Source organism: Lolium perenne, chromosome 1 (assembly GCF_019359855.2).
Source record: "Lolium perenne isolate Kyuss_39 chromosome 1, Kyuss_2.0, whole genome shotgun sequence".
NCBI classification, from domain to species: Eukaryota; Viridiplantae; Streptophyta; class Magnoliopsida; order Poales; family Poaceae; genus Lolium; species Lolium perenne.
The window spans coordinates 68262920-68335008 of NC_067244.2; the positions used below are offsets into that span (position 1 = coordinate 68262920).

The following is a 72089-nucleotide window of genomic DNA, read 5'->3' on the forward strand; positions in this document are numbered from 1 at the left end:
ACCCTTTTTAGAATTCGGGTTGAAAGTTGAACTAAAGTAAAGTTAAGGATTATAAGATAAACTTTAAGACAAGTTTAGAGCGGTAAATTGGACTTCTCTCATAAATAAAACATCTTTCCGTGGATCGATAACACATTATCTCATGTTATGTGATAAGAGACAAAACTGCGCTTCAACGATCCCAAATGTTATGATAAACAGAATATCGCGTATGCAAGTAACATATTTTACCATCTTATATTTGTGGGCGAATGATTATTATGTCATCTACCAAAACACTAATTTGTTTCATTTGTAAGTGATAGTAGATCTGTAAATTGAACTGAAGTCTTATATGATGTTAGGTGAGTATGTGAGGTTACATTACAACACATTTGACACTGCATGATGGAATCCTTCTTACGTGTTGGAGATCTGCCAATGAATGTCCCAACTTACGATGATTTCGCATTTTTGCGTCACTGAGGCCATCTCCAACGCGGCTATCCATCCTGCATCCGCGTGTATGGATGGATCGCGGCGGACAAAAATGCGGCCCAACGCGGCCACACATCCCAAATGCGGATGGCCGCGGTGTCCGGGGCGACCCAAACTCGGCCTAAATCTGGGCCAGTGCGTGATCGCGGATGGCACGCGGCGTCCTCGCGTGTCCGTCTGGTCCGCGTGTCCGGCCCACCTGTCGGTGCCCGAGTTCTATTAAATGTGGACTGGGGAGGGGGACTGTCCCTTTCCAGTCCCCACTCCCCAGTCCACTCCGCACGCACGAGCTCGAGCTCGAGCTTCCGCGCCGCCATAGCCCCGAAGCGCGAGTTCGAGCATCGGCGAACGACCACGAGGCCGGCAGCAGCCGGCGACCCTCGCCGGCGGCATTCGACATGGGGCCACCGACGCCGATGCGTGACCAGATCTACGCCACCGTCGTGGTGGCGCAGATCTTCTGGGAGGTCGGCTCGCCAATGCCGTGGGGCGACGTGCACCTCCCCCACGGCTGGCACCTGAGCCTAGATCGGGTTCCGGTGCCGCTGATCCCGGCCACCGGCCGCGCAGGCCTAGCGGAGATCCATAGGCTGCGCGCGCAGCTGCCGGCGGACCTCCGGGAGGACCCCGCCTACAGCGACACAAGTCCCTACTGGGACTTGTGATTCGTGGTGGAGCACGATGCGCGCCGGCGCACCTACTTCACGTCGGCGTCGACGAGGCCGCGCGCGCAGCCGCTCACGCCGGCTAGGAGGGATGGCCGCCACCCCGGCGGCCTCTACATCGACAAGCCCGCTGCGGAGTACCGCGCCAGCGCCAGCGACATCCCTACATGCCCAGCCCGAGGAGGAGGATGGCCCCGAGCTGCGTTCGCGGCGTCCCGCGAGGTCTCGAGGTGCTGGCCAAATGACCGCACCTCGCGGAGGTGCTGCGTGATACGTTGCAAACGTATCTATAATTTTTGATGCTCCATGCTTGTTTTACACCAATTTCTATATGTTTTTTTACACTTCGTGGCATTTTTATGTATTTTCTGGAACTAACCTATTGACAACATGCCACAGTGCCAGTTCCTGTTTTCTACTGTTTTTGTATTTCAGAAAAGTTGTTCTGGAAATATTCTCGAAATTGGACGAAACGAAAGTCGAAGTTCCAATTTTGCCGTCACGAAGACGGAGTCCAAAGGGGAGACGGAGAAGAGCCGGGAGGTGGCCACACCACCCCTAGGCGCGGCCGACCCCCTGGTCGCGCCTAGGTATGGTGTGGCCCCCATGGGCGACCACCGACCTCGCCCTTTCGCCTATAATTTGACATCCTCGGGAAAACCCTAAACACCCGAGTCATATTCCCCAAAAAGTTCCGCAGCTCCGCCACCATCGAAGACAAGTTTTGGGGGTCAGAAGTTCCTGTTCCGGCACCCTGACGGAACGGGGATTGACCCCTGGAGCCATCTCCATCGACTCCACTGCCTCCATTTCGACTCCATGATGGTTTGTGAGTAGTTCCCTCATGGACTACGGGTTCTTGGATGTAGCTAGTTGGTACTCTCTCCCCCATGTACTTCAATACAATAATCTCATGAGCTGCTTTACATGATTGAGATCCATATGATGTAATTGTTGTTGTGTTTGGTGGGATCCGATAAATTGCGGAATTGTGATCAGATTGTTCATGATGTGGGATCATACTATTATTTATTTAAGATCTTGCATGCTCTCCGGTACTTGTGGTTACCCTGATCAAGTAGTTGCATGTATCTCCAAGAGAGAGTATTTATGCTAGATAGTGGGTTCAGTCTCCATTTAATCTGGGGGAGTGACAGCAACCTCTAAGGTTGTGGATGTGCTGTTTCCACTAGGGGTAAAACAATAATGCTTTGTCCAAGGATAATTGTGTTGTTTACATTATGCACTTTACTTAATGCAATAATCTGTTGCTTGCAACTTAATACTGAAAGGGGTGTGGATGCTAACCTGAAGGTGGATTATTTAGCCATAGATGCATGCTGGATAGCAGTCTGTGTATCATGTTGTAATGCCCAATTAAATACCACAGTAAACTTTATCTTAACATAGCATGCATTGTCATGCCCTCACAATTATCAATTTACCAACTGTAATTTGTTCACCCAACACATGTTATTTGTTTGGAGAGTTACCACTAGTGTAGATAGCTAGGAACTCCGGTCCTTCTGTCATCATCATTGCTCTACAGTCAACAACGCACTGGAATATTTTCTGATGCCATTGCCTCTGTGTTACTGCTACTGCTAGTGTGTTACTATTACGATTGCTCTCATATTGCTGCTGCTTTCACATCACCCGTGTTACTAGTGCTTTTCCAGGTGCAGCTGAATTGACAACTCCACTGTTAAGGCTTATAAATATTCTTTGTCTTCCCTTATGCCGAATCAATAAATTTGGGATTTACTTCCCTCGAAGACTGTTGCGATCCGCTATACTTGTGGGTCATCAAGACTATTTTCTGGCACCGTTGCCGGGGAGCATAGCTCTACTCATAAATTCACCTGGGAGTACATTTTACTTGTCTCTCTGTTTTTTATTTTATTTTGTCTTGTCTAGTTTATTTGTGCTTAGTTTATTTCTGTTTAGTTGTGTTTTATTTAGTTTAATTTTTTCTAGTTTATTTTTGTCTTGTTTTATTTTTCTTATATGCCTGAAAATCCATAAAAATTTGAAAAAAAAATCTAAAAAACTGTTGTTATGGATGAATTCTAGAACCTCTATGGAATTTAAAGAATTATTTATAAAGTATAGAGAATCAATTAAGGGTAAAGTCATGAGAGGCGTGTTAAAACAGTTGAATCAAATTGCTAAAATTTTGCTTAAACGCCATGATATAAATTGTTGCTCTAGACAGTATACTAAACCTCTTAAATTCCAATGTGGCTTTAGTAAAGAGTTTTAATTGTGAACTATCATTGGAATAACTATATTCATCTTGGATTTGAAGAAGTAGAACAATTTGTTTTACTTATGGGAGCTTCTGAAATAGAATCTTTCATGTCCAAAAATTATGAAATATGTGTTGCTTGTAATAACCTTAAAGATATGGTCTCTTCTATCCTTTATTATTGCATAGAAAATTTCAGCAATAATTGTTATACCATTGGTTATAAAGAGAGTCTGTCATGCACAAGAATGTATCCACAATTTGCAGGAACCTGTGGAAGAAGAAATTGTTGAACCTGAAAAATCATTAGATGAAAAAGAGGAGGAGAGTGATGAACAAAAGGAGGAAGAATGGATTATCTACCCATGCCTACCTTCTAATGAGAGTAACTCTTTATCTCTTACACTATTTGATTGTCCCCCATGCTTACCAAAAGAGGATGAATGTTATATTCCTATGGATTCTCTTGAAATATTTACTAAGAGTAAAACTTGTGATAATAATTATGCTCCTACTATCTACGATAAACCATGCTATTTTGATAAATCTTATGATAATCCTTTATTTGTTCCTAACTTCAAAATGCATGGTACTAAAGAGTTTTTCTTATAAAATGTTTATGATAAAGCTTTCGATGATGGTCCTATATTGGTTGATAATATCTATTGTACTGCTATTGAAAATGGGATGGAGGGGTCTTGACTTTATCTTGAAGTCCCATACCTCTTGAGAATGATCAATCATCTTGTTGAAAATTTGTTAAAAGTGGGTTTGAATGTTTTAATCCCACTATTTTTGAGCTTGATAAAAATTATGTGTTTGTAGATCATGAAAAGCATGCTTTATGTGATAGTTATATTGTTGAGTTTATTCATGATGCTATTGAAAATTATTACGAGAGTGTTATCACCAGATTTTGGTCGAATCCAGAGGTGGGCCGTAAGAGAGATGGGCTTGGAAGATTACACGTGGAAGATCTTTGAAGCGGCCTTGCACGGAGAATTTGGGCTAGATTGCCCGTGTATCTTTAAATATAGTAGATTATATCTTAGATCAAAAGTTAGAGTTTGTATCGTGCACGGTGGGATATTCCCACGTTAGAAAGTCCCCTGGACTATAAATATGTATCTAGGGTTTATGGAATAAACAACAACACAACGTTCACCCCAAAACAAACCAATCTCGGCGCATCGCCAGCTCCTTCGTCTCGAGGCTATCTACCAGGTACGCGCCCTGCTGCCTAGATCGCATCTTGCGATCTAGGCAGCACAAGCTCCACGTTGTTCATGCGTTGCGCGTACTGAAGCGTCTTTGATGGCGCGCAACGTAGTTATCATAGATGTGTTAGGGTTAGCATAGCTCTTGTAAGGGTATTTTACCCTTATCCATTATTTTGGTATCTATGACACCGTGCTAGAGTATTTGGACTAATACATGCCTACAAGATGACTTTCAGGTATTAGCCAAAGAGGTATGATGGTGTTGCAATGGAACAAAAGGCAACGGGAGACCCCCCCAATTCGACGAAAAATCAGCTAGTTTTTCTGAGCTTGGCCGGTCAGAGATCCGGTCGGACCGGCCCTGGCACCGGGCAGCCCGGTCACCAACCGGACCCCGAACCGGTGCCATCCGGGCGACATCCAGTAAAGAAACGAAGCCATCCGGCGTGCGTCCGGTCACCAGCCCGGTTTCGGACCGGCTGCTCCGGTCCACGGCCCGGTCTGACCGGGCGCCTGACCGAGCGGCCCGGTCAGCGACCGGGTTCTCGCGCTGTGACATCCGGCGACATCCAAGAAGCCCGTAAGGCTGCCCGGTCAAGTCCCGGTCACAGCTCCGGTTGGAAACCGGCCGCCTGCCGTGGCCCAGGTCTTGGCTCGACCGGCCGTGGACCGGCCTGTCCGCGCCAAATCCGGTTGACCGGGTTTCTCGAAGAATCTGCGATGTGGCAAGTGACCAACGGCCGTATTTAGAAGAACACTATAAATAGGTCTTCTCCTACCTCTGAACAGTTAGGCACTACACTACAAGCTGTTCTTGAGCTCTCTCTCTCATACTCCATTGCTAGAAACACCAAAAGCCTCAGATCTCCCTCCTCCTCCACCCAAACTCAAATCCCTCCGGGGAATCATTAGAGGAGGACCCGATCTACTGTTCTACCAAGCCAAATCTCATTCCCCCTTGTATTCATTGAGAAGCTTGCTTCCTAGGGTTCCTTGGAAACCCTAGGTAGGCAAGAGGAGTCCGGAAGCATCCGGCTGTGGATTTGCTCCGGCAAGATTGTGAAGGTTTGGAGGCTACCTCAAAGTCTACCACAAGTGAGTGAGCTATTCCTTCGTGGGATAGGCTCCGGAGAATAGGGTGAGCCTTCGTGGCGCGGGGAATCCTTCGTGGGACCTCCACTCCTCCAAACGTGACGTACCTTGTTGCAAAGCAAGGGAACACGGGAATACATCCTCGTCTCCGCGTGCTATCGGTTATCTCTAACCGAACTCCTTACGTGTGATTTAACTGCCGGTGAGAGCCTTCGTGCTCGAGTTAGTTGTATCCTCATATAGGTTGCTTCACCTAGTTTGCATTAGGCTCATCTTTATATTCCGCAAAGCCTAATATTGCAAAGAAAGAATTAAAATTTGTAGAAACCTATTCACCCCCTCTAGGTTTACCATCTCTATACTTTCAATTGGTATCGAGCCTGGACTCTTATTAAGGGCTTCACCGCCTTAAGAGTGAGATGGATAAACTCTTCGAGGGTCTAGATGAAGACTCTAACCTTTCGGTTAAAGAGATGAAATCTAGATTCTTGGCATATGAGGCCGAGAAGAAGAAAAAGGAGGATGAGCTACAAAACCAAATGGCGTAAATGACTGCCATGCTTAAGAACCTAACTCAAGGGTGGAACTTCTAGTGGGGCTTCGGTCTCTAAGGAGTCCTACCATGATGTTAACTATAACTATCCTAGAAACACTTCACCCATGCCTCATATAAACCATAGTGGGACCGTTCCCCATTACGATGGAACTCACTTTCCACATTGGAAATCTGCTATGGAATCTCATATTCGCAGCTGCAGTGTGGAGCTATGGGAGCTCATTGTTCATGGATATCCGGAGCCACAAGATCCCACTCGGTTGACATCCACCGAGTTCTACAACCGTCAACTCAATGCATCCGCACGTGACAAGATTAGAAGTGGCATCAACCGCAAGCTTCTTGATCAAGTCGATGACATTGTCTCCGCTAAAGAGTTGTGGGATCGGATCGTAGTACTACAAGAGGGAACCGATTTGATCCAATCAGCTCTCTATGAGACCGCAAAGCAAGAGGCCTACCAATTCATGATTCGAGATGGAGAATCCATATTTGATGCCTATGCTAGGCTTGGTGCTCTGAAAGTAAGGGTCAAGGGACTTGGTGTTGAGAAGTACAATGACGGATTTGAGATGAACGAAGCCTTCATAAAATCCAAGGTCATTGCTATGATTGCCGTCAAACAAGAAGACACCAACCTTGGACTCAACTTGCAAATCATGACCAAGAGTGCCGATCTCAACTCCGATGATCTAGTCTCCTATGTGGCCGCCAATGAAAGCATGGCCAAAGCCGGAAGAGGCTCAAGGCAATGAACCGTGTTGATGAAGCCTCACACAACCATGAAGCGTCACACAACCTTGCTCTCAAAGCTAGAGCCGACCATGAAAGCAAAGAAGACTATGAGATTGAAGAAGATGAAGAGATGACTTCAACTAGTGACATTGCTACCGACTTTGCTTTCTTTGCCAAGAAGTACAAGGCAAAGTTCCCAATGCTCCTCAATGACAAGAAGAAGAAGAGAACTTGCTACAATTGTGATGAAGATAACCACTTTGCAAATGAGTGCCCTTATGAGAAAAGGGTAGACAAGCCAAAGTTCATCAAAGGGGTCAAGCCAAGATTGAAGCTGAACCCAATCAACGATCGGTACAAGAAGAACAAGGAAGAGCTTTTGTTGGGGCCGAGTACTTGTCCGATGAAGAAGAGGAAGATGAGGAGAAGGAGGCCGGAGTGGCCGGTTTAGCATACTCTAAGCCCGGGTCACTCTTCACATATGACTACTCCAAAGATTACTCCACGGAGAATGATGTTGGCTCTTCCTTCATGGCAAGAACAACTCAAGATGATGACTCCGATGACTCTCCCTCCTCTCCAATCATTGGCTCTTGTCTTATGGCAAGGGAAACCAAGGTAATGGAACCTCCACCTTCCCTATCTAGTGTTCTTGATGATGAAAACGAAGATCAAGAAGAATTAACTATGCTTAAGGAACTCTATGATGTTAGATGCACCCTTCGTGGTGAAGCTCTTGTCAAGTTTGATTTCTTGATGGACTCACTCAAAGAAAAGGATGAGTCCATTGAGGAATTAGAATATCAATTGAATGAGAAGGAACGGAGATTCAATCTCCTAAGACAAGAGCTAAAAACCGAAAGGTGCATATCTCAAGGCCTTAAGCAACAAATTGAAACTTATGAACTTGATAAAGTTAAGGACCTAGAAACTATTGATAGGGCTCAATTATTGACCCAAGAGCTCAATGCTTCAAAGGAGGAACTTGAAGTTGCTCATGCTTCTCTCACTAGAGATCTTGACCACCTTGAAAGAGCTAACAAGCTTGTCAAGGATGAGCTCAAGAAACTTGGAGAGAATCATGATCTACTTCAAGAATCCTACAAAAAGGCTCTTGGATCAATGAAGGATCCCATTGATGTTGAAAAGCTTGCTTGTTCCTCCATTTCCTTTACTAGTGAGCATGCTAAACTTGTTGAGGAACATGTTCGTTTACAAGAGGAACTTTCTTTGCATGTTGAGACCAATGCATATCTTGAGTCCTTGGTGACCAAATATGGTCTTGACTATCATCCTAATGAATCTTCTTGTGAGCAAGCATCTATTCTTGAGGAAAATGTTAGGCTAACAAAGGAACTTGCAAAGTTCACCACCGCCAAGAACAAGATGGGATTGGATGACCTCTTGAGTAAGCAAAGGTCAAACAATCAAAAGTATGGACTTGGATATACTCCCAAGTCTCACAAGAAGAACAACTACAAGAAGGAGAAACCCGCTCAAGATAAGAACAAGAAGGTCACTAACAATGACAAAGCCTCAAAGGGCAAAGCCACTAGTGGTGCCCACACGGGGCCAAACGATCACTATGCATTATTTGTTGATTATTATGGTGATGTCTATGCTAACTATGTTGGCCCTCCTAATGGCTATGCTTATAGAGAGTACTCAATTTGGGTACCAAAAGATATTGTTAAAGATTGCACAGGAACCCATTAATCGATGGGTTCCTAAATCCTCTACTTGATCTTGTAGGGGTATTCCTCCGGTAGTCCAAAATGGGTGTTTGATAGTGGATGCACCAATCATATGACCGGAGGAAAAGGTGTGCTTGATCAATTCATTGAAGATATCCACAAGAAGTCAAGCATTACCTTTGGTGACAACTCAAAGGGAAAGGTACTTGGGTATGGCAAGGTAGCAATCTCTAAGGACTTGTGCCTTGAGACGGTTATGCTTGTTGAACACCTTGGCTATAACTTACTTTCTATATATCATCTTGCCGATGCCGGTTACAATTCATATTTCACTAAATATTATGTGCAAGTCTTTAGGAGTGACAATCTCAAATTGGTCCTTGTTGGATTTGTGGAGAACAACCTTTATGTGGTTGACCTCTCGAAAGAGAGCCCCTCCTTCTCCACATGTCTAATGGCGGCCAAGCATGACGAAGGATGGTTGTGGCATCGCCGCCTTGGTCATGTTAACATGAGGAATCTTAAACAACTCCTAAAGGGTGAGCATATTGTGGGACTAACCGGTGTTTCTTTTGAGAAAGATCGTGTTTGTAGTGCATGTGTAGCCGGAAAGCAACTCAAGAAGAAGCATCCCATCAAGAGTATTGTTACCACATCTAGGCCTTTGGAGCTCCTTCATTTGGACCTCTTTGGGCCATCACACTATGATACTCTTGGTGGAAGCAAGTATGGACTTGTCATTGTTGATGATTACTCAAGATACTCTTGGGTCTTTCTCCTTAAGTCTAAGGACGAGACCCATAGAGAGTTCATCACCTTTGCCAAGAAAGCTCAACGTATGTATGAATCCGAGATCAAGGCAATTAGGACCGACAATGGCACCGAGTTCAAGAACTACACTATGCAAGAGTTTGTGGATGATGAGGGCATCAAGCATGAGTTCTCGGCGCCATACACCCCTCAACAAAACGGTGTTGTTGAAAGGAAGAACCGGACTATCATTGAGATGGCAAGAACCATGTTGAGTGAATTCAACTCACCCCACAACTTTTGGGGAGAAGCCATCTCTACGGCCGTCCACTACTCCAACCGGCTCTTCCTCCGTCCCCTCCACAACAAAACCCCATACGAGCTCCTTACCGGTAACAAGCCTAATGTCATGTATATTCGTGTCTTTGGATGCAAATGCCTTGTTAAGAACAACAAAGGAAAGCTCGGTAAATTTGAAACTAGAACCATAGAGGGTATATTTGTTGGATATGCGGAGAACTCTCACGCCTATAGATACTACAACCGGTCCTCCGGGACTATTGAAGTATCTTGTGACGTGGTGTTCTTGGAGGATAATGGCTCCCAAGTGGAGCAAGTTGTTCCATGTGTTGCAGGTAATGATGTTGATCCATCTAGTGCCATCAAGCATATGGGCATTGGACACATCCGGCCCATGGAGGTTCATAATGATGATCAAGATGATGGAGTAGATGTCTCAAGCACGCCACAAGTAGAGCCTAGCTCAACTCAAGCCGAACCATCAAGTGCAACTCAAGAACCACCCTCCACTCAAGATGAGTCTCAATCCGAAGAACAAGAAGAAGACCCTCATTCCATGGAGCAAGATCATGATGACGATCAAGAAACATCCTCAACTCATGATCAAGCTCAAGTGGTCCCTCATGATCAAGTACTAGCAAGAGATGAATTCATTGATCATGAAGGAACCATTCGGAAGATCAAGGCCGCTACAAGGGCAAGTGACATGAAAGTGGATCAAGTCCTTGGTAGCATCTCAAGAGGAGTGGTAACTCGTAGACACCATGCATTACTTATCACTTATTGTCAACATCATGCTTTTGTGTCTAGTTTTGAACCACTTAAGGTACATGAAGCCTTGGTCGATCCGGATTGGGTAATTGCCATGCAAGAAGAATTGGAGTGTTTCACTCGTAATGAAGTATGGTCTCTAGTTGAGAGACCCAAGGATCATCACATCAATGTCATTGGGACCAAATGGGTATTCAAGAACAAGCAAGATGAGAATGGCATTGTTATACGAAACAAAGCAAGGTTAGTGGCGCAAGGGTTTGCCCAAATAGAAGGTATGGATTTTGAGGATACCTTTGCGCCGGTAGCCCGTCTTGAAGCTATTCGTCTTTTGCTTGCATTTGCATCTTTCCACAATTTCAAATTATACCAAATGGATGTGAAAAGTGCATTTTTGAATGGTCCCCTAAAAGAAACCGCATATGTGGCTCAACCCCCGGGTTTCGAAGACCCATGCCGACCCAACCACGTGTATTTACTCCATAAGGCACTCTACGGTCTCAAGCAAGCTCCACGTGCTTGGTATGAGTTCCTTAGGGATTTCTTACTACATGATGGGTTTTGCATGGGTACGGTCGATTCCACCCTTTTCACCAAGCGGGTTAAAGGGGGTGGCCTCTTTATATGTCAAATATATGTTGATGATATTATTTTTGGTGGAACTAACCCCAATCATAACAAAGCTTTTGAGCTATTGATGACTAGGAAATTTGAGATGTCCATGATGGGAGAGTTGAAGTTCTTTCTTGGCTTCCAAGTGAGGCAACTTGCAAAAGGCACCTTCATCTCTCAAGAAAAGTATGTGAAGGACATGCTCAAGAAATTCAACATGACCAATGCAAGTCCAATGAAGACACCCATGCCCGTAAAGGGGCAACTTGGTTCATGTGACGGTGAGAAGGATGTGGACATAAAGGTATACCGCTCCATGATAGGATCCTTGCTCTACCTTTGTGCCTCTAGGCCGGATATCATGCTAAGTGTAGGGATGTGTGCTCGTTTTCAATCCGCTCCCAAGGAGAGCCATTTAATGGCGGTCAAACGGATACTAAGATACCTTGTTCTCACTCCTACTCTCGGGCTATGGTATCCAAAGGGGTCAACCTTTGAACTCATTGGCTATTCGGATTCCGATTGGGCCGGTGATAAGGTTGATCGGAAGTCTACCTCCGGGGCTTGCCAATTTATTGGCCGGTCATTGGTGAGTTGGTCATCCAAGAAACAAAACTCCACCGCCCTATCCACCGCCGAAGCCGAATACATATCCGCAGCATCTTGTTGCACTCAATTGTTATGGATGAAGCAAACCTTGAAAGACTATGGTGTGTCTCTTGGTACGGTGCCTCTTCTTTGTGACAATGAAAGTGCAATAAAGATCGCCAACAACCCGGTTCAACATTGTCGCACCAAACATATTGACATTCGCCATCACTTCCTACGTGATCATGTTGATAATAAGGATATTGATCTCACTCATGTGGGAACAACCTACCAATTGGCGGATATTTTCACTAAGCCTTTGGATGAAGCCCGCTTTGTTAACTTGAGAGGAGAACTTGGTATTCTTGATCCTAAAAACTTGGATTGATTAACTTCTTGCACTATATTCTTGCATTTATCTTGCTATCTAGCTTAGAGGCATAGCACATATGGGGATAGTCATCTTACCATGTCTTGGTATGATGCATACCTATGTGTGCAACATAAATAGACCCAATGTCATTATATGGACCCAAGCATGTCTCTTCGAGGTCTCATGACATTTGCGCTTTCACATAGGGGGAGTAATCCCCCGCCCCTCATTGAGCCTTCATTACAACTTGATTTGACTATACAAGGCCAAATGATCTTATTGCAAAAACTATTTCAAAATGCTCTTATGATTCTTGATATACTTCGAATCATGCCCATTGTAGCTATTTGTATCTTGTTTGTCTTTTCACTCCAATGGGTATGCCTAGAGAACTTTGTGTTTTTCCAATCCCATGTCTATGCTCATCTCATCATCATCTATCTATCTATATGTACATGTCATCATATGAGCACTCACACACATTTACACAAAAAATAGGGGCAAAACGAGGCAAAATGACACATTTTTGGGAAAATTGTCTCTGGCCGGTCACTGGCCCGGTCGGACCGGCCTGTGCGCCGGGTCGTCCGGTCACTGGCCCGGTCGACCGGGTTCCCGACCGGCCGTGCGGGCTGTTATGTTTTGAAGAGGATACCCCTTGGGGATCTTCTTCCTCATTATCCCCCACCTCTCAAACCTCCATGGCCGCCGCCTCCACCATCTCCACCACATCCTAGGCACTTCCCACCACTAGATTCTCTCCAAACTTCACACAAACATAGATCGGGATCTCGCAAGCATCTTCACCAAAGCATTTGGTCCCTCTCAAGCTAGTTTGGGAGATCGTGGGGATTTGGTCCTCAAGCCTTCTTCACAAGTTCCTCTTGCTCACTTGGGCCAAGAGGACAATGTCTTCGGGTAAATCTTTCTCCCTATCCCTCTCCCTCTTGCTTTCCCTCTCCCATAGCCCATTGTTGAGGAAAGTTGAGAAAAGTTAGGGTTAGGGTTAGGGTTAGTAAGTCCTCATGCCACCTAGAGTGTCACACCCCTCCTATGCACATTGTTCACTCCCCTGGTATAATCTATGTTCAAGTTTGTGAGTTTTTGCATGATTTTGTGTCGAATTTCTGGGCAAACATCACAACTCAGCATGACCCGGTCTACAGCCCGGTCAACCGGCCTCTCGACCGGCTGGTCCGGCGCAGAGCCCGGTCAACCGGATGGCTAACCGGCTCGCCCGGTCTGTCGTCCGGTCGGACCGGCTCCTGCGCCGGCTCGCCCAGCTTTTTTCGCATAATCTCGTCGAGACACTTGAACATAGGCTATCCTTTTGGCTTCCTCACATATGCTGATGACATGTACACTTACCTCTTTGCTATCCTCTCCCTATTATGCTGATTCACAGGTGATGAATGGACTGCTGCGGACCCTGGCCATGTCGCCAAGAGAGGGAGGGGCTCCGGGGTTCCACCCCGGCGCTCTACTGGTCGTGCTCCTCAGACTAGGGGTGGCAGCTCAACTGGAGGCCGAATCAAGAAATCTGGCAATAAAAGGAAAGATAAAGAGGCAGCACAGGATGGTGATGAGGTTCTCCCAGATTTCCATGTTGGTAGTGTGCATATTGGGGCATGGAGAAGACTCAGAGAGTCCAACCCCTATCGCTTTGAGGAACCCACTTACACAGGGGGAGATCGATTTTTCTGGACCAACACACAGCAAGTCATGTGGGAGGAATTCTATGACTCCCGCGAGTACATGAAGAAAGGCACCATTGTTATGCCCAAGGCCATCAAGGATGTCATTGGAATGTATGAAGCCACCAAGTTCCGCTTTGTGGTTGCGACCTTGAGGCGGATGGGGTTGTATGATCTTATGTGCTTGACACCTACTGATGGGTGCTATTGTCCAACCTTGGTGAGACAGTTCCACTGCACAGTCTTTTTCCATGATGATGCAGCTCGGACTATGACTTGGATGACGGGCAAACAACAATACACTTGCAACTATCTTGATTTCTGTGAAGCCTTGGGGTTTGGTGGAGGGCGTACTTCTGGCTTCAAGATATATTCTCAGCAGAAGTTCAACCGTGGGGACATTGCTGGTTGCTATCCGCCGGAGCCCACACCTGGACCTCCCACCATCTCCGGGGTGTACTACTCCTACCTCTTACTTGCCAAGCTCTTCCGTGAGACTCTCATCAGCAAGTCCGGCGATACAAGTGAATGCCGTGCATATCATCTGAACTTGATGTACTACTGTCTCCCTGAGCACCGGCAACCTATTGATGGCTGTGATCTCATCTACTGCGAGTTACGGCGCTGTGTTCGCGAGAGGTTGACTCCTAACCTTGCCCAGTACATTCAGCTGCTCATCAACAAGGTTGTGCCCGCACCTCTCAATACTTTAGGTGAGCGGGTCAGGATGGAAGCGTTCAAAATCCCTGCCCAAGGTGATAACCCGGATGTTCCTGAAATGATGCCTTCTGAGCGCCGGTCCAAGGCACGCCATGACCATGCTAGCTCCAGCTCCTCTCGTCGCCCACAGCGTGGTGTCGCACGGTTCTTCTCTCGCTTATGGCAGATGTGCAAAACTACACATGATGTTGCACATCAAAGTCTCTCTTTGAACCAAGAGACAAGGAGGCGCCAAAATGAGTTCATGGCTGCTAGGAATGTGCCTATCCCTCCTCCCCGGCCCTGAGTTGGAGCCTGTCCATGCACAAGACTGGGAGATGCCTCCTCTCACTGATGAGATGTTCCAGAACTTTGATCCTTCTCTGTACTTTGGTGGTAGATTTGCTCATGCACCTCCTGCTGATGATGATGATGATGAGGATGATGACGGTAATGAGGATGATGATGAAGAGGATGATGATGAGGATGATGATGACGAGGATGACGATGGGGATGGTGATGGCAACTCTCCATCCGCGGTGCCCCACTTCTATTGATGGGACGCTAGCATCTCTCCTCTTTTCTTCGCCTTTTTGGTGTTCCGATGCCAAAGGGGGAGAAGAGAGTAGAGTCTAGAATTACTGGGTTCTTTCGTTGTCACAAGCCATGGGAGTTGCTTTATTTGGATTTTATATGGCTTGTGCATATTTGCTTTGATTTCTCAAGAACCATTTGCTACTTTGAATAATTCATGTATGGATATGTATGGACGACTATTATGTGTGCTACTCTATGTTAGGATAATCATGCTTTATGGATAATCATGCTTTATGCTTATATATGTTGATATACTTGTCCATACCATGCTTGTTTCCTAAAGATATTGGGGGAGCTTCTCATATTCCACAAATGGTGCACTTTGCATTCAAACGCAAACTCTCCAAGTGCACACATTATGGGGGAGCTGTCGTAATATCTTATATGGAATCAAGGTTTAGAACTTATCATAATATCTATGTGTGACTCTAGCTCGGTTTGTCATCGTATACCAAAAAGGGGGAGATTGTAAGGGTATTTTACCCTTATCCATTATTTTGGTATCTATGACACCGTGCTAGAGTATTTGGACTAATACATGCCTACAAGATGACTTTCAGGTATTAGCCAAAGAGGTATGATGGTGTTGCAGTGGAACAAAAGGCAACGGGAGACCCCCCCAATTCGACGAAAAATCAGCTAGTTTTTCTGAGCTTGGCCGGTCAGAGATCCGGTCGGACCGGCCCTGGCACCGGGCAGCCCGGTCACCAACCGGACCCCGAACCGGTGCCATCCGGGCGACATCCAGTAAAGAAACGAAGCCATCCGGCGTGCGTCCGGTCACCAGCCCGGTTTCGGACCGGCTGCTCCGGTCCACGGCCCGGTCTGACCGGGCGCCTGACCGAGCGGCCCGGTCAGCGACCGGGTTCTGCGCCTGTGACATCCGGGCGACATCCAGTAAGCCCAGAAGGCTGCCCGGTCAAGTCCCGGTCACAGCTCCGGTTGGAAACCGGCCGGCCCGGTCTGTGGCCCGGTCTGACCGGGCTGTGGACCGGCCTGTCCGACGCCAAATCCGGTTGACCGGGTTTCTCGAAGAATCTGCTGATGTGGCAAGTGACCAACGGCCGTATTTAGAAGAACACTATAAATAGGTCTTCTCCTACCTCTGAACAGTTAGGCACTACACTACAAGCTGTTCTTGAGCTCTCTCTCTCATACTCCATTGCTAGAAACACCAAAAGCCTCAGATCTCCCTCCTCCTCCACCCAAACTCAAATCCCTCCGGGGAATCATTAGAGGAGGACCCGATCTACTGTTCTACCAAGCCAAATCTCATTCCCCCTTGTATTCATTGAGAAGCTTGCTTCCTAGGGTTCCTTGGAAACCCTAGGTAGGCAAGAGGAGTCCGGAAGCATCCGGGCTGTGGATTTGCTCCGGGCAAGATTGTGAAGGTTTGGAGGCTACCTCAAAGTCTACCACAAGTGAGTGAGCTATTCCTTCGTGGGATAGGCTCCGGAGAATAGGGTGAGCCTTCGTGGCGCGGGGAATCCTTCGTGGGACCTCCACTCCTCCAAACGTGACGTACCTTGTTGCAAAGCAAGGGAACACGGGAATACATCCTCGTCTCCGCGTGCTATCGGTTATCTCTAACCGAACTCCTTACTTGTGATTTAATCGCCTCGTGAGAGCCTTCGTGCTCGAGTTAGTTGTATCCTCATATAGGTTGCTTCACCTAGTTTGCATTAGGCTCATCTTTATATTCCGCAAAGCCTAATATTGCAAAGAAAGAATTAAAATTTGTAGAAACCTATTCACCCCCCCCCTCTAGGTTTACCATCTCTATACTTTCAGCTCTCCGTATAACATGCTTACGTAGTGCAACCCTCGCATGTCTAGCCGCCCTCACGCCTATCTCAGGCGTGGGGGCGGCACCCTGCTTGTTCATCATCTAGTAGATCTGATCCGTTACGATTGCTCCTTGCTCTGCAAGGATTAGTTTAATATCTGCATTAGTTAGGCCTTACGAAGGGGGGGAGGATCCAGCGGCACGTAGGGTGGCGTTCGCAAGTCCTAAACAGGATGTTCCGATGATCAACTTCATTGTTGGTTGTGTGGCCTTGTTTAGGATCGGCTTACGAGCACCGTGCGTGGCCGCGAGGCCCAACCTGGAGTAGGATGATCCGATTATGCGGTGAAAACCCTAAATCGTCGTAGATCTCATTAGCTTTATCTTGATCAAGCAGGATCACCAGGTATTCGTGCACCCCGTACGAATCATGGGTGGATCGGCTCTTTGAGCCGATTCACAGGATAACCTGAGAGCCGATCGAGGCTCGTATTTAATGTTTACGTGTATGCCATGCAGGAACTAAGCGAGGCATCCCCATCACCTTCCTGACCAGGTATAGGTCAGGTGGCACGCCCTTGCACTTCGCATCGCCGCGTGTGACCAGAAGAGCATTGCGGGCCGTCGCTCGGAGGGGTCTCAGCCAGCCGCAGCTCTAGGCTCTTCCCGGCTCTACCGTGTTGACAGGCCGCTGCCCGCCGGTGGGTTTTGGCGATCAACACATTCTGGCACGCCCGGTGGGACAATCATCTACATCAACCACATCGCCATCTACATCTGAGATGGCGGCGGACGGCACGCCAGTCACCTACGAGGAGTTACCTGCTGAGCTCAAGAAGAAACATGACGAGATCAGGGCCACCCTCGAAGCCGACCTCATCGGCTCTTTTCAGAGAACCCGTACCCATGGCATCAGATGGAAGGGATTCTCACCACAAGGTGCACTCGATGGGATAGATCTCTCTGCCCCGTCGGAGGAACGCACCAGGGGCCTACGGCAGGAGATCAACTACTTGGTGGCTCACTCGCTACACCGCCACTCTGAAAACTTGGTCAACGTGTTGGAGCGTCTCGCTCTGCGCGTGATCCAGGAGATCATGAGCCACCAGTACTCGCCGTCAGGACCAGCTCTCGGGACGCATCAAGGAGAGTTGCCACTCCAGTCCCGTCCACCGCTGCCATATGCGTTGGCAGCACCACCTGAAGTGCCGGCTACACCGGCATTCGTCGTCTACAAGATCGGTGGTGACCCTAGTGACCACCAGTTTTTGGCTGAGGCGCCTAAGGAGATCCCTCAAGGATACGCGTGCACGTATGTGCCAGATTGTGGCAACTGGGCACTCTCAAACCAGGCCACAACATCAGGGACTCCGGCGAAAACAGGAGAAACGTCAGCGACAGAGCTTGAAAAGCAGACATGGCTAACTAAGTACGCCACCCCGACGAAACTCCCGAGCCCAGCTCCTGCAGTTGGCTCAGAGCTGGAAAAGCAAACATGGCTGGCTAAGTACGCCACCCCGGCGAATCTTCAGAATGCATCTCCTGCAGCCAGCACGGCGGATCAGATCAGTACCATACTGAGAGACCAGTTCGGCATTATGCCGAAAAGGAGGGCAATCGGCTATTCCAAGCCGTACCCCGACGAGTACGAGATGATCCCGCTGCCACCTAAATATCGGCTCCCTGACTTCTCTAAATTCAGTGGATCAGATGGCTCCAGCTCCATCGAGCACATCGGCCGATATTTGGCGCAACTAGGACCGGCTTCAGTGTCGGATCAGCTACGCGTGAGGCTCTTTTCACAGTCCCTCACAGGATCGGCTTTTGGATGGTATACCTCTTTGCCAGCAAACTCCATCCAGTCTTGGAAGCAATTGGAAGAACAGTTCCATATGCAATACCATTCAGAAGCTTCCGAGTCTAGCATTGCCGATCTAGCACAACTACGTCAGAAGCGCGGAGAAACGGTGACAGAGTACATCCAGCGCTTCAGGAATTTTAGGAACCGATGTTATTCGGTTCGTATAACTGAAAAGGAAGCAGTCGAGTTGGCAGTAGCTGGCCTTGCAACACAGCTCAAGGACATGGCCTCCCAAGCAGATTATCCCTCGCTGGCGCACATGGTTCAGAAACTATCAGCATATGAACAGCGCCACCCAGACCTGTACCAAGACAAGTTCAAGCGTGCGGTAGTCATGGTCGTCTGAGAGGAAGGTGAAGTGCCTGCGGGAGACCAAGAAGTAGCAGTGGCTGAGTGGACTCGGGGAGGAACCCCCGTATCCTGCAAATGGGTAAAGCCACCAGGGCCGCCCAGGGGATTTGATTTTGACGTGACCAAGACTGAACAAATCTTCGACCTCCTGCTCAAGGAGAAACAGTTGACGATTCCTGAAGGTCTCAAGTTCCCTACGGCGCAAGAGCTAAACGGAAAGCCGTACTGCAAATTCCACAACTCGCTTTCCCATGCCACCAACGACTGCAGGGTGTGGCGTCAGCACATCCAAGCGGCGATAGAGAAGGGGCGTTTAATTTTCAACCAGTACGCCATGAAGGTAGACACCCAGCCCTTCCCCGCCGTTAACATGGTAGAAGTCATCTACCCCAAGGGCTGCCAGCTAGGTCCCACGTTCAGCATCAACATGGTAGGACCTGGGAACCACTCTGGCAAAGATGGAGATGAGGGCAGCTGCTCTCATAGCAAAGATACAGAGGAGGCCGCTCCATGCGATCGGCTCCATCATGATGGCAAGCGCTACGTCACAGAGGGAGAAGTGAAGAACATAAGATATCAGCGACCTCTCTCTGATCACCTCCTCAACAAATATGTGAGTCAGTATGACCAACGCCGACGGTCCAATTATGATGAAGGAGATCGTCTGGCGAGAGAAGCCAGAAGACTTCGTCGGCAGGATCGCGATGAGGAGGAGCACGAGCGCCGTGCCACGGACACATCAAGGGAGCAAGATGACAACGCCAGACACTGGGACTGCCCTTTCTTCAGACACTGCTGGGATTCAGGAATGAGCCGATTGCCTACAATCGGCAATTGCCCAGAATGCAACAAGAAGAAGAAGGAGGCAGCCAACGTGTCTGTGTTTGAGCGCTTAGGGCCTCTCCCACCACTAAGCAAACGTGCTGAGTCACTTCGTTGGGCAGATCTTGAGGATTCCGAAGACGAAGGACTAGAAGAAGAAGAAGACAGGTGCCACCGTCCAAGGTGGTGCCCTGACGGACTCAGCCGTTCACAGAAACGCAGGGTTCAGCGGTTGCGCGGCCTGGAGGAAGCCGAAAGGTTATACCTGCATACGCTAAGGAAGGCACGGCCTGATCTGGCCGCAAAGGTGCAGCGAGCCCTGGATGAAGAGGATCGTCCACGGAGAATGGAGTGGCGTCCCAAGCAAAAGAAAGCCGATGATGAAACATCGGCTGGCACAAACATGGTGCTTGTCTTGCCGACAGAGCTTAGTGCTCCACGATTATACGATGCACTTAAGGTGGACGACAGTAGGCGCATCAAGTCAGAGGTTGGGTTGGTTTTATCCAGCCTAACTGAGTAGCAAGATTAAACCAATGAGCAAACTGGGGGAGGCTGATCCTTGTGATCGGCCCCAAAAAAGTTTATGGAGGGACATTACAAAACCTTCATCGAGCAAGCAATGTGGAGGCCGATTTCAGCAATCGGCCAAAATTTATCTTCTGCACCTATTCTGTTTGTGGTCAGCAACGATCTACTGGGCAGCGGTCACGTCGGCAGATGAAAGCCAGCTTGAATCTTTGCGAAGCCGATGTGCAAGTACAGTGCCCTGACTAACCAAGAAAGCCGATATCTGCAGTCATTCGGCAGAATCGGCTCGGGGGGCATATAGTCAGATGAACATGTGCAGATAAACATGTGTAGACATGCGTGCGGTGGAACATTGGGGGCCGATTAAGAAAAATCGGCCAAACAAAAAAAAAACAAAAAAAAAAACAACACAAAAGTTTAGCCGATGCAGATACGTGGCCATCGACTCAAGAGGTACAGCTACAGCTGTTATGAGCAGAAAGGGTCAACGGAGCAGGAAGTGAGTCACGAAAAGAGACTCTAATGGAAGAGCTCCTCAATTGAGTGGCTTGATAACTTCGATTTTCTCTTCAAGAACCTCTGGTTTCCTCTTTGCGAGCAATGTGCAGATCAGGTTAAGGATGGGTTACATCAGATCCACCACAGGGGAGGAGCCGATCTGACCTGCAAAGCGCGAAAGTGGTCTGAAGAAGCTCGGGGGGCAGCTCACCCTGAAGGTTCTCTGCTCTGGAGAGCCGATTTTGCTGAAATCGGCTGGTTCCGCATCATGACTTGGAAACCGATGGCGACACATTTGGTTAGTCCACTGATATGCTCGCCTTGATAAAGGCTCGGGGGGCAACTGATGGCGCAGAATTTGCCGTTCTTAAGAAGCCGATTGAGATTTCATCGGGCTGAAAACACAATGGTATCGACTTCAGGATCAAGTCGTTTTTCGGCAGTAATTCTGGGGCTCTCGTGAGAACGTCGATTTGCCTAGTTGTCCGCCAGAACTCAAAGGGATGGGGCATTAAGTTACCGGTGCGTTGTCATCGGCTTGTTGGCCATTGGCTAAGTGACGATCGGTGGGGTCAGCAGAAGAGAGAATCGGCTCAATCAAACTCAGAAGAAATCGGCAAAATTAAGATTGGGGAAGAGTTCTTCAACGATAAACCAGATTTCTTACATAGAAGAGCTGATTGCTCTCAAAAGGAAGTACTAAGGGGATACATTGCCCCGTCTACTGTTGCTGATCCTATTCTAGGGGTCCTATTCTACGGGCCGTCACTGCCCTCGTCGTCACCGTCGTCAGCGCTGTCAGCGCTGCTCCCGGTGAGCTCGTCGTCGCTGCTGTAGCGGCCGCCGGCAGGACCTTCGTTGTCCTCGTCCTCCACGTCGTCGTCGTCGTCGTCACTATCATAATCACTGAGATTCCCTGGCCAGGGGCAATGGCGCTTGGCCGGCGGCTCGTCGGAGAGGCTGTCGTCGTCGTCCTCCTCTTCCTCTTCCTCGGAGGAGGTAAAGTCATCCCAGGAGAAGCGATCGTCATCGCTCTCCTCTTCCGATTCCCCGTTGGCGAGGAAGCGGAGGTCGCTCTCCCCGTCCGTCGAGGATTGGTCGTCCTCGGACCAGATGGAGAAGTCATGGTCTGACTCCTCCCCGGCCTCAATGGCGCGGCGGATGTTGGCCACATGGACTTCTTGTGGGCTCGGTGCTGGCATCGGCTCGGGAGAAGAGGACTCGAAGGAAAGTCCCGACGAGGCAGAGGAAGAAGAGGACATGGTGCGCAGAAGGGTTTTTTGGAGTGCCGATGGCTGGAACAGAGGAAGGGGATAAAGATGACTATTTAGTCGGCACGGTTAAATAATGAGAAACCTGGTGGGAATTACTGCCATCACAGTTTCCGAAGGGGTAATGTCAGAGCTGTCAAATTTTGCAGAGAAGCTGAAAGGACAGGGCATAATGATGACGGAGGCTGCAAATGGCTCTGTCCTGCCACGACATGACCCTTCGAAAGGAAAATATAATGATTTTGGAAAAATTATTTCCAAAACCAGGGGGGCATGTGTTATCACCAGATTTTGGTCGAATCCAGAGGTGGGCCGTAAGAGAGATGGGCTTGGAAGATTACACGTGGAAGATCTTTGAAGCGGCCTTGCACGGAGAATTTGGGCTAGATTGCCCGTGTATCTTTAAATATAGTAGATTATATCTTAGATCAAAAGTTAGAGTTTGTATCGTGCACGGTGGGATATTCCCACGTTAGAAAGTCCCCTGGACTATAAATATGTATCTAGGGTTTATGGAATAAACAACAACACAACGTTCACCCCAAAACAAACCAATCTCGGCGCATCGCCAGCTCCTTCGTCTCGAGGGTTTCTACCAGGTAAGCGACATGCTGCCTAGATCGCATCTTGCGATCTAGGCAGCACAAGCTCCACGTTGTTCATGCGTTGCGCGTACTGAAGCGTCTTTGATGGCGCGCAACGTAGTTATCATAGATGTGTTAGGGTTAGCATAGCTCTCCGTATAACATGCTTACGTAGTGCAACCCTCGCATGTCTAGCCGCCCTCACGCCTATCTCAGGCGTGGGGGCGGCACCCTGCTTGTTCATCATCTAGTAGATCTGATCCGTTACGATTGCTCCTTGCTCTGCAAGGATTAGTTTAATATCTGCATTAGTTAGGCCTTACGAAGGGGGGGAGGATCCAGCGGCACGTAGGGTGGCGTTCGCAAGTCCTAAACAGGATGTTCCGATGATCAACTTCATTGTTGGTTGTGTGGCCTTGTTTAGGATCGGCTTACGAGCACCGTGCGTGGCCGCGAGGCCCAACCTGGAGTAGGATGATCCGATTATGCGGTGAAAACCCTAAATCGTCGTAGATCTCATTAGCTTTATCTTGATCAAGCAGGATCACCAGGTATTCGTGCACCCCGTACGAATCATGGGTGGATCGGCTCATTGAGCCGATTCACAGGATAACCTGAGAGCCGATCGAGGCTCGTATTTAATGTTTACGTGTATGCCATGCAGGAACTAAGCGAGGCATCCCCATCACCTTCCTGACCAGGTATAGGTCAGGTGGCACGCCCTTGCACTTCGCATCGCCGCGTGTGACCAGAAGAGCATTGCGGGCCGTCGCTCGGAGGGGTCTCAGCCAGCCGCAGCTCTAGGCTCTTCCCGGCTCTACCGTGTTGACAGGCCGCTGCCCGCCGGTGGGTTTTGGCGATCAACAGAGAGAGAAAAATATGGTTGTAGAAGTTTTCATGGTACTAAAACACCTCTCTATATGCTGAAAGTTTTGAAGTTACTCTTGTTATATCTTCCTATGCTTGTCACTTTGTTCTTTGTGAATTTATTTGTGTACAAGATTCCTATGCATATGAAGTGGATTAGACTATTTTTTTTATATTTGCTTCTTGATGCTCTCTTTTACTTCAATTCATAATTCTTATGTGAGCATCTTCTCAAACTACTGTGCCTAGCTAAAAGGCATTAAAGAAAAACACTCTTGAAAGATAACCCATGTTTTATTTATGTAATTTTTATTTTATTGAGTCTTGGAAGTTGTTACTTCTGTAACAACCTCTCCTTATCCTTTTTATTTCGTTTTCGTGTCAAAAATAGCCTCTAATAGGAAGAAGGTAAGATTTGGGGAAGTTGCTGTCCCGAAACAGCTGTGCTACCACCAAAAAAAAATTGTATTCTCAGCCAGAATGTCGGATTGATCTGAATTTTTTTAACACCTGCCCCGGGTTATTATCTAACTTTCATTAGTTTTGCACTTTTTGATTTGAGCAACAGAGGATTTTCGACAAAATCGATCTTTACCTGATGTTCTGTTTTTACAGATTTTTTCCACTATTTGCATTTGCCTCTTAATCTTTTTCTTATTGAGTTCTTTTGAGAGAAAGAGTTTTTAAAGAAGTTGCTACAGTAGCTAATATTTTAATGGATGTTTGACTTATGTTAGAACTTAACCAACGTGGATTTATTATTTTGATTGCACTAATGTTGCTAATGAAAATTGTGTGAAGTTTTGTATGAAGGAAGTTTTCAAGTGTACGGAGATAAGAATGATGTGATGAGATGAAGGATGGACAAAAGCTCATGCTTGAGGATTCCTATGTCACCCCAAGAAATATCCAAGAGGTACAAGCGTCAAAGCTTGGGGATGACCAAGGCATTTCCTTCTTCATCAACAAAAATATCAGGTCAACTTTCAAGACACTATATTTTTATTGCTTCATATGCTATGTGTTGTCCTTGGAGCGTCTTTATTTTTATTTTTATTTTTGTTTTGTTTTGTTTGCTGTATAATATGGTTGGATCCCATCATACTTGTTTTGGCGAATGACACACTCCATTTTCATTGCATGGAAAACTCTAGTTTTCGCTCTTATTGTTCTGCGAATGTTCTCTTTTGCTAGTACTGTGTTTAGCTCTTGTTTTCCACTCGTATTTTGTTCAGACCTTGTTAGTTTTCTTTAGTTAGGTACGATTATCTCTCTGGTATTTATCGAATATTATCTATGAGAGTTGTTTCAAATAAATTGATTGGTGTTGGAGACGAGTAAAATATTTCTTGCTTATAGTGGTGCAAAAGGAAGCTTGTTTAGACAATGCCTTAGACTTTAGAATGTCATATTAGATGTTATTTTAATTATATGCTTATTAGTTATTGTTGTAGCATGAGTTATCTCAAATAGCTGAGAGTGCTTAATGTGCCATTGAAAAAATCATGTGTTGTTTCTAGCATAAAAAAGCATAATATTGTGGTATTCTTCTTTGATGCTTTATTTGGGTTGACTTGACACATGCTTACACCATGTTATGACTACAAACTAGTCATCTCAAGCCTCTATGATCATTTAGTTTTTGACTTGTAATATCACTTTATGCTTTGATTAATAATGTTTTGTCGCTATGCATGATCGGAATCCCGACATAGAATTATTAGGTTCATGTTGTTTTTCTACCGACAAGTTTAAATTGTTATTAGCATGGCAAGCATGGCATGTGTGAGATACTTCAATATTAATCGGAGTGAGGAACCGTAGCCGGTAATTCCCAAATACTCTGTGTTTATTTATTAGGTGCGATGCAAACTAAAACGACATTACATGATGCCAGATGCAAACATGTATATGGATGACATATTTAGATTCCTCATAATTTTCTGATCAAAATAGACATATAATTTGCAGCATTTGGATTTGTAAAACTTGAGGTATGAATTAAACAAGATTTGCAAAAGAAAGATGGAATATGGAGCACGGAAAGTTTCCATCTGAAGATCTCCAGGAAAGAACACGTGATGCTAGCCAGTGGAGCTGATCGATGGTTTGCCAAAATAGGCAGAGAACAAGGTAAAGCGATAGCCCAGTTTTCTGAAATTTAGCTGACGAAAAGGAGCACAGGTTCACTGAAACTGAACATAGACAATTCTGAAACTGAAAGTGTGACAGAGAGAAACGGGGCCTTTTGCCTTCCCTGGATTTTGATTGATGGATTTGTTGAATGACGACACAGGAAGGAACCACTTCAGTTAAGCTCCAGAATTTGATTTGAATTAGATGTAGAACGGTTTGAGCAAAATACAGGGATCAACCAGCTGGTCAAACTAGCAAGCAGGCAAGCAGGCAGCTGAAAAGAAGTCGTATGTAGCTAGTCAGCTACAGTAACTGAAGAAAAGATATTGAACTGATACATGAGGCTGTGTTCTGAAACTGAACCAGAGACGGAACAACAATGCTACAGCTAACAGATCCCAGATGGTGTTCGGTCTCCAGGCTTCCCAGGAAATCTACCAAGTGTTCCAACTAGCTGGGTAGATATTGTTTTTGAAGGATACAGGGTAACAACTGGGAGGTAGCTAACTGAATATGTCGACAGCAGCAAACTAAATCAGATACAACAGAACTGCAAGGAAAAAGGACGCCTTGCGCGATCCACAACGAACGATCTTGAGACTCACCTTCGGTGCAGATGTAACAAGCCAGCCAACTGAAGAGAGGGGCTCAGTCCTTTGAAGGAAACCAGGTGAAACTCGACCAAGATCGATGCTGCTGAGGATCTGGGGGCACACACGACGAGCTGCAACGGCGAACAGCGGAATCGGACGCGGACGACAGCGTCAGCGCGAGAAAGCGAAAAAGATGAACGGGAGAACGACAGGGAACTCAGGCGGAGGCTCACCACGTCGAGGGAGAAGGTTGGGGAGGATGGAGACGACGGCGGGGCGAAGCGGAGGTCGTCGGCGTGCACGGCGGCGCTCCAGGTACGTCTTGGCGGTGGCGGCGTACTCGAGCAGCTCCGGCTCCGGTTCAGCGAGGAGGAAGAGGGCGCCACGGCGGCTCCATCCCCGCGCTCGGCGCAGCGAACGGCGGCGAACAACGACGGCAAGGACGGCGATTTCCGGCAGGTTTTCTTTGATGCTACGGACGAACTGAATTTCTCCTCAAGTTGTGAAGAAGAAAGAAGGGAGATTGGGAGGAGGCGGCAGCAAGAGGGAGCTAGGGTTCTCTGGTTTGGTGGCTTGATTTTGAGGAGAGGGGAAAGTGATTGGAGGCAGGTAGAAGAGGCTCAGGCCATGAGGTAACAGCAGCAGGGAACGACCATGTCAAAGACAGGAAAAGAAAAGAAGAAGGTCGGGTGATCCTGGGCCTGATGGCTATTTGGATATTTCTTTCTTTTCCAATTTATTTCATTTTCTTTTATGTTTTATTTTATTCAAAGCAAAGCCAAATTGAATTGGGATAAGAATAGGAAGGTTTGTAAATAATTTTAATTCATTGTTGTATCTACTGTAAACAAAACCAAACATTTGTTACTTTCCAAAAATATTCTTAAGTTAATTAATTGCAAAGTAAGAAATTAAAGAGAAGGGGTTAGGGTTTTGTTAGAAGAAAACGAGAAGGGGGAGGTTTAATATATAAACCATATGAGAGGGAAAATAAAATAATTAGGGTTTTATAAAATAGTTTTATTTTGTTAAAACATGGATGATATGATGCATGATGCATGATGATGCATAAAAAGGAAAAGAACTAACAAATCTAATATGGGAATTTTTCCTGGGTCGCTACAATCGACACCACTAACAAGGGATCGCGCCCCGAGATCCCACGCCATGGTACGAGGGAGAGGGGTGAACTATCGGATCTTCAGGCGACGTGTTGATCTCCTCGACACCACTAACAAGAGTTCATGCTCCATGTAGAACGGTCGACACCACTAACAAGGGTTGTTGCTCCGTTGATGATGATGTAGTTGCGGCAGAGTTCTTCGAAGATCGAACCTACTAGGTTAAGGCAAAGATCGTCCAACCCACGTGTAAGCCTAATACTCAGAGAAACTCAGATAAGAGAGAAGACTCAAAACTCGCATAGGTAAGATGAGAAAGAATATAGGTAAGAAGAAAAATCAGAGCTAATCAGAACTATCCAACGAGTTTTAGAAAATAGTTTGGACTCTCTAAACTCAACGACCGTTGGCAAGGTTATCCTACAGGCTGGACTAGTGGGGTATCGATAACCTGATGCTCTGATACCAACTTGTGACGCCCCAAAACCGGTACCATGAGGATCCCAGCGAATCCGCCGAAATCCGCACGATATCGATTTTAGGAGACGCACCACCAAGCGCCTCGTACACGCCGAAGCATGCACGCGATGCGGGTGGAATCAATCACGAGCGGTAACATTACAATAAGATTACAATAGAGCCCACAAGAAACATATATATATTACAACAACGACTCCAACGAGTCAAGATACAAATAGACAATACAAAGATCCAAATCATACAGAAGATCGAATGCGTCCGAGTATGGACAAGATACAAATTTGGACTAAGAGTCCTGAAGATAACCAGTAGCGTCCATAACCCTGCCCAGGCCAAGCCGGAAGGGTAACCTTGCTAACGTCGTCTTCATCGTATCGATCTTCATACCTGCCCGGTTATATCCCGTAGAAGCAGCAATAAGTACGGGTTCGTACTTAACAAGACTTCAAGACGTATAAGCATTCGTCAACCAGTCGTCCTTTGTACTTGAGGCACGCAGGGGACTTAGAGGACGCAAGAGGAACGTCATAGGCAATATGGTGGGGTTAAGCGGCAGCGCGCAAGCACTAAAAACCTATAGAGACACTCTACAACAGTCGTCTATCAGAGAAGGTGAGAGAGCGCATAAACTAACAGTTCTATACTCTGCAAACATAACACAGCCGATGTGTTCCCCCTTCGCCAAGAAGTACTGGCAAAGGCACTCACACGGTTGACAGGTTTTAACCATTTATTATTAGAGTTGCGCTAAGTTACTACACCAGTTATTATGATTGAAGCAACATGTGTAAGTTGTCTATGGTCGAGTCATACAGCTCCAAGTCGTCCATAACCGCGGACGCGGCTTATCGATAAGATTTTACCCTGCAGGGGTGCCCAAATGTGCCCACACGCACGATCAACCCACTTGCGACAGGTGGATATCACGACTCGCACTCTCCTTCACGACAACAATGTCCAGGAAGCCACCTAACCAAGTTGAACCCGTATCGAAGTCCGGCCGTATCTCCGAAGCGGACTTAGCTATGTGTGTCAACGTGCTAGGTGGTTTAAACACACACTGGGGCGATAAACCACTTCGCAGAGGCTCCACGACCTATACGTGCATACCAGAAACAAGGGATACAAGGCACCCAGGGGCTTCCCAAAGTAAATAAGTAACAGGCTGGCATGCACGCAACATCAAATGGTAAAACATTGCAAACTAGTTGTGGCCACTGGACAAAGCTGTAGATTCCGGCAGTGGTCGAGGGGAGACCCAGAAGCATACCCACGTGTGGTTAGAGCGCTCAGTCTCGGAACAGATAACAGGAACTCGGGTCCTAGGGGACATTAGTGAGTCAAAGTTCCGATGCTTTCGCAAAGGGGCTCACAGATGCCTCTGCTTATCATTTTAGTTGTTAACAATAAGTAAAGCATGATTATCTCCAACATTATATATCCATAAACCATGTGTCATGATTCCTCAACAGATAACCCGATAAGATAGCGATAACGGTAACGAGATAAAACAGCACTAGCATGCACTATGACTCGCAAGGCAGACCCGATAACCAAATAATAGCTATAGGTGGTTGGTGGAGGCAATATAGGCTGCTTGAGGTAACAAGTGGAAGGGACACGTGACAAGAACGCAACTTAAGGATAGCATGAGGGAGAAGGCAAAATAAAATAGGTAAGCGACTTCTGCAGGGGCAGAAGTATAGGGGAAAATGCTTGCCTGTTAAAGCTTGCCGAGGGACATCCGGAGATCTCGTCGTATCTCACCACACCACTTCGCGATCCTATCCGGGAAGAAGCAAAGCTGGAACACACATCGGATGCAAATCTTACTACTACGGCAGAAGAATCGGCATGCTCATGATATGGTATGCATGCATGACATGGCAAACATGATGCGACGATGCAACTTATTCATATTAAGAGGGATCGGAATCCCGACATAGAATTATTAGGTTCATGTTGTTTTTCTACTGACAAGTTTAAATTGTTATTAGCATGGCAAGCATGGCATGTGTGAGATACTTCAATATTAATCGGAGTGAGGAACCGTAGCCGGTAATTCCCAAATACTCTGTGTTTATTTATTAGGTGCGATGCAAACTAAAACGACATTACATGATGCCAGATGCAAACATGTATATGGATGACATATTTAGATTCCTCATAATTTTCTGATCAAAATAGACATATAATTTGCAGCATTTGGATTTGTAAAACTTGAGGTATGAATTAAACAAGATTTGCAAAAGAAAGATGGAATATGGAGCACGGAAAGTTTCCATCTGAAGATCTCCAGGAAAGAACACGTGATGCTAGCCAGTGGAGCTGATCGATGGTTTGCCAAAATAAGCAGAGAACAAGGTAAAGCGATAGCCCAGTTTTCTGAAATTTAGCTGACGAAAAGGAGCACAGGTTCACTGAAACTGAACATAGACAATTCTGAAACTGAAAGTGTGACAGAGAGAAACGGGGCCTTTTGCCTTCCCTGGATTTTGATTGATGGATTTGTTGAATGACGACACAGGAAGGAACCACTTCAGTTAAGCTCCAGAATTTGATTTGAATTAGATGTAGAACGGTTTGAGCAAAATACAGGGATCAACCAGCTGGTCAAACTAGCAAGCAGGCAAGCAGGCAGCTGAAAAGAAGTCGTATGTAGCTAGTCAGCTACAGTAACTGAAGAAAAGATATTGAACTGATACATGAGGCTGTGTTCTGAAACTGAACCAGAGACGGAACAACAATGCTACAGCTAACAGATCCCAGATGGTGTTCGGTCTCCAGGCTTCCCAGGAAATCTACCAAGTGTTCCAACTAGCTGGGTAGATATTGTTTTTGAAGGATACAGGGTAACAACTGGGAGGTAGCTAACTGAATATGTCGATAGCAGCAAACTAAATCAGATACAGAACTGCAAGGAAAAAGGACGCCTTGCGCGATCCACAACGAACGATCTTGAGACTCACCTTCGGTGCAGATGTAACAAGCCAGCCAACTGAAGAGAGGGGCTCAGTCCTTTGAAGGAAACCAGGTGAAACTCGACCAAGATCGACGCTGCTGAGGATCTGGCGGCACACACGACGAGCTGCAACGGCGAACAGCGGAATCGGACGCGGACGACAGCGTCAGCGCGAGAAAGCGAAAAAGATGAACGGGAGAACGACAGGGAACTCAGGCGGAGGCTCACCACGTCGAGGGAGAAGGTTGGGGAGGATGGAGACGACGGCGGGGCGAAGCGGAGGTCGTCGGCGTGCACGGCGGCGCTCCAGGTACGTCTTGGCGGTGGCGGCGTACTAGAGCAGCTCCGGCTCCGGTTCAGCGAGGAGGAAGAGGGCGCCACGGCGGCTCCATCCCCGCACTCGGCGCAGCGAACGGCGGCGAACAACGACGGCAAGGACGGCGATTTCCGGCAGGTTTTCTTTGATGCTACGGACGAACTGAATTTCTCCTCAAGTTGTGAAGAAGAAAGAAGGGAGATTGGGAGGAGGCGGCAGCAAGAGGGAGCTAGGGTTCTCTGGTTTGGTGGCTTGATTTTGAGGAGAGGGGTAAGTGATTGGAGGCAGGTAGAAGAGGCTCAGGCCATGAGGTAACAGCAGCAGGGAACGACCATGTCAAAGACAGGAAAAGAAAAGAAGAAGGTCGGGTGATCCTGGGCCTGATGGCTATTTGGATATTTCTTTCTTTTCCAATTTATTTCATTTTCTTTTATGTTTTATTTTATTCAAAGCAAAGCCAAATTGAATTGGGATAAGAATAGGAAGGTTTGTAAATAATTTTAATTCATTGTTGTATCTACTGTAAACAAAACCAAACATTTGTTACTTTCCAAAAATATTCTTAAGTTAATTAATTGCAAAGTAAGAAATTAAAGAGAAGGGGTTAGGGTTTTGTTAGAAGAAAACGAGAAGGGGGAGGTTTAATATATAAACCATATGAGAGGGAAAATAAAATAATTAGGGTTTTATAAAATAGTTTTATTTTGTTAAAACATGGATGATATGATGCATGATGCATGATGATGCATAAAAAGGAAAAGAACAAACAAATCTAATATGGGAATTTTTCCTGGGTTGCTACAGTTGATCACTCCCAGTCTTTTGCTAGCCTTCACCTGTACTGAGTATGAGCTCTACTCGTGCATCCAACTTCCAAAAACCAAAGTTTGCCAATTGTGTCCACCATACCTACCTATATGTGGTATTTTATCTCCACTCCAAAGTAAATTGCTTTTGTGCTACCTTTAAAACCTTCAAAAATTATTACATGTTTTGTGTTCTTGTTTTTGCTGATGAGGAAGTATTGAATGCTTTATTGTCTTTTTATGACTTCGCACCTTGACTAGAATGAATAAAGTGCTAGTCCTTAATATTGCAAAAAGAGCAAGGCAACTGGGTGTCCAGCCCACAGAAAATATAAAATAAACAAATAAAGCTCCGCACACTATGTACTGGAGAGATCCTAAATAATGGTGTGCAAATGAAGAACTATATGGGAGCCACTCTTGAAGTCACTATATGAAAGGATGATAAACCATTTGATACCAGTCGTTGGCATAGACATACATACCTCTCAAAATACATTTACAATACCTCTATTTTATTCAAAATAAAAAGTTTTAGCACATGAGTGATCTCTGCTTCCCTCTGCGTAAGGCCTTTCTTTTACTTTTATGTTGAGTCTTCATCTTCTAACTTTATGCATGAATTAAGAGAGCATAGTTATCATTCTGACTATAATGTGGATAGTCCCAAGATTTATTATTGATTGATTCATAATTATGTTATTGCTTCTTCTCAAACTATTTGTATCTAGTCACCCTTTTGAACTTTATAGGTGTCATATGCATTTATGTTTTACTATTCCATGACAAGCTGAATACCACTTTGCTATGTTTTCTCTGTGCTCAAAAACAAATAGTTGCTTTCAGTGCACTATTATTCATGATCTTTTGTTTGAGTTACTTTTCATGTTGTAACAAAGTTGTTAAGTTCTATTGTTAGAATCTAAAGTTATATATGATGCCCCCCATAGGGGGCCTTGGAGGGCATCCACGACAGCAACCAGACAATCACGGGCTGGCTTCTGGTTTCGTTTCTCCTCCATCAGCTGGTCCACATGTCCTTATGTGGTTGGCTCAGCTGAGAAAATATCTTCTTCATCCAATCCCCTCTGTGTCTCTCCTCCCAATCCCCTCCCGCATCTCACCTGCCCCTCATCTCCTCTCTCGATCCGCCGCCGGCGCTCTCCGCAGAGACGGCACCCTGTCGTGCCTCCTCTCACCTTCGCCTTCTGCCTCGCGCACGACGGCCGCCGATTCGCCGCCTCCTCTCCAGCTCCGGCTCGTCGCCGAGCTCCGTCTCCTCCACCCAACATCCTTCTCCTCTGCCACGTCGCTCGGCAGGAGGTGCACGGACCCTGGCCGCCGCAACGCCGAGCTCGGCCACCATGGACGCGGCGGACGACGTCGGCTTCGCCACCATCCACCTGCACCTCGACGCCTCCTCCAGGGCCGCCGCGTTCCCCAACCCCAAGGGTGGCCGTGGTGGCGGCGGCGCGGGAGGCATGGTCGCGCCGGGAAGAAGCGTGCATGAGCTGCTCGAGTGCCCTGTCTGCATCAACTCCATGTACCCGCCGATCTACCAGGTTCTTTGATTTTGCCCCAACCTATTTCTTGACTTCCCAAATTTTGCTACAGCGCACTATGGAGTAGTATGTGTGTGATTCGAGTTCGGCGATTCTTGGGTTCGAATGGGATTCGACTACGCAACGTAGGAGCCGGTAGAAGCTGCAGAGACGGAGGTTGAGGTGGTTCAGCTGCCCCTCTCCTTCATGGAGGTTGAGACAAAAGTAGAGTTAAACTCCCCCTCTTTAGTTTTACCCCTGGAACATCTTATTTCTTGTGCAGATTGTTTTATATATGCTTAGCAGGTGTTTGGTGAAATTCCTAGATAATATTGGTCTATATTTATGCTACATCTAACTGTTTGCAATCTTGTAATTATGGTACTAGGATGTTCAGGAGAGAGATTTATACTTCTACCCCTTTTGCAATCTTGCAACACCATTCAATAGTGAGAAGTTTTTTTTCTTCTCCATTCAGTTAAATAGATAAGGCTGTTGGAGTATCTTATAATCATGCTTGATGGCTGCTGCTTCCACACGGCCTGACGTGCCGTTGCAACATGGACTGGCAACGTTGCTACTGATGTGTGCTATGGCGGCAGAGCCCAGCCATAGGAGCTTAACAATGACTCTAGGATGACATGAGCGTTAAGCTTAACAGCTTAACATGGACTGGCAGCGAGTCTGGTGACCACCCGTGCGGAACTCTGTTGGCCATGTATTTTCACTCCGCGGGTGATGTTTCAGTTGTGTTATATTCATGTGATCCATTTATATTTATCTAAATAGGAGGAGCAAAAAATAGTTCCTGTCAGTGCTAACAGTTTGTATGAATATTTCTATTTTGACTAGGTTTGAATGATTACTGAAAATTAGTCATCGAACGTGTTGGCGGGCATTGCGCTGCAAGTCGTGTTAGTTATATGTGGTCTGGTAAGATTTCTTAAATGTTCTCGTTGGCTTTGTGTTTTTTCTTTAGAGCATGAACTTGAATAGAAAATCAGATGTTTCACATTGTCTACAAAATGCAGTGGCATGGCTAAAACTCACACTCTTGGTTATTTAGCATAATAGTGAATTCAAGTAAAACTAGGCCTTGATATGTCGGGTTTGCATCTTCTCCATTCTGTGTTTGATGTGTTTTAGATTGTTAAAGGTTATTCTGGATTTATTGTGTGTATGTATGCTGCTGTGGAGTTAAGCTTTTTATGGAATTGATATACCCAATCATCCAATTTATACCTGAAGAGTTGACTTTGATGGTTTTCTAAATTATGCAAACTGATTCTTTTACTTTTTAGCATTAAATAGGGAATTTTTTGGCCAGGTGGGGCTACATCCATGTGATAAGTAAGTTTATATTAGGGCCTCATATTGATTATTGCACCAGAGCCCCGATTCCTGGAGATGAACGAACGGATGCATCTCCTCAGTTTTTTCGCTGTAAGATGTGATTCTGGTTGTGGCTCTATGACCACCTCTCGGACTGTGTTCTTCCCGTTGAGTGTCCAACAAGAGGAAGAGGAGGAGCGCAACTGCGCTCGAGCTCGGTGGTGGGAAAGCTGGAGGATGGTGAAGATGAGCTTGTGTGTGCTAGACTGGCATCTCTGCATGCTATCGTGTAGGTATGAATTTGCTTCCCTAATCCCCTGATTTGATGGAGCAAAAGCAGCTTGCTATGTGCTTGAGTTTGTTCTATACCAGTAAAAGTTCAGCAGGATACAGAATACCTTCCAACTCACGCTTTTGGGTTATGGCCTGTTGATTTTCTACTATCGAAATCTATATATCTGCATATAAATTTGTCTGACACTATACACACTGTCGAGCTTCTCAAATTAAGCCATTGGGTTATGGCCTGTTGATTTTCTACTATCGAAATCTATATATCTGCATATAAATTTGTCTGGCATTATACACACTGTCGAGCTTCTCAAATTAAGCCATACTTTCAGCAGCAAGTAATTCTCACACATAATCACCTGCCTTTCAGCTTCTTTTTGCCTCCGAACACTGCTTTGCATTATCAACACATTACACTGTCTTACATTATACACGCTGCCAAGCTTCTCAATTTCAGTGACACTTTGAGCTTCAAGTAGTTCTCACTGTCAAACTTCTCAGTTTAAGCAAGTAATTCTCACGATCAAATATCTCAGTTTACGTTACACTTTCAGCAACATTTAATTCACATACATAGTAATCTGCATTTGAGCCTCATTTTTCCTCTGAACTCTGCCTTGCATGTACTAATAAAAAGGATTTTTGGTTAGTTTTACAGATTAGAAAGGCTTTTCATTGAAAAAAAAGCTTTTTTCCAGCCCTAAACTTGTCTCTGGTTTTATTCCAAAAATGTATTGAGTTTACTGTCATATGTGGAAGTTACTTAGCAGAATATCAATTTCCGCACCAAGCAATGGATACATGTACTGATCATAGATTCTTTTACTCAGTGGAGACAAGTATACTTTTTTATTAGCATATGCCTGCAAAGTAGTCTGACAATGAAATTATCATAGGCCTGGCACCCTGCAAACCTGGAAGTGCACACTATATTGTCTTTTTACATGCATATGTAAATGTTCGGAGGTACATGCATGCTGTGTCGCTTTGAGAGGATATCTCCAGGAAGACGCATGTTGATGCACCCGCTGCTGATGGTACACGAACTGTAGCGCCCGGCAGCGTGGGCGAGCGAGGCTGCGATTGGAGTAGTTAGAACGATATGAGCGCTGCTGGGCCACCTCCGACTTGCCAGCATTTCGCCGCCGCAACCGCCCATCCAGAGTCATTTGTCTCTGAGGTATCACCACCCCCGCACATCCAAAGACCATTGTAGTTGACATCATTAGAGACAAATTACAACTTTTGACATTTTGACTTGCTTGTGCATATCGTTAGGGTATAAGGGTTCTTATTTAACTTTAATTCATGGAATTTCTGATTCGGGAGATACGTACTTTTCGTAATACATTCCTTTGTTATTTGTTCATGTCAACCATTGCATAATGGGCTGCCATATTCAGAGATTTGAAAAAAAATACTCGGCATGTAAGTACTTCATTTGCATCTACCAGCTAAAATATAAGCAGCAATTACTCCTCTCATAACCATCAAATGAGAAGAATTTAGGTAAAATAGCTTCCTGCCACCTCACCTTGCATATGACAGGAAGCAGACTTTTGCTTCAGCTACTATTTTATTGGTGTCATTTCAGATCTGAGTTTTGTGTTTCATAGAAGTTGCTTAATATCCAAGTTGGTTTTAATAATGACATTAAAGGATAATTTTGTAATATCTATTCAGTATGTTCTACTTAGGAGGTGGGATTTTCTGTATGTATACATGTAGCTGCAGTTGCTTCTTTTGTACTGCTTGTTTATACTATCTATTTTGTGATCACTTTTTCAATGTTTAGAGTTATAAGAAGTAAGAATACATCTCTTTTCTGCATTCAGTGTGATCGTACCAGTATATGAGTTGTAAATTGAACGGTTTAAATTCAGTTGATCTCTGGTTTGAAGGATGTTAACGATAGCAGTGGCAACAGTTCTGTGTGGGATTTTTTATTATTATTGTATATGCCTTGGATGTAATTAATCACTTGAAATGTTCAGTGTGGTGCCTTTTTACCTCTTCGCTCGCGCTGGCGTTAAATAATCATTATTATACACGAAACATATTGTTTCTTACTTGAAATGTTTACTTTGATGTCCAGTTCATTGTATCAGTTCCCAACTTAGTGTTTTATTTCCTCTTGTACGTGTTGGGTTACTACATTAATTTAGAGAGGAAGTGGCTTTTTTTAGTAGCTCTTGTGTGATTTTTGTGTTTATTTCCTGAAAGTTAGCTTGCTTGGGTAGAGGCACGCCACACACTTGATAATGCACACCATAAGACTTCTAGGTAGGAAAGTTCTAGCATCCTTTGGCGTACCACCTGGGTGGGTGAATAACTTGATGCTGGAGAAAATTCTAGAATCCCTCGATACACAAATATGCTCCAAACTGATTGTACCTAATATTGATGTATGCCAATATGCTAGGTTCTGTTTTAGCAAAATGTCGGCCCTTTGATTGTACTTGGGCCTGAATGGATCATGGATGTAGTAATGTATATATGGATAATACATGCATAATTGAATGGTAGCGTGGCTAATATTGTGTTCAGTGCAAGCCTCACCATTTGTTTCTCCGGTGAACTATGCATCACACACTAAAATTTAAAAGAAGCACGACATATTTCTCATTGCTCTTCACAAACTATAATGGCTCTGTTTTACTCATGTTACTTCTTTATATATCTAATAATGACTTGAATTTTTTCCTCTTTATTATAATCATACTTTCAGTTCCATACTATAATGGTCTTCATCCTTGCTGGATGCCCGAACCATTACCATAGGGTGATACCTAGGAGGAGCTAGCATTGGTTTAATTACAACGGAGTTGAGAGGATCGATCCCAGTCTGGCCAATTCACTTCCAGTGTTATGCTTGTAATCTCTTGGGTGAATTCTTGATGCCTGGACCGTTGCTCATCTTCCTCCCTACTTGAAAAATGGTGCTTTTCATACATCACTCTTTGCTTCGAAATTAATTAGGAAAAAAAATTATGCTTCCATAGATCTGCTCAAAATTGCCCTAGCACACCGTAGCATGAAATTTTCCTACTAGCTATATCAGAAAGATTACTATTTACCTTCTATCTGGTTATGCAGTGGAAATAGGAATCAGTAAATAGTTTCATCGTCATCCTACCTCCGAAGTAGTGCTTTCACTTTGAAACTAATTTTCTTCTCTGATTCTCATCATATTTTAATTATAGGCCAGAAAATATATTTGGGGTGGTTATTATAGCTACGAATGAAAATCATGTACTTATGTCATATCTGAGCTCTGCAATGTGGTCAAAGATTGGTCTTTTTAATCTACCACTGAGGAGCTCTTTTTTATTCAGGGTTAGTATGAATTATTAGCTGAAGGAGGTTCATAATAACACATCTCATGTAGGCTAGCTATTTACAGAATGATTGCACCAAGGGAGCAACACAGGGCATGTAGCAACTTGATGATGGAGAAATGTAAAAAAAATCAACAGACATGAGTTCACAGTATTATTTTCTTCAGGAGGTATGATACTCGCAGCAGCCTATGAGACATTTTACATATTTACAGTTGAAATACAGAGATGATCTATGGAATTTTTTCTTTACTGATTCATTCTGTTGTCAGCTCACAATGTTAGTATTATATAGCTTCAAGTTAACAATACAGCTAAATTGATAGAAATGATTATACTATAAGTGCTTTGAAATTCGTCCTTCCCAGTATATTTCTCACTGTACAATCCTGTTGACATAATCAAATATGTGTTGGGGGTGCTTTTTGCAGGATATAAGAATTGGGTTTTGATTAATAATGGGATTATGCAGCAACAATGCATCTTCACCAGTCAGATGGAACTGTTAAGGGTGAAAGGGATAAAGAAATAATAATTTTAATGTCAAAATATACACTCTACAATATGAAACCATTTCCTTCTCTACAAAAGAAATTAAGAAAGGAAAGGAATGCCTTTCCAGATCATTTAAACTTGAAGAGAAGATTGTGCATACTATATCTACAGTAAGCATGAGAAATCTTAGCAGCCATGAGAAATGCCTTTTGCATATTTGCAGTTCAAATACAGAGATGCTCTATGGAATTTCGTCTTTACTGATTCATTATGTTGTCAGCTCACAATGTTAGTAGCTTTGCTAGAATGCATGCTATTTACTACTGTATGATTAATATCATATTGATGTGAGCAATTGGTTTAATTATTATATAGCTCCAAGTTAATAATACGACTAAATGGATAGAAATGATGATACTATAATTGCTTTGAAATTCGTCCTTTCTTCCCAGTATATTTCCACAATACTGTTGACATAATCAAATATGTGTTGGGGTGCTTTTTGTAGGATATAAGAATTGGGTTTTGATTAATAATGGGATTATGCAGCAACAATGCAATCTTCACCACTAAACTTTCAGATGGAACTGTTAAGCGTGAAAGGGATAAAGAAATAATAATTTTAATGTCAAAATATACACTCTTCAATATGAAACCATTTATTCTCTGCAAAAGAAGTTAAGAACGGAAAGGAATGGCTTTCCAGATCATTTAAACTTGAAGAGCAGATTGTGCATGAGAAGTCTTAGCAGCCATGAGAAATGCCTTTGCCTTTTTGGTATCACCATTGTATTTGGTTGCCAAAAGTGGTTCGGTCTCTTTATCTTGCATCTACAAAAGCATTAGATGTGTGAAACTGATATTTGGTAGCAAATTGAACTGTACTTCACAGATGGTTGGATTTAGTTGTGTCGCTTCAGGTTGCAGGATAAGATCCTTCTAGACCATTTCACTTCCTAACCACAAATGTTCAATATATGTTGAATTGTTTATGATTTATTTGCATTTGTCATCGAACTGCATGCCTTTTAATTTAAATCATCTCCGATGTGTGCATAAATGAACTGTTTTGAATTGCTTCTCAGTTCTGAAATCAGCTCCTTTCTTGATGCATTGTTATGATATTTCCGCAGTGCTGTAAATATTTTGACTACCTCTCATCGAACAGCTTATTTCGCACTTTACACTGTTGGGCCCTCTCTGGTGATTACTTCAAAATTAATTATGTTAAATGTGGCTGCCTCTTGAGAGAGCTATTAAATTATTGTTTAGCTAAAAAGGAGGTACGATATATTTTCATCTGGTTTGTATTGTAAACACATGCTGTGATACTACAGATACACAATATTTTACCAAACGATTGACTGTGCGAGAGGCTTGGTGGCTTGCAGATTGATAGACTTATTTTCTGACTATTATCATCGATATGTATAAATGTTTGATGCATTTTACCACCTATTCATGAGTGCAGATGACGAGGTTTTGCAAAAACAACTGTATTAGTTATTCTAATATATTTCTCTGTTTTCCTGATTGTACATTCTTTCGCTACTTGGTTCATGATTTTATGTATTTTATCCTAATTATATCTTATTGAATTTATTTTGCAAAACATAAAAATGTATTATCATTTACTCAAGTGTTTTTTACGTTGTTTTACAGTGTAAATTGGCGGTAATTTTACGGGATCGTGCGCCAAGGCGCACATCTAAATCTAGTTATATCTATCATGCCTATGTTTAGAGTACTTTGATCTCAGCTTATAATGCTTTTACAATAACTTGATCAAGATTGTGTTGCCTGCATGTCACCTCAAAAATTATTTTGTTATCACTTACCTACTCGAGGACGAGCATGAGTTAAGCTTGGGGATGCTGATACGTTGCAAACGTATCTACAATTTTTGATGTTTCATGCTTGTTTTACACCAATTTCTATATGTTTTGTTTACACTTCGTGGCATTTTTATGCATTTTCTGGAAATAACATATTAACAAGATGCCGCAGTGCCAGTTCATGTTTTCTGTTGTTTTTGTATTTCAGAAAAATTGTTCTGGAAATATTCTCGGAATTGGACGAAACGAAAGACGACGTTCCTATTTTGCTGTCACGAAGATGGAGTCCAAAGGGGAGACGAAGAAGTGCCGGGAGGTGGCCACACCACCCCTAGGCGCGGCCCACCCATTGGCCGTGCCTAGGTATGGTGTGGGCCCCTCGGGCGCCCACCGACCTCGCCCTTTCGCCTATAAATTGACATCCTCGGGAAAACCCTAAACACCCGAGTCATATTTCCCGAAAAGTTCCGCAGCTCCACCGTCATCGAAGACAAGTTTCGGGGGCCAAAAGTTCATGTTCCGGCACCCTGCCGAGACGGGGATTGACCCCGAAGCCATCTCCATCGAGTCCACCGTCTCCACTTCGACTCCATGATGGTTTGTGAGTAGTTCCCCCCATGGACTACGGGTTCTTGGCTGTAACTAGTTGGTACTCTCTCTCCCATGTACTTCAATACAATGATCTCATGAGCTGCCTTACATTATTGAGATCCATATGATGTAATTAGTGTTGTGTTTGTTGGGATCCGATAAATTGTGGAATTGTGATCATATTGTTCATCATGTGGGATCATACTATTGTTTATTTAAGATCTTGCATGCTCTCCGGTACTTGTGGTTACCCTAATCAAATAGTTGCATGTATCTCTAAGAGAGAGTATTTATGCTAGATAGTGGGTTCAGTCTCCATTTAATCTGGGGGAGTGACACCAACCTCTAAGGTTGTGGATGTGCCACTGCCACTAGGGGTAAAACAACAATGCTTTATCCAAGGATAATTGCATTGTTTACATTATGTATTTTACTTAATGCAATAATCTGTGGCTTGCAACTTAATACTGAAAGGGGTGCGGATGCTAGCCTGAAGGTGGATTATTTAGCCACAGATGCATGTTGGATAGCGGTCTGTATATGATGTTGTAATGTGCAATTAAATACTACAGTAAAGTTTATCTCATCATAGCATGCATTGTCATGCCCTCACAATTATCAATTGCCCAACTATAATTTGTTCAGCCAACACATGTTATTTGTTTGGAGAGTTGCCACTAATGTAGATATCTGGGAACCCTGCAGGTCCTTCTGTCATCAGCGTTGCTCTACAGTCAACTACGCACTGGAATATTTTCTGGTGCCATTGCCTCTGTGTTACTGCTACTGTTGATGTGTTACTAGTAGTATTGCTCTCATATTACTGTCTGCTCTCACATCACTCCTGTTACTAGTGCTTTTCTAGGTGCAGCTGAATTGACAACTCCGTTATTAAGGCTGATGAGTACTCTTTGTCTCCCCTTGTGTCGAATCAATAAAGTTGGGTTTTACTTCCCTCGAAGACTGTTGCAATCCCCTATACTTGTGGGTCATCACTGCGCGCCTCCGCGCTGGAGGAGGAGGCATGGAAGACCAAGGAGGACCCCGATGCGTGGGCGTTCCTCGCCATGGCGCGCCGGCAGGAGGAGGCCACGCGCTAGGCCGCGCTCCGGGAGGAGGAGCAGCACCTAGCCATGCTCCGACACGAGACGGAGCTACATGCTGCAGCGGCGGAGCATCGACAGAACGAGGCGGCGTGGCTGGCACGCCTGGGCAGGCTGGCGAGCCCTCCGGACCCGCACTCCGCCTAGGAAAGGGCGCAGTGGTTGCCCTGGCCGGAGTCCCCGGCGCTCTCCGGCGTGTCCAGCCGGAACAGCGCGTCGCCGCCGGGGGGCGTCGTCCTCATCGACGGTGACGACAATGAGTACTACTGGGAGTAGGGTGGCGCACCGGAGGCCACCGCGTCCCAAACCCTAGACTAGGGTTTCCTCCCTTTTTAAGTTTAAAGTCCATATAGGGCTTTCTTTTGTGTAAAAATTGCCTAAAGTAGGGCTAAGTTTCAACGAAATTTAGTTTAAACTAGAAAAAATGTCCGTACGTTGCGCCGGGAGAGAATTAACCTAAGTATATATGTTTAGTTTCCAAATATAGTTTACCAGCACACGGAGTTGCCCATATGAGTTATTTATATGTGCACTGCTACTTTACGTGCCCCTGTAGACAGTTCTGCAGTCCAGGCTTGCCAACGACGCACCGGTTAAGATTATCTATAGAGATTTTGTCCAAAATTTGGCAGTACATCCTCGTTTGCTCTGGCTTGCGAATGTTGCAACGAGAGAGAATTATAAATAAAATTAAACATAAAAAAGTTGAAGAAAAAGGAAAAGACCCCCCAATGGACCATCTAATAGATCCGCAACCACGCATCCATTCAAAACACGTAACATAGCAATAGATCTAGTGACTTCCCACTCTCGATGAGCCCCCTTCTCCCTCACGCGTTTATGTCACCTCTCTATTTTTCTCTCCTTTGCTTTCCTCACTCGCGCTAGTGTGCCTCCCTCTCGACCAGACATTTTTGCTCGCCTCGACCCTCAAAGCTTGTTCGTCTGACCGCACCGCTAGCCCTCACTGCATCCCCGTTGCTCCTCTACACCACCTCAGACCAAGGCCTAGAAACTATGAAGACCCCTCTTCCGAGCTTGACCCTCAAAGCTTGTTCGCCTCACCGCACCGCTAGCCCTCACTCCATCCCCGTTGCTCCTCTGCGCCACCTCAGACCAAGGCCTTGAAGCTCTGAAGACCCCTCCTCTGAGCTCGACCCTCAAAGCTTGCTCACCTGACCGCACCGCTAGCCCTCACTCCATCCCCGTTGCTCCTCCGCGCCACCTCAGACAAAGGCATAGAAGCTGTGAAGACGCCTCCTCCAAGCTCGACTCGTCTTCGCTCGTGGCCATCTCCGCAAGCCCCCGTAGTAAGGTGACGAGCACCATACTCCATTCCTCCTCTTATTACATGTCACTGTCATCCCCTGCGGCTGTATCTTTGCACTACAAAACACATGAAAACCTGGCAAATTATATTGTGTTGAAATGTGCACTATTCACTCTAATTTTTTAGATTTTTTTATTTTCTGTAGTCTAAAATATAATGTATATAGTACATTGTGTTGAAATGTGCAAATTATATTGTGTCGAAATGTGCAAATTATATTATGTTGAAATGTTCGCGTTGAGATTTCAAAAGTATATAGTACATACCATTGGCTACCTCTAGAATTATTTTTCAGATTTTTGTGAAATTTTAAAATATAAATTATGAGTGTTTGAAAATAAAATGCTACATGTAGATCTGTCCCCGCATTATGTTTCAATTAAAAAAGGGCCACGCTGAGCGTCCCCCGGGGGATTAGATTTTTGATCCCCCGGGGGATTAGATTTTTGATCCCCCGGGTCCCCAGCCATTGGATCGAGCAATCTGGCTCATTCCCAGCCGTTTGATCAAATCATCAACCTATCTCTCCCACTTTTGCTTCCATATTGTACCAAAGTAGCAAAAAACAGTTCGTTTGTAGCAAAAATCTAATTGATGACGCGTGAAGCACACGTCCGTTAGGAACCCCAAGAGGAAGGTATGATGCGTACAGCAGCAAGTTTTCCCTCAGTAAGAAACCAAGGTTATCGAACCAGTAGGAGATGAAGGCCACGTGAAGGTTGTTGGTGAAGGAGTGTAGTGTGGCGCAACACCAGGGATTCCGGCGCCAACGTGGAACCTGCACAACACAATCACAATACTTTGCCCCAACTTAACAGTGAGGTTGTCAATCTCACCGGCTTGCTGAAAACAAAGAATTAAACGTATGGTGTGGAGAATGATGTTTGCTTGTAAAAAATAACAGAGAACAGAGATTGCAGTAGATTGTATTTCAGATGTAAAAGAATGGACCGGGGTCCACAGTTCACTAGTGGTGTCTCTCCAATAAGATAAATAGCATGTTGGGTGAACAAATTATAGTTGGGCAATTGACAAATAGAGATGCACATACATATATCATGATGACTACTATGAGATTTAATTAGGGCATTACGACAAAGAACATAGACCGCTATCCAGCATGCATCTATGCCTAAAAAGTCCACCTTCGGGTTAGCATCCGCACCCCTTCCAGTATTAAGTTGCAAACAACAGAAAATTGCATTAAGTACTGCATGTAATGTAATCAACACAAATATCCTTAGACAAAGCATCGATGTTTTATCCCTAGTGGCAACAGCACATCCACAAACTTAGAACTTTCTCACATCGTCCTGCATTCAATGGAGGCATGAACCCACTATCGAGCATAAATACTCCCTCTTGGAGTCACAAGTATCAACTTGGCCAGAGCCTCTACTAGCAACGGAGAGCATGCAAGAACATAAACAACACATATGTGATAGATTGATAATCAACTTGACATAGTATTCAATATTCATCGGATCCCAACAAACACAACATGTTGCATTACAAATAGATGATCTTGATCATGATAGGCAGCTCACAAGATCTAAACATGATAGCACAAGAGGAGAAGACAACCATCTAGCTACTGCTATGGACCCATAGTCCAAGGATGAACTACTCACGCATCAGTCCGGAGGCGGGCATGGTGATGTAGAGCCCTCCGGTGATGATTCCCCTCTTCGGCAGGGTGCCGGAGGCGATCTCCTGAATCCCACGAGATGGGATTGGCGGCGGCGGTGTCACAGTGAGTTTTCTTGTAACGTGGCTCTCGGTGATAGGGTTTTCGCGACGGAGAGATTATATAGGCGAAGGGGCAGAGTCGGGAGAGGCTCGAGGGGCCCACACCCTAGGGCGGCGCGCCCCCCTCCTTGGCCGCGCCGCCAGGTGGTGTGGGGCCACCTCGGCTCTTCTTCGTTTCCTCTTCGGACTTCTAGAAGGCTCCGTGGAAAATAAGACCGTGGGCTTTTGTTTCGTCCAATTCCGAGAATATTTCCTGTGTAGGATTTCTGAAACCAAAAACAGCAGAAAACAGGAACTGGCACTTTGGCATCTTGTTAATAGGTTAGTGCCGGAAAATGCATCAAAATGATATAAAGTGTATATAAAACATGTGAGTATTGTCATATAACTAGCATGGAACATAAGAAATTATAGATACGTTTGAGACGTATCAAGCATCCCCAAGCTTAGTTCCTACTCGCCCTCGAGTAGGTAAACGATAACAAGGTTAATTTCTGGAGTGACATGCTACTATCATAATCTTGATCAATACTCTTGTAAAGCATATGAAGTGAATGAAGTGATTCGAAGCAATAGTAAAGATAATGACTAAACAACTGAATCATATAGCAAAGACTTTTCATGAATAGTACTTTCAAGACAAGTATCAATAAGTCTTGCATAAGAGTTAACTCATCAAGCAATAGATTCTTAATAGAAGGTTTTGAAGCAACACAAAGGATGATTAAGTTTCAGCAATTGCTTTCAACTTGTAACATGTATATCTCATGGATAGTTGTCAACATAAAGCAATATAACAAGTGCAATAGGTAAACATGTAAGAATCAATGCACACAGTTGACACAAGTGTTTGCTTCTAAGATAGAAAGAAGTAGGTAAACTGACTCAACATAAAGTAAAAGAAAGACCCTTCACAGAGGGGAGCATGGATTACTCATGTGCTAGAGATTTTTATTTTGAAAACATGGAAACAATTTTGTCAACGGTAGTAATAATTCATATGTGTTATGCATAAGACCTCTTATAAGTTGCAAGCCTCATGCATCGAATACCAATTGTGCTCGCACCTTGTCCTAATTAGCTTGGATTTCCATGGATTATCATTGCATTACATATTTTTCAACCAAGTGTCACAAAGGGGTGTTGGAGATATGCCCAAGAGGCAATAATAAATTAGTTATTGTTATATCTTAGTGTTCATGATAAATGTTTACATCCCATGCTATAATTGTATTAACCGAAACATTGATACATGTGTGTTATGTAAACAACAAGGAGTCCCTAGTAAGCCTCTTGTATAACTAGCTTGTTGATTAATGGATGATCATGGTTTCGTGATCATGAACATTGGATGTTATTAATAACAAGGTTATGTCATTAGGTGAATGATATAACAGACACACACCCAAATGAGCGTAGCATAAGATCAAGTCATTAAGTTCAATTTGATATAAGCTTTAGGTACATAGTTGCCTAAGTCCTTCGACCATGAGATCATGTAAATCACTTACACCGGAAGGGTACTTTGATTACATCAAACGCCATTGCGTAAATGGGTGGTCATAAAGATGGGATTAAGTATTCGGAAAGTGTGAGTTGAGGCATATGGATCAATAGTGGAATTTGTCCATCCTGATGACGGATAGATATACTCTGGGCCCTCTCGGTGGAATGTCGTCTGATTAGCTTGCAAGCATATGATTGGATCATAAGTGATGACATACCACGGTACGAGTAAAGAGTACTTGTCAGTAACGAGGTTGAACAAGGTATGGAGATACCGATGATCGAACCTCGGACAAGTAAAATATCGCGTGACAAAGGGAATCGGCATCGTATGTAAATGGTTCAATCGATCACTAAGTCATCGTTGAATATGTGGGAGCCATTATGGATCTCCAGATCCCGCTATTGGTTATTGCTCAGAGAGGAGTCTCGACCATGTCTACATAGTTCACGAACCATAGGGTGACGCGCTTAAGGTTCGATGTCGCATAAGTAGATTCGGAATATGAGATGGAGTCCGAAGTTTTTGTTCGGAGTCTCGGATGGGATCCAGGACATCACGAGGAGGTCTGGAATGGTCTGGAGAATAAGATTCATATAAGGGAAGTCATTTTCCGGGGTTCGGGAAAAAATCCGGTGTTTTGACCGGAGCTTCTAGAAGGTTCTAGAGGGCACCAGTGGGCCCACCACCCCGGGAGAGGCCACATAGGCGCCACATGGCATGGTGGGGCCTGTACACTATGACATGTGGGCCCAGGCCGGCCTACCCCTTAGAGATAAGATCTATCTCTTAATTTAAATGGTTTAAATCTAGAGATAAGATCTATCTCTAAAATAAAGTGTTTAAACGAAGAGATAAGGGGAAGGCTTGAGGGGGAAGAAAAGTCTCCCCCCTTGGCCGGCCAAAAGGGATAGGTGGGGCCCAGGGGGAACCCTAGGCCGACCCCTCCCCCTATATAAAGAGGGGAGGGGGTGGCCGGCCAACCACACCATCCAGAAACCCTGGCCGCCCCCTCTCTTCCTCCTCCATATGCTGCGCAGGCTTAGGCGAAGCCCTGCAGCAATTCTTCTCCACCACCACCACCACGCCGCCGTGCTGCTGGGATTCCGTGGAGATCTACTACACCTCCGCTGCCCGCTGGAACAGGGAGAGGAAGGGGCTTCATCGACACCGTACGCGCGACCGAGTACGGAAGTGCTGCCGGATTGTAGCACTGGGGATGATCGTCTACACCAACAACGAGATCTAATCTCGTAGGCTTTGGAAATCTTCGAGGGTTAGTCTCACATCAATCTCGTTGCTCCGATCTTGTAGATTAGATCTTGGGTGTTCCATAGATTAGATCTTGGATTTATTCGTCTTGCGGTAGGAAATTTTTTGTTTTCTATGCTACGAACCCCAATCATTGGTATCAGAGCCATGTCTATGCATAGATATGTTGCACGAGTAGAACACAACGGTTTTGTGGGCGTTGATGCTTTTGTTGTTTTAGTTTGTGTACTTTGCATCTTGCGGGATGGTGGGATGAAGCGGCCCGGGCTAACTTTACATGACCGCGTCTCATGAGACTTGCTCCACGCTTGACATGCAACTTGTATTGCATAAGTGGCTTTGCGGGTGTCTGTCTCTCCCACCATAGTGAAGATCCAATTTACTCTTTCTATTGACAACACTAGTATCACCGTTGTGTTTATGTTCGTAGGAAAATTGGATCTTACTCGAAAACCCTTGATACGTCTCAAACGTATCTATAATTTCTTATGTTTCATGCTAGTTTTATGACATTACCTACATGTTTTGTTCACACTTTATATCGTTTTGATGCGTTTGCCCGAACTAACCTATTAACGAGATGCCGAAGTGCCAGTTCCTGTTTTCTGCTGTTTTTGGTTTCAGAAATCCTAGTAAGGAAATATTCTCGGAATCGGACGAAATCAACGCCCAGCACCTTATAATTCCACGAAGCTTCCAGAACACCGGAGAGGGGCCAGAGGAGAGCCACAGGGCCACCAGACAGTAGGGCGGCGCGGCCCAAGGGGGGGCCCTGTTGTGTGGCGCCCCCGTAACCCTTCCGTCTCCGCCTCTTCGCCTATTTAAAGCTCCCTGACCTAAAACATCGATACGGAAAAGCCACGGTACGAGAAACCTTCCAGAGCCGCCGCCATCGTGAAGCCAAGATTTGGGGGACAGGAGTCTCTGTTCCGGCACGCCGCCGGGACGGGGAAGTGCCCCAGGAAGGCTTCTCCATCGACACCACCGCCATCTTCATCAACGCTGCTGTCTCCCATGAGGAGGGAGTAGTTCTCCCTCGAGGCTAAGGGCTGTACCGGTAGCTATGTGGTTAATCTCTCCCCTATGTACTTCAATACAATGATCTCATGAGCTGCCTTACATGATTGAGATTCATATGAGCTTTGTATCACTATTAGTCTATGTGCTACTCTTGTGATGTTATTAAAGTAGTCTATTCCTCCTTCACGGTGTAATGGTGACAGTGTGTGCATCGTGTAGTTCTTGGCGTAGGTTATGATCATAATCTCTTGTAGGTTATGGAGTTAATTATTACTATGATAGTATTGATGTGATTTATTCCCCCTTCATAGTGTAAAGGTGACAGTGTGTATGCTATGTTAGTACTCGGTTTAAATTGCAAAGATCTATTATGCTCTAAGGTTACTTAAATATGAATGCCGAATGTTGTGGAGCTTGTTAACTCTGGCATTGAGGTGCTCTTGTAGCCCTACACAACGAATGGTGTTCATTATCAAACAAGAGTATATGTAGCACAAAGGAAGAAAACTTATTTATTATGTGATCAATGTTGAGAGTGTCCACTAGTGACAAGGGATTAACTTGTCAATGCCTATGGATTGTAGGCTAGGGTTTAGTTAGAAGTAGAGGGTAAGTAGATCTCGAAGGTTTCAGCCGAAAAGTACTCGACGATTGTGAAAACTAGGGTTTGCAGACAATGATTCGGTTGATTCTTCGTCCCTCAACTCCCCCTTTATATAGGAGGTGGAGTCGAAGGATTCGTGTTGTACAAGTTTACAGAGTTCGGGACGGTTTCTAACTCATCCCGCCAGATTACAAGTAACACTTCCTATTACAACTCTATTTCTTCCTTAAACGCATCTTGGGCTCCCGAATCTTCTTATTCTTCGGGTAGTGGGCCTTCAATAAACCCCGGGTACTATATTCGGCAGGCCCATTTGGGATGCCTATGTCAGTAGCCCCCGAGATTTTGCTTGAATTGTAAAGTCAGGGAAAATCTCCACTGTTTATTTTTACCCGAAAGCCTTAACTTTCTATATTTCTTCTCATAAAATTCTATATTGTACAGGGATATTGGTAATTGGGGCTAGTTCATCTGACGGATCAGGTACTAGTTAACTGCTCTAGTGGCAATCCGCAAAAACCTACTTCAAAATCACGTCCCTGGACATGATCTCGGGATACTGGTGTAAACTTCGACAGGTGCCGCTTAAGGTCTTACCATTCTGTCGAGTCCCAGTCAAATCTATCGGGTACCTAACGCGTCCGTTAGGATTTTTCTTCGTATCTGTTGATACGGATAAAAGTAGCAGAGCGCAGTCTTTGGCGATGCCACGCCCAGAGAATGGATTGGGGTCTTACCTTCGCAAATTTGCGGCATTCAGAAATTGATCGCAACTTTGGCGTTCTGAGAATATATTGTCGAGTGCTTTTCCGGCTGTTGGAATGGCACATTTTATTGAGTCAAATATGACTTATATTGTTCTCCCGATGGGAGTATATGTAGAGTTAATTATAACTCGAAATATACTCTCTTGCTCTTCTATTTTTCCTTTGTTAATTTCATCGGGCACGCGAACAGCGTTCCCGATGGGAGTAGCCCCCGAGGCTACAGCCAAGAACTTGTGCTTGGTTGTAGGCTCAACATTTTATTCCACCTTGTCGCTATTTTGTCATTATTTCGCAATATGAACTCTTTCCTCTTCTTCTTCTTCTCTCTCTTTATTTTTATATTTCTCGGGTGCGCGAACAGCGCTCCCGATGGGAGTAGCCCCCGAGGCTACAGCCAAGAACTTGTGCTTGGTTGTAGGCTCAACATTTTCTATATTGTCATACTCGAAATTTTACTTTTTGTCGGAGTAGCCCCCGAGCATTTGGGCAAAAACTTGTATTTGATCAAAGGCTCTCGAAGTATTGAATATTTCATCCTGTCGCCAATCTCTGAATACTTCCTTGTCGACATTCTTCACTTAATCAAATTTACTTCATCCTTGACAAGTAGTCGTGAATTTTCTGTCCTGTGGGTCCATTGCTTCCACCACGTTGACACGTCGTGCAAGTGGGGGACACACGTCCTCCGCTTTTTCTGGCGCACGTACGGTAACGCCTATCTCAGTAAAAATACCTTTTTACCCTTGTTTCTAGAAGATCTATTCTCACCACACGATTTCTCCATCCAACGGCACGCTGCTTCACCCGATTCTTATATAAACCTTTCTTCAACCTCCGTTCATCCCCTCGCTTGCGCCGCTCATCTGTTCCCCTTCGCAAAACTTCTCCCCGCGCCCGAATCTCTCCAAGCTTCCGCACTCACAGCACCTTACTCGCCCATTGCCGTTGATGCCACCGCGCACGCGACTCACTCGCCACAAGACTCCGGAATCCAAGATGGCTGCCGAGGATCTTGAGTGGGAGAGATCCAAAATCTCCAACCAAGACACCAACATGTCGAAGAGGCTTGGCCTCATGAAGAAGGAGGACGCCATCCGCTTCCCAGCGAAGAAAGCTACCCCAAGCCTCCAATGGAGTACCGGGTTAGTTTTGTTGATCATCTAATCCGCGGCCTTTCGACCCCAATCCATGATTTCCTCCGCGGCCTTCTTTTCGTTTATGGGATTCAACTACACCAGTTGACTCCCAATTCCATCCTTCACATTTCTATTTTCATCACGCTTTGCGAGTGCTTCCTTGGAATCACTCCTAATTGGATTCTTTGGAAACGAATTTTCTGCCTCCGCCGCAATGGCTCCCACAACGTCACTTATAACATAGGTGGCGTTGTAATCTGTGTTCGTACTGATGTCGACTATTTCGACGTCAAATTTCCTGACTCTGTCCAAGGATGGCGCAAAAAGTGGCTCTACATTCACGAAGAAAGCGCCAATTCTGTGGAGCACAACATAGTTCCTTTTGACGGAAGTGCCAGGATTCAGCGTCGCCGTTCCTGGGATGCCGAAGCTTCTGAAGAAGAGAAAAAGGCGACAGAGGCGCTCATGGCTCGTATCCATCATCTTCAAAACACTCGAGGCAAAGAGCTATCTGGTGTTCAAATTACTGCCTACTTCCTTAGGATTAGAGTGCAGCCTCTTCAGGCTCGCAAAAATCCCCTTTGGACGTATTCTGGTGAAAATGACGCCAACAGAGTTTCCAGTGATCTTTCTGTAAAGGACCTGGAAAAATTGGTTCGAAGAATTTCTCGATTAGGCAAGAAGGATCCTATTCCCTCCTCCTGTCGAGTGGAACCATACAGTGCTTCTAATCCTCTTCCCGAGGTATTTTGTCTTCTCGAATTTCTATCTTGTTCTGAACTGTTCCTTGTATCTTATTGCAGTGGTATCTCACTTATTCTCTTTTGTCACTATTTCCTTGTAGAATCATCCTACTATGGCTTCCCTTCCTCCTCTTCACGAGGATGGAGAGGTCGAAGAAAGAGCCGTTGTCGATGATGACAACCAGGAGACCCCTCTTTTGTTAATGAACCCGCAGATTCTCGAAAATCTGCGGGATCTACCGAGAAGGATGCTGCCTCTCGAAGGTACAACATCAGCACAATCTCCTCCTCCTGCTGTTTCTCCGAAGAGCAAAAGGAAAAGGAGCAATGCCGAAGATTCCGGGACCTCGAAACCCGAAGAAACTGCTCCTTTACCTCGAAAAGCAGCTTATGATCCATACATCGAGAGTATCATCAGCTCGTAGGTTCCTTGCTCTTTTCCTTTTCTATTTGAAGAATTTTATTTTGCCTTGCTTTTTATGCTGCCACTATTTTGTCACGTTGATGATGAAGAAACACCAACTTTAGATGTGGCTGCTCGAACGAGCACGTCACATACTTTAGTTATTTCAGAAAAACCAGTTGAAGGGGAGGAATCGTCGCCTCCTCAACAAAATGTTGATACATCTACTCCTCCTTCGAGCCCCGTGCCCCTTCACCAAAAAGGGCACGGGTTGAAAAGATTGTTGATCCTGCCCTCGGTTGGGCAGTTCGTCGACTCTGCTCTTAGATGATGTAAGTTTGTCGGCATCTATATTTTCCTTATTTTGTTTTTTCACACCTTTTCTCTTTTTCATGCCGACGTTTCTTTTGATGTACTTTCCTTTGAACAGCCAATGATCAAAGAGCTTCTTCGGATCGGGTCCCAATTTGTTGGGTACCGTGACTATGCCGCCCGAGCCGAAGGTAACGACTTTTATACTTGCTATTTTTCTTTGACTTTCTATTCCTGTTGCTTGTCGCTATTTTTTGATCTTTCTTTTCTTTCTTTTTCATATCTCGACGTAAAAACTTTCGAGGCCAACGAACGTGTCGACGCACTTGCTCAAAAACTCGAGCAAAGTGAGGCGGCTCGCAAGAAAGCTGAACTTGCTGCTAGTGAAGCCAAGGCCGAGGCCGATGAAGCCAAGGTGAAAGCTGCTAGTGTTGAAGCGTTGCGAGAAAAGTCTCACAGATGCTGAATCTGCCTTGAATGAGCAGTAAACTGCACAAGCTGCACGTGAGCAAGATATCATCAAGCGCTTGAAGTCGCAAAGTCGACGTGACGCTAAGTAATATCATCCATCCCTTCTGTTTTATTGTACGTCCTGTTTCTTGGTTTTCGACTAATGTTCGGTCTCATGTGGCAGCCCAAACAGACCAAGATTTTGACTTGGAAAATCCCGTCAAGGACCCTCTTCTTGACGCACTTTCTCTTCCGGAATTTCATGGGCGTGAAATTCGCGAAGGCGTGGCCAATGCCAGTGCAAGTTTGTCGGCGTTATTCCCCTACTTCTTCCCGAAGAAAGAGGAACCTTCGACTTTCCTTGCCCTTGCCAAGCTTTTCAATTCGTCGGAAGACCTGGGATTGAAGATGCGTCAGGAGAATATGAAGGTTGTCGTCACGAAATCTTGTTGCCCTGGTTGCCGACAGCCAACAGACGCTTGATTGGATGAAGGTTGGCGACACCGATCGAGATAGAGCGATCAAGATGGAGGTCGCTGATCAAGGCGGCCAAGCCCAACACGAAGAAGATCTTGGCGTATCTGGGGATCAAGCCAGCTTCAACTCCTAGCTCCTCGCGGCCGGAGGTCTAGTTGCATGCCTCTGTTTTTCTTTTCTGTTTCTTTTTGCTTCGTCGCCAAAGTAGTCATTTGGCGACATCGTACTTTCTTAACTCCACCGTAATGCCCTTGTAATTATTCCAAGAGATTAATGAAGACTTCTATTTTTGCTTGTTATTTGATGTTGTCTTGTTTATTTTTCAGTTGATATTTGATAACTATACTCCATCTTCTGCTCCTTCCAATGTTTCGCCTTCTTCTTCCCGCGCGAGGAAAGCTTTTGGTGATACCGCTCCTGTCGACGATACCTTGTCGCAAGAACTGGATGAACTTCGGCAACAACTTCAATATGCGAAGAAGCAAACACTTGTGATGATGGAGCAATCTCGTAAGTCATACGAAGCCGAAAAAATTGCTCTTCAACAAGCTCACGAAGCCGTGGCTGCTAAGGAAATTGCTGCTTCCGAGGCTGAAAAGGCAACTACTCGAGAAAATTTCATGCTCGAATTAATGAATGAAGCCAGTGCAGATATGTCGGGTATGCCTGTTTCGTCCGCTGATATTCTTTATCTTCATGCTATTGTTTCTTAGAGGTTTCCACTTCTTTGTTTTGATAGGTGCCTTTGTTGATGCTGCTGCCGAGGAAGAGAGGGTAAATGCTAGGACAACCCTCCTTGTTAATCTTTCCCTGGACCATGGTTCGTTGTTTTGGGCTACCCCAGAGAGGACCCGCCAAATTGTCAGATTTCAAGATCGCGCCTTTCAAACTCGCGATTTCCTTGACTTCTGTACCAAGACCTTGTCCATGGTTTACAACTCCATGTTTCCTCGAACGTCCAACCAAAAACTCTTCCTGAATTGATGGAAAGGTTCAAGGATGCTCGCAGATCCATGATTTTGTCAAGGCTCAACTAGTAGTCGGCGCGATTTGCTCTTATCATGCTCCAAATCTGCCACTCAAGCTTGACCTTACCCAGGTTGTCGAGAAAGTTCACCAAAAAGTAAAACGTCGGAGAGTTGGTGTTGACAGGATTAACACGAAGGTTACGCCTATAGCCGAAGAAATGATTGAGGACCTACTTCGGATGGATGCCGACTTTTTTGCCGATGGCCATTATGCCGATTTTCTTGGTGCTGCTCTGAGGAAAACGGGGTTACTCTTGATTACTTATTGAATCAAGTCTAGTTAGTTTCTTCTTGTAGATATTTTTCTTTGTAATCCACGACTATATTGTAAAGCAATCATTATATTTCTCTGCTTGTTTAGCCCCCGAGTGTTTCGGTGACTCTTTACTATATTTGTATACTTGCGAGGTTTTGAACCAAGGCATTTATATATTTAAGGCGAATATGAGCCCCCAAGCTTTTTATTGAGTACTATTTTGTATTTTTGTTGACTCACGAGGTATTTGAATACCAAGGCAAGTTTTTCCTTTTGTTGATGAACTATATTGAAATTCGTCGGAGCGAAGACTTTGGTCATGTCGATAAAGAAGAGAAGTTATATTGTCACTATCTTTATTATATTGCAGCACCGCGAGCCCGCCTCATTAAAAACCTTCTCCGGCCCCACTCGGTGCCCCGAAAAAGGAAAAGAGTGCGTCTGAAAACTCGCGGGCGTTTCAAGACATTGAAGCTTTACAAAGACTATATTTTGACTCTAGGCGTAAAAACGCCTAAGTTGCGCCACGTTCCAGGGGGTTTGGCTCCTCCACCTGTCTTTTTGTCCTTTATTCTGTATGCTCCTCCTCCAATTACTTCCGTGACAATGTAAGGGCCAAGCCATGGTGACTCGAGTTTTTCATGACTTTTTTGCGTGAGCCGAAGAACTAGGTCTCCCACCTGAAAAGATCTTGGCCGCAAACGTCGACTGTGGTAATTCTTCAAGTCTGTTGATATTTGGTTACCCGAGATAATACTTCATCTCGAGCTTCATCAAGTGCGTCGACGTCGTCTTCTAGCACTCTTCTCGACGTTTCTTCATCATATTCAGCGACACGTGGAGAGTTGTGCTCTATCTCGATTGGTAGTACTGCCTCTGCTCCATGAACCAGGAAAACGGAGTTTCTGCGTTCTTTGTGTTTGGTGTTGTTCGGATGCTCCACAACACGCTTGGTAGTTCTTACTGGCCAGGTATGTCGAGCTTTTTCCGTGGTCCTAACAAGCGCTTCTTGATACCATTGCAGATGATGCCATTGGCTTTCTCGACTTGCCCATTGGTTTGAGGATGTGCACCGACGCAAAGTTCAGCTTAATACCCACCTCTTCGCAATAATCTTTGAATTCATGGGATGTGAAGTTGCTGCCGTTGTCTGTGACGATGCTTGTGGGGCACTCCAAATCTGAAGACGAGGCCTTTTACTTAATTTTACTGCGGATGCTCCATCTGGTGAATTTATCGGCTTCGCTTCTATCCACTTTGTAAACTTATCGACAGCTACTAGCATGTACTCCTTTCCTCCTGGCCAGGATTTGTGTAACTTACCCACCATATCAAGTCCCCATTGAGCAAAGGGCCACGACAATGGTATTGGTGCTAGCTCTGCTGGAGAGTGAGGTTTTGCGGCGAACCTTTGACATGCGTCGCAAGTTCTTACTATGTCCTTGGCGTCCTCGATTGCTGTCAACCAAGAGAATCCTGCCCGAAAAACCTTGGCTGCGATAGCTCGACTACTTGCATGGTGGCCACATATTCCTTCGTGTACATCCTTCAGGATTATTCTTCCTTCTTCGGGTGTAACGCACCTTTGCAAAACGCCTGAAATACTTCGCTTATACAATTCTCCCTTGACCACCGTAAAAGCTTTGGAGCGTCGAATTACTCGCCTTGCTTCAACTGGATCATCGGGTATTTCTTTTCTCATGATGTATGATATGTACAGCTGCATCCACGGTATCTGTATCACCATGACCAAGTCCTGATCCTCTTCTTCGTCCTCTTGCTTTTCCTTGGCAGCCCCCGAGGGTTTCTTCTCCTTCTTTTTGACTTTGTTGGCTTAGTGGATCTCTCTGTTATCTCTTCCCAGAATACACCTGGCGGGACTGGAAGGCACTGTGACCCGATGTTTGCAAGAACGTCGGCTTCGTCGTTGCTCAACCTGCTAATATGATTTACTTCGCATCCATCGAATAACTTCTCAAGCTTGTTGTACACCTCCTTGTATGCCATCATGCTATCATTGATTGCATCACATTGGTTCATAACTTGCTGAGCCACCAACTGTGAGTCGCCAAAGATTTTTAATCGAGTTGCTCCACAGGCTTTTGCCATCTTCATCCCGTGTATGAGGGCCTCATATTCTGCTTCATTGTTAGATGCGTTAAGGAACGTCATCCGGAGGATGTACTTCAATTTGTCGCCTTCAGGTGATATGAGTACTACTCCTGCGCCAGCTCCTTCTAGTCTCTTGGACCCATCAAAGTTCATGGTCCAAGTTCTCGATAAACTGGAGGTCCTGTATTTTGCAACTCCATCCATTCTGCGATGAAGTCCGGCAAGTATTTGCGACTTTATTGCTTTTCTTTTTTCATACGTGATGTCCCGAGGGAAAGTTCTATTCCCCAAAGGGAGACACGGCCCGTAGCTTTCAAGGTTATTCAAGTATATTTGACAAGGGAGCTTCATTGACCACTATGATCGGGTGTGCCGAAAAATAGTGGCGCAATTTTCGTGTGTCGTGAACACTCCATATGCTAGCTTTTGGTACTGAGGGTACCTTTGTTTTGAAGGTGACAAGACTTCGCTCACGAAGTATACTGGCCGCTGCACTCCATGGATTTTCCCTTCTTCCTCTCTTTCGACAACTAATACTGTGCTAACCACTTGGGGCGTGGCTGCAATATACAGTAGGAGAGGTTCCTTTTCCTTTGGAGCCACCAGGATTGGTGGTGTCGAGATTTTTCGCTTCAGATCCTCGAAAGCTCTGTCGGCCTCTTCGTTCCACTGGAATTTATCTCCTTGTTTTATCGCGCATAAAATGGTAACGCTTTTTCTCCTAACTCGCGACGAACCTCCGCTCAAAGCTGCGACTCGCCTTCATTAGCTGCTGTATTTCTTTCAACTTTGTTGGCTTTCTCATTGTTACTATGGCTTGTATTTTGTCGGGATTTGCTTCAATCCCTCTTGCCGAAACTAGAAACCCCGAAGTTCTCCTATTGGGACGCCAAAAGAACACTTCGTCGGGTTCAGTTTGAGGCAGAATTTGTCGAGGTTGTCAAAAGTTTCTTTGAGATCCTCGATCAACGTTGTCCCCTTTTTTGATGTTATGACGACATCATCGATGTATACTTGCACGTTTTTCCCGATCTGTGTTGCTAAACACTTCTGCATCATCCTCGATATGTTGCTCCCGCATTTTTTAGGACCAAAGGGCATTGTTTTGTAGCAAAACACGCCGTAAGGGGTAATACACGCTGTCTTGGCGTCCTCATAATCTTTTAAGATGATCTGGTTATAACCAGTATGCATCCAAGAAGGAAAGACGTTCGCAACCTGCCGTGGAGTCGATAATTTGATCGATCCTTGGGAGGGGAAAATGATCCTTAGGACAATGTTTATTGAGACACGTAAAGTCGACGCACATGCGAAGGACTGTCGTGTTTTTCTTCGGCACCATCACTGGGTTAGCTACCCATGTGGCTTCTGTAGATATTTCTCTGATAAAACCAGCTTCTTCGAGTCGATTTATTTGAAAGCATGGCTTTGCGGTTTGGTTCAAAACGCCGCAAAGGTTGTCTGATTGGTTTTGCTGTTGGATCCAAATTTAGGTGGTGCTCGGCAAGTTCCCTGGGTACTCCTGGCATGTCAGCTGGACACCATGCAAAGATTTTCCAGTTCTCACGGAGGAACTTGACGAGCGCGCTTTCCTATGCGATATCCATATCGTTTGCGATAGATGTCGTCTTTTTTGGATCTGTCGGGTGAATCTGCACCTCCTTAGAATTTTTCTCTCGTGTTGAAAGTTGATTCTTTATTTGGCCTTCCAGTCTGGCAAGACGTCGTAATCAGTCATGCTTTTTGACGCCAAGTACTCGGCTTGCATCCCGAAAGTTTCTGCCAACCTGTGAAAATCCTTGTCGCACTTATCGGCTAAGGCAAAGCTTCCCTTGACTGTGATTGGTCCTCTTGGTCCGGGCAACCTCCACAACAGGTATGTATAGTGTGGTACTGCCATAAATCTAGCATATGCTGGTCGTCCCAACAGAGCGTGGTATTGTGATGGAAAATCCACGACTTCAAATTCGAGCTTCTCGATTCTATAATTTTCTCGGGTCCCAAATTGAACATCGAGATTGATTTTTCCCAATGGATAACTTGGTTTCTCTGGTGTGATGCCGTGGAATCTTGTGTCTGTTGGTTTCAAGTTTGCTAAGGATATGTTCATCTTCCTCAATGTATCTGCATACATGAGGTTCAAGCTGCTGCCGCCGTCTATGAACACTCGAGAGACATCAAATCCTGCGATAATCGCTGCGAGAATAAGTGCTGACTGCCCTGGTCGAGGAACTTGCTGCGGATGATCCGCTATTGTGAAGCCGATATCTTGTCCTGACCAATTAAGGTACTCAACTGTTGGTGGAGGCATTTTCTCTGCCATAAACACCTGTCGTGAGATTACTTTTTGAGCTCTATTGGACGGCCTTCCCTTCTGAATCATCAACACTGCTCCGTTGGAGTTAGGATCAACATAGGGTGGTGGTGCAGGTGCTGCCGCTATTCTTAGCTGGTGTCGATTGTCCTCTGTAATCGCGGGAGGTGGCGGGAGGTGAACCTCGCTCCTAGGCTCCCGAGGGTTTCTCTGTGCTGCTCGAGCGTGAGCATTTTCTGCGTATCTGAACATTGCCTGAAAATTTCGACAGTCTTTCTGCAGGTGCCCTGACTGTCTTTTCCCGTTGCTGTCGAGGAAGAAGTGCATCTGGCACGGTCCGTTCAGCATTTCCTCGGGGGACACGAAAGGTCTTGGAAACCTCGGCCCACTATTTTGCCTGTTGCGTGAATCATCCCTATTATCACCTCGCTGTTCACTGCTTCTCTGGTAGTCATCTCTGTTGCCTCCTGTGTTTGTCCGAAAACCTGCCGAAATTTGTCCTGGGGCGTCGTAGTTCTGGTACGTCCGAGGAAATCTTCGCCTCGGTTGATAGTTTCGACCACGGTCCTCCTCTGGCGACTGTGTCGTTTGTTGTGGACAGCGTCTTCTCCATCTGCCCATTTATTTGCTATCTCCATTAACGCGGATACTGTCCTTGGATTGGTCCTTCCCAAATCCTCGACAAAGTCTCCACGCTTGACTCCTGCGACAAACGCATCTATTGCTCTCTCGTCAGATATGTTTTCTGCCGAGTTTTTGATGATATTCCACCTCTGGATGTACTTTCTCATTGGCTCATCTGGCTTTTGTCGACACGCTCTCAACTCCTCTAACGATGCGGGTTTTTTGCACGTGGATCTGAAGTTCTTGACGAACACGTCCTCGAAACTTTCCCACTGTCGATGGATCCTGGAGCGAAGTTTCTTTATCCATGATCGTGCGGCACCACTCAGGTGCACCTGGATGCTTTGCATGGCTGTTGCCCTAGTTCCTCTGTCAGCTTCACCGTCTCCAGATAGTCGACTAGCCAATCCTCTGGATCTTGAAGGCCGTCGAATTTCTTGAAATTATCGGGTAACTTGAATCCTGAGGGGACTCGCGTTTTTCGGACTCTTCTCGTGAAGCATGGTAAGCCGCACATATCTTCGTCGTTAAGTTCTGGGGATTGCCGATGATCCCTTCTGCTTTGCCGCGCTCTGTCGACTCTTGCTTGTGCTGCTGTGTCTCTTGCTCCACTTGGCCCTTCAGGTGCTGCCGCTGCTGCTGCGGGTCGCGGACTATTTTGCCTTGCCACTCCTTCGGGAGGCGTGCCTAGAAACGCTGTCCCCATAGCTCCAACTCCTGCTACCGCCATATTGTACAGTTGTTTCCCTTGGGTCACCCGGAGGTGGTTTAGATGCAAGGATAAAAGCATGTGTCGCCATATACCCAGCCTCTGGTGTCTTAGGGATGATGTTTCCTCTTGTATCTATCGACATAAAGGACATGTCGAGGTTTTGAACCAAGTGCTCTCTTTCCGCTTCGGGTATGTGTTGCAGTCTTGACCTTGCTCTGTTCCGCGCCTCCCGATGGCTATCACCCGTAGTTCTAGATTGTCGACTTAGATCTGCCCTTCTCCTGCTGGATGCAGAAGCTGCCTCCTTTCTCCTGTTCAACTCACCGTCTGTTTTTCCAATTCCCTGGCAGCTCGTGCGAGCCTATATTGATATGCTTGCAATTCTTCTGGTGTGGCTGTGGTAGCCATTGGTTCTGTGCCGTTCATAGCTCTCGCAGCTCTGTCCCACGCTGCTTGTGAAAGTTGAACTCTATCTCGCGGCTCTGGCCCGACGTATTTGTTGCCCAAGCCTTGTAGCCGAAAGTCGGGAGCGACGTAAGGATTTGCCAAACTGTCTAAATCCTCTGATGGCTCTTCTTGATTTTCAAGGGAGTACTTCTGATGGTAATTTGTACTCAGATCGATGTTGGGTTTGGTGACATCGTCGTTGAGACCGATGAAGACCTTGCCCACCGTCAAAGATTTGTCGATGAAGTCATGGACAAGCCGACATCGCTTGAGCCATCGCTTATATACGAGTCCGCAGATGACTCAAACGATATGTCGTTGAAGATCTTGGCGAGTTTCTCTCTTGCTCTGATACTGACGTAGCGTGTCGCCGAGGTTTCTTCTTCTCCTGACTCGTTTGACGATGCATAGCTTGAAAAATCTGAATCGGCCACTGATGATCCCGACGAAATCGGAATCTCGACACGATACGATCCTTCCTTCTCGACGCGAAAGTGGAACCTTCCGAACGTCATCTCCATGGGCTCCGCCAGATACGCATATGCATCCAAACGGGAGGGTGGGTGAGGAACAAAATCGACAAGACCAGTAGCGATCTGTTTACCTCGATCCATTGTGTTGCTTGCGGTTGACGATGTCGAAGATCTTGAACGTGCCATCGAGATCAGCTCCTTACGCCTCTAATTCCCACAGACGGCGCCAATTGACAAGGGATTAACTTGTCAATGCCTATGGATTGTAGGCTAGGGTTTAGTTAGAAGTAGAGGGTAAGTAGATCTCGAAGGTTTCAGCCGAAAAGTACTCGACGATTGTGAAAACTAGGGTTTGCAGACAATGATTCGGTTGATTCTTCGTCCCTCAACTCCCCCTTTATATAGGAGGTGGAGTCGAAGGATTCGTGTTGTACAAGTTTACAGAGTTCGGGACGGTTTCTAACTCATCCCGCCAGATTACAAGTAACACTTCCTATTACAACTCTATTTCTTCCTTAAACGCATCTTGGGCTCCCGAATCTTCTTATTCTTCGGGTAGTGGGCCTTCAATAAACCCCGGGTACTATATTCGGCAGGCCCATTTGGGATGCCTATGTCAACTAGTGAAAGTATGATCCCTAAGCCTTGTTTCCAAACATCGAATCTCCGTTTACTTACTGTTCTGTTGCATGTTTACTCGCTGCCATATTTTATTCAGATTGCTATTACCACTCATACACATCCATACTACTTGTATTTCACTATCTCTTCGCCGAACTAGTGCACCTATACATCTGACAAGTGTATTAGGTGTGTTGGGGACACAAGAGACTTCTTGTATCGTGATTGCAGGGTTGCTTGAGAGGGATATCTTTGACCTCTTCCTCCCTGAGTTCGATAAACCTTGGGTGATCCACTTAAGGGAAACTTGCTGCTGTTCTACAAACCTCTGCTCTTGGAGGCCCAACACTGTCTACAAGAATAGAAGCACCCGTAGACATCAAGCACTTTTCTGGCGCCGTTGCCGGGGAGGAAAGGTAAAAGGCACTCATACTCCGGTCCCAGGTAACTAAGTACTTTTCTGTTGCCGTTGTGTGTGTGCTCGAAGCTATTTCCTTTAGATCCTGCAATTGCATCTTTTGGTTTCTTGTTTACACTAGTAAGGCATAATGGAAAACAACAATGAGATTTTTATTCTATTTCCTGAGTTAAGACATGGATGGTTTGATGCGAAAATTAAAAAACCTATGGAATCTTATTTGCATGCTAGTAGCAATGATATTAGTATGAATGCTTTGAACACCATTGTTGCTAATGATATGGAAAATTCTAAGCTTGGGGAAGCTGGTTTTCATGAGCACGATATTTTTAGTCCCCCAAGCATTGAGGAGAAAATTTTCTTTGATGATACTTTGCCTCCTATTTATGATGATTATAATGATAGTGGTATTTTGGTGCCGCCTACTATGGAGAGTAAATTTTATTATGATTATACTGTGCCTCCTACACTTGATGAGAATAATAATGATAGCTACTTTGTTGAATTTGCTCCCACTACAACTAATAAAATTGATTATGCTTATGTGGAGAGTAATAATTTTATGCATGTAGCTCATGATAAGAATGTTTCATGTGATAGTTATATTGTTGAGTTTGTTCATGATGCTACTGAAAGTTATTATGAGAGAGGGAAACATGGTTATATGCATCTTAATAATATTAAGTTTCCCCTCTTTTTGCTGAAAATCTTGAAGTTACACTTGTTTTATCTTTCTATGCTTGTTGCATTATGCTTCATGAATTTGTTTATTTACAAGATTCCTTTTCATAGGAAGTGGGTTAGGCTTAAATGTGTTTTGAATTTGCTTCTTGATGTTTGGAAACAAGGCCTAGGGATCATACTTTCACTAGTAAGTAAACGGAGATTCGATGTTTGGAAACAAGGCCTAGGGATCATACTTTCACTAGTGGACACTCTCAACATTAATCACATAATAAATAAGTTCTCTTCCTTTGTGCTACATATACTCTTGTTTGATAATGAACACCATTCGTTGTGTAGGGCTACAAGAGCACCTCAATGCCGGAGTTAACAAGCTCCACAACATTCGGCATTCATATTTAAGTAACCTTTAGAGCATAATAGATCTTTGCAATTTAAACCGAGTACTAACATAGCATACACACTGTCACCTTTACACTATGAAGGGGGAATAAATCACATCAATACTATCATAGTAATAATTAACTCCATAACCTACAAGAGATTATGATCGTAACCTACGCCAAGAACTACACGATGCACACACTGTCACCATTACACCGTGAAGGAGGAATAGACTACTTTAATAACATCACAAGAGTAGCACATAGACTGATAGTGATACAAAGCTCATATGAATCTCAATCATGTAAGGCAGCTCATGAGATCATTGCATTGAAGTACATAGGAGAGAGATTAACCACATAGCTACCGGTACAGCCCTTAGCCTCGATGGAGAACTACTCCCTCCTCATGGGAGATAGCAGCGTTGATGAAGATGGCGGTTGATAACCCACAAGTATAGGGGATCGCAACAGTCTTCGAGGGAAGTAAAACCCAAATTTATTGATTCGACACAAGGGGAGGTAAAGAATACTTATAAGCCTTAACAACTGAGTTGTCAATTCAGCTGCACCTGGAAAAGCACTAGTAACAGGGGTGATGTGAAAGCAGCAGTAATATGAGAGCAGTAGTAACAGTAACACAGCAGCAGTAGCAGTAATATGAGAGCAATGGCACCAGAAAATAGTTGATACTACTTCCAATGACATATAGGACCGAGTATATGATGATGAGAGATGGACCGGGGTTCCCAGCTATCTACACTAGTGGTAACTCTCCAATAACAAGTGTTGGGTGAACAAATTACAGTTGGGCAATTGATAGGATTGAAATAGCATTAAGACAGAACATCAAGATTATTAATCATGTAGGCATGTTTCCCATATATAGTCATACGTGCTTGCAATGAGAAACTTGTACAACATCTTTTGTCCTACCAGCCGGTGGCAGCCGGGCCTCTAGGGAATCTACTGGAAATTAAGGTACTCCTTTTAATAGAGCACCGGAGCAAAGCATTAACACTCCGTGAAAACATGTGATCCTCATATCTAAGCCTTCCCCTCCAGTTGTCCCAATTTCTGTCACTTTGGGGCCTTTGGTTCCGGACATAGACATGTGCATACAACTTGTAGATACAATCTAAGCAATAAGTATAGAGCTTAAATCTAAGATCATGCCACTCGGGCCCTAGTGACAAGCATTAAACACAACAAGATTGCAGCAACAATAACTTCACAACCTTTATAGATAGACTAATCATAATGTAACAATCCATCGGATCCCAACAAACACAACACCGATTACATCAGATGAATCTCAATCATGTAAGGTGATGCGTGTAGTTGACACGTCCGTTGGGAACCCCAAGAGGAAGGTGTGATGCGCACAGTAGCAAGTTTCCCTCAGTAAGAAACCAAGGTTTAATCGAACCAGTAGGAGTCAAGAAGCACGTTGAAGGTTGATGGTGGCGGAATGTAGTGCGGCGCAACACCAGGGATTCCGGTGCCAACGTGGAACCTGCACAACACAATGATACGTCTCCGACGTATCGATAATTTCTTATGTTCCATGCCACATTATTGATGATATCTACATGTTATATGCACATTTTATGTCATATTCGTGCATTTTCTGGAACTAACCTATTAACAAGATGCCGAAGTGCCAGTTCCTGTTTTCTGCTGTTTTTGGTTTCAGAAATCCTAGTAACGAAATATTCTCGAAATTGGACGAAATCAACGCCCAGGTTCCTATTTTTCCCGGAAGCATCCAGAACACCCGAGAGCCGCCAGAGGGAAGCCCTGGGGGCCCCACACTACACCCTGGCGCGGCCAGAGGGGGGGCCGCGCCGCCCTATGGTGTGGTGGCCCCAGGCCCCCTCCGAGGCTGCCCTTCCGCCTATTTAAAGCCTCCATCGCGAAAACCCTAATACGTTCGACGAAACCCACAGAAACCTTCCAGAGCCGCCGCCATCGCGAAGCCAAGATCTGGGGGACAGGAGTCTCTATTCCGGCACGCCGCCGGGACGGGGAAGTGCCCCCGGAAGGCTTCTCCATCGACACCACCGCCATCTTCATCACCGCTGCTGTCTCCCATGAGGAGGGAGTAGTTCTCCATCGAGGCTCGGGGCTGTACCGGTAGCTATGTGGTTAATCTCTCTCCTATGTACTTCAATACAATGATCTCATGAGCTGCTTTACATGATTGAGATCCATATGATGAGCTTTGTATCGCTACTAGTTGTGTGCTACTCATGTGATGTTATTAAAGTAGTCTATTCCTCCTGCATGGTGTAAAGGTGACTAGTGTGTGCACCATGTGGTTCTTGTCGTAGGCTATGATCATGATCTCTTGTAGATTGTGGAGTTAATTATCATTATGATAGTATTGATGTGATCTATTCCTCCTTCATAGTGTAATGTGGGCAGTGTGTGCACTATGTTAGTTCTTGGTTTATTTTGCAATGATCTATTATGCTCTAAGGTTATTTAAATATGAACATTATTGTGGAGCTTGTTAACTCCGGCATTGAGGGTTCGTGTAATCCTACGCAATGTGTTCATCATCCAACAAAAGAGTGTATGTAGCACATATGAGAAAGAGTTATTTATTATGCGATCAATGTTGAGAGTGTCCACTAGTGAAAGTATGACCCCTAGGCCTTGTTCCTAAATACTGCTATCGCTGCTGGTTCTTGTTTTATGCGTTACTACTGCTGCAATATTACCACCATCAACTACATGCCAGCAAGCTATTTTCTGGCACCGTTGCTACTGCTCATACTTATTCATACCACCTGTATTTCACTATCTCTTCGCCGAACTAGTACACCTATTAGGTGTGTTGGGGACACAAGAGACTTCTTGCTTTGTAGTTGCAGGGTTGCATGAGAGGGATATCTTTGACCTCTTCCTCCCTGAGTTCGATAAACCTTGGGTGATCCACTTAAGGGAAAACTTGCTGCTGTTCTACAAACCTCTGCTCTTGGAGGCCCAACACTGTCTACAGGAAAAGGAGGGGGCGTAGACATCAAGCTATTTTCTGGCGCCGTTGCCGGGGAGGAAAGGTAAAAGGTACTCACACTCCGAATCTCGGCTACTAAGCTATTTTCCGGCGCCGTAAGTACTCGAAGCTATTTCCTTTAGATCCTGCAATTGCAACTTTTTGTTTCTTGTTTACACTAGTTTGGCATAATGGACAAGAATGATCTTCTTATTCTATTTCCTGATTTAAAACATGGATTGTTTGATGCGAAAATTAAAAAACCTATGGAATCTTATTTGCATGCTGGTAGTAATATTAGTATGAACGCTTTGAACACCATTGTTGATAATAATATAGAAAGTTCTAAGCTTGGGGAAGCTGGTTTGCATGATATTTTTAGTCCCCCAAGCATTGAGGAGAAAATTTACTTTGATGATACTTTGCCTCCTATTTATGATGATGATAGTAGTCTTTTGTTACCACCTGTTATGGAGAGTAAATTTGATTATGATTACAATATGCCTCATATATTTGATGATGAGAATGATAATGATAGCTACTTTGTTGAATTTGCTCCCACTACAACTAATAAAATTGATTATGCTTATGTGGAGAGTAATAATTTTATGCATGAGACTCATGATAAGAATGCTTTATGTGATAGTTATATTGTTGAGTTTGCCCATGATGCTACTGAAAGTTATTATGAGAGAGGAAAATATGGTTGTAGAAATTTTCATGTTACTAAAACACCTCTCTATGTGCTGAAATTTTTGAAACTACACTTGTTTTATCTTCCTGATCTTGTCACTTTGCTCTTCATGAATTTATTTGTGTACAAGATTCCTTTTCATAGGAAGCATGTTAGGCTTAAATTTGTTTTGAATTTGCCTCTTGATGCTCTCTTTTGCTTCAAATACTATTTCTTGCGAGTGCATCATTAAAACTGCTGAGCCCATCTTAATGGCTATAAAGAAAGAACTTCTTGGGAGATAACCCATGTGTTATTTTGCTACAGTACTTTGTTTTATATTTGTGTCTTGGAAGTTGTTTACTACTGTAGCAACCTCTCCTTATCTTAGTTTTGTGTTTTGTTGTGCCAAGTAAAGTCGTTGATAGAAAAGTTCATACTAGATTTGGATTACTGCGCAGTTTCAGATTTCTTTGCTGTCACGAATCTGGGCAAAATTCTCTGTAGGTAACTCAGAAAATTATGCCAATTTACGTGAGTGATCCTCAGATATGTACGCAACTTTCATTCAATTTGAGCATTTTCATCTGAGCAAGTCTGGTGCCATTTTAAAATTCGTCTTTACGGACTGTTCTGTTTTGACAGATTCTGCCTTTTATTTCGCATTGCTTCTTTTGCTGTGTTGGATGGATTTCTTTGTTCCATTACCTTCCAGTAGCTTTGGGCAATGTTCAGAAGTGTTAATAATGATTGTGTCACCTCTGAACATGTGAATTTTTATTATGCACTAACCCTCTCATGAGTTTGTTTCGAGTTTGGTGTGGAGGAAGTTTTCAAGGGTCAAGAGAGGAGGATGATATACTATGATCAAGAAGAGTGAAGAGTCTAAGCTTGGGGATGCCCCGGTGGTTCACCCCTGCATATATCAAGAAGACTCAAGCATCTAAGCTTGTGGATGCCCAAGGCATCCCCTTCTTCATCGACAAATTATTAGGTTCCTCCCCTGAAACTATATTTTTATTCCAACACATCTTATGTGCTTTACTTGGAGCGTCTATGTGCTTTTGTTTTTGTTTTTGTTTGAATAAATGCTTGTGTGGGAGAGAGACACGCTCCGCTGTTGCATATGGACAAGTATGTCCTTAGTTTCTACTCATAGTATTCATGGCGAAGTTTCCTCTTCGTTAAATTGTTATATGGTTGGAATTGGAAAATGCTACATGTAGTAATTGCTATAATGTCTTGGATAATGTGATACTTGGCAATTGTTGTGCTCATGTTTAAGCTCTTGCATCATATTCTTTGCACCCATTAATGAAGAAATACATAGAGCTTGCTAAATTTGGTTTGCATATTTGGTCTCTCTAAGGTCTAGATAATTTCTAGTATTGAGTTTGAACAACAAGGAAGACGGTGTAGAGTCTTATAATGTTTACAATGTGTCTTTTATGTGAGTTTTGCTGCACCGGTTCATCCTTGTGTTTGTTTCAAATAGCCTTGCTAGCCTAAACCTTGTATCGAGAGGGAATACTTCTCATGCATCCAAATACTTGAGCCAACCACTATGCCACTTGTGTCCACCATACCTACCTACTACATAGTATTTCTCCGCCATTCCAAAGTAAATTGCTTGAGTGCTACCTTTAAAATTCCATCATTCACCTTTGCAATATATAGCTCATGGGACAAATAGCTTAAAAAACTATTGTGGTATTGAATATGTACTTATGCACTTTATCTCTTATTAAGTTGCTTGTTGTGCGATAACCATGTTTCTGGGGACGCCATCAACTACTCTTTGTTGAATTTCATGTGAGTTGCTATGCATGTTCGTCTTGTCTGAAGTAAGAGAGATCTACCACCTTATGGTTAAGCATGCATATTGTTAGAGAAGAACATTGGGCCGCTAACTAAAGCCATGATCCATGGTGGAAGTTTCAGTTTTGGACATATATCCTCAATCTCATATGAGAAAATTATTAATTGTTGTTACATGCTTATGCATAAAAGAGGAGTCCATTATCTGTTGTCTATGTTGTCCCGGTATGGATGTCTAAGTTGAGAATAATCAATAGCGAGAAATCCAATGCGAGCTTTCTCCTTAGACCTTTGTACAGGCGGCATAGAGGTACCCCTTTGTGACACTTGGTTAAAACATGTGCATTACGATGATCCGGTAGTCCAAGCTAATTAGGACAAGGTGCGGGCACTATTAGTATACTATGCATGAGGCTTGCAACTTGTAAGATATAATTTACATGATACATATGCTTTATTACTACCGTTGACAAAATTGTTTCATGTTTTCAAAATCAAAGCTCTAGCACAAATATAGCAATCGATGCTTTCCTCTATGGAGGACCATTCTTTTACTTTTATGTTGAGTCAGTTCACCTATTTCTCTCCACCTCAAGAAGCAAACACTTGTGTGAACTGTGCATTGATTCCTACATATTTGCATATTGCACTTATTATATTACTCTATGTTGACAATTATCCATGAGATACACATGTTCTAAGTTGAAAGCAACCGCTGAAACTTAATCTTCCTTTGTGTTGCTTCAATGCTTTTACTTTGAATTATTGCTTTATGAGTTAACTCTTATGCAAGACTTATTGATGCTTGTCTTTAAGTACTATTCATGAAAAGTCTTTGCTGTATGATTCACTTGTTTACTCATGTCATATACATTGTTTTGATCGCTGCATTCATTACATATGTTTACAATATGATCAAGTTTATGATGGCATGTCACTCCAGAAATTATCTTTGTTATCGTTTACCTGCTCGGGACGAGCAGAAACTAAGCTTGGGGATGTTGATACGTCTCCGACGTATCGATAATTTCTTATGTTCCATGCCACATTATTGATGATATCTACATGTTATATGCACATTTTATGTCATATTCGTGCATTTTCTGGAACTAACCTATTAACAAGATGCCGAAGTGCCAGTTCCTGTTTTCTGCTGTTTTTGGTTTCAGAAATCCTAGTAACGAAATATTCTCGGAATTGGACGAAATCAACGCCCAGGTTCCTATTTTTCCCGGAAGCATCCAGAACACCCGAGAGCCGCCAGAGGGAAGCCCTGGGGGCCCCACACTACATCCTAGCGCGGCCAGAGGGGGGGCCGTGCCGCCCTATGGTGTGGTGGCCCCAGGCCCCCTCCGAGGCTGCCCTTCCGCCTATTTAAAGCCTCCGTCGCGAAAACCCTAATACGTTCGATGAAACCCACAGAAACCTTCCAGAGCCGCCGCCATCGCGAAGCCAAGATCTGGGGGACAGGAGTCTCTGTTCCGGCACGCCGCCGGGACGGGGAAGTGCCCCCGGAAGGCTTCTCCATCGACACCACCGCCATCTTCATCACCGCTGCTGTCTCCCATGAGGAGGGAGTAGTTCTCCATCGAGGCTCGGGGCTGTACCGGTAGCTATGTGGTTAATCTCTCTCCTATGTACTTCAATACAATGATCTCATGAGCTGCTTTACATGATTGAGATCCATATGATGAGCTTTGTATCGCTACTAGTTGTGTGCTACTCATGTGATGTTATTAAAGTAGTCTATTCCTCCTGCATGGTGTAAAGGTGACTAGTGTGTGCACCATGTGGTTCTTGTCGTAGGCTATGATCATGATCTCTTGTAGATTGTGGAGTTAATTATCATTATGATAGTATTGATGTGATCTATTCCTCCTTCATAGTGTAATGTGGGCAGTGTGTGCACTATGTTAGTTCTTGGTTTATTTTGCAATGATCTATTATGCTCTAAGGTTATTTAAATATGAACATTATTGTGGAGCTTGTTAACTCCGGCATTGAGGGTTCATGTAATCCTACGCAATGTGTTCATCATCCAACAAAAGAGTGTATGTAGCACATATGAGAAAGAGTTATTTATTATGCGATCAATGTTGAGAGTGTCCACTAGTGAAAGTATGATCCCTAGGCCTTGTTCCTAAATACTGCTATCGCTGCTTGTTTACTGTTT

At 44.7% G+C, this 72089-nt stretch overlaps 4 long non-coding RNA genes across 7 annotated transcripts; 2 read left to right on the forward strand and 2 right to left on the reverse strand.

The window, feature by feature from the left end:
* Positions 1-26059: 26059 nt before the first annotated feature.
* On the reverse strand, positions 26060-27292 carry LOC139839128 (uncharacterized). Its single transcript, XR_011756827.1, has 2 exons — positions 26605-27292; positions 26060-26502 (listed from the first exon to the last, which is right to left on the reverse strand). It is a non-coding gene; the product is annotated as an uncharacterized lncRNA (long non-coding RNA).
* Positions 27293-28129: 837 nt separating this feature from the next.
* On the reverse strand, positions 28130-31789 carry LOC127296232 (uncharacterized). Of its 2 annotated transcripts, XR_011754969.1 has the most exons (4): positions 31163-31789; positions 30942-31060; positions 29693-29776; positions 28130-28359 (listed from the first exon to the last, which is right to left on the reverse strand). It is a non-coding gene; the product is annotated as an uncharacterized lncRNA (long non-coding RNA). The 2 variants fall into 2 exon arrangements; XR_007848337.2 differs by having other exon boundaries at positions 28130-29776; positions 31163-31776.
* A 1261-nt stretch (positions 31790-33050) lies between these two features.
* On the forward strand, positions 33051-35409 carry LOC139838431 (uncharacterized). Its single transcript, XR_011754973.1, has 2 exons — positions 33051-33618; positions 34076-35409. It is a non-coding gene; the product is annotated as an uncharacterized lncRNA (long non-coding RNA).
* Positions 35410-36411: 1002 nt separating this feature from the next.
* On the forward strand, positions 36412-41698 carry LOC127296239 (uncharacterized). Of its 3 annotated transcripts, none has more exons than XR_007848386.2 (2): positions 36412-38728; positions 40716-41698. It is a non-coding gene; the product is annotated as an uncharacterized lncRNA (long non-coding RNA). The 3 variants fall into 3 exon arrangements; XR_007848349.2 differs by lacking the exon at positions 40716-41698 and adding an exon at positions 38990-40536; XR_011754972.1 differs by lacking the exon at positions 40716-41698 and adding an exon at positions 40187-40536.
* Positions 41699-72089: the final 30391 nt, after the last annotated feature.